This window comes from Brachyistius frenatus, unplaced genomic scaffold (assembly GCF_029030835.1).
Source record: "Brachyistius frenatus isolate BFR_SWC_R1_liver_20210118 unplaced genomic scaffold, ASM2903083v1 Contig_431, whole genome shotgun sequence".
Taxonomy (NCBI): Eukaryota; Metazoa; Chordata; class Actinopteri; family Embiotocidae; genus Brachyistius; species Brachyistius frenatus.
The window spans coordinates 110,687-173,940 of record NW_027211030.1 but is presented as its reverse complement, the minus strand read 5'-3'; the positions used below and the strand labels follow the sequence as shown (position 1 = coordinate 173,940).

General features: G+C 41.7%; 5 protein-coding genes across 7 annotated transcripts in view; 3 read left to right on the top strand and 2 right to left on the bottom strand.

Moving 5' to 3' along the window:
• Nucleotides 1-2,535: 2,535 nt before the first annotated feature.
• Nucleotides 2,536-8,476, top strand: rassf3 (Ras association domain family member 3; the record flags this gene model as incomplete). The annotated part of the gene is made up of 5 exons (XM_069725590.1): nt 2,536-2,706; nt 4,838-5,011; nt 5,598-5,685; nt 7,271-7,386; nt 7,925-8,476. Coding segments are annotated over 5 exons (699 nt in total), but the record flags the coding sequence as incomplete, so codon positions are not given.
• A 6,292-nt stretch (nt 8,477-14,768) lies between these two features.
• On the top strand, nt 14,769-22,928 carry LOC138637106 (adipocyte plasma membrane-associated protein). Its single transcript, XM_069725586.1, has 9 exons — nt 14,769-15,028; nt 16,896-16,985; nt 17,181-17,302; nt 17,432-17,533; nt 17,690-17,842; nt 17,945-18,060; nt 19,010-19,170; nt 19,835-20,030; nt 21,476-22,928. Coding segments are annotated over exons 1-9 (1,143 nt in total). The 5' UTR covers nt 14,769-15,026; the 3' UTR covers nt 21,677-22,928.
• A 306-nt stretch (nt 22,929-23,234) lies between these two features.
• gnsa (glucosamine (N-acetyl)-6-sulfatase a) lies at nt 23,235-32,610 on the bottom strand. The gene is made up of 14 exons (XM_069725589.1): nt 32,131-32,610; nt 31,190-31,249; nt 30,895-31,101; nt 30,318-30,383; nt 28,668-28,766; nt 28,306-28,473; nt 28,115-28,197; nt 27,854-27,972; nt 27,581-27,684; nt 27,151-27,252; nt 26,305-26,415; nt 26,113-26,223; nt 25,845-26,005; nt 23,235-25,661 (listed from the first exon to the last, which is right to left on the bottom strand). Exons 1-14 carry the CDS (start codon nt 32,281-32,283, stop codon nt 25,586-25,588), a joined length of 1,620 nt encoding a protein of 539 aa, XP_069581690.1. The 5' UTR covers nt 32,284-32,610; the 3' UTR covers nt 23,235-25,585.
• A 1,078-nt stretch (nt 32,611-33,688) lies between these two features.
• tbc1d30 (TBC1 domain family, member 30) lies at nt 33,689-53,621 on the top strand. Its single transcript, XM_069725588.1, is given in 15 exon segments — nt 33,689-33,954; nt 33,957-34,361; nt 37,281-37,445; nt 42,418-42,479; nt 42,648-42,713; nt 43,328-43,453; nt 44,724-44,909; nt 45,073-45,142; nt 45,589-45,687; nt 45,869-46,037; nt 46,785-46,890; nt 46,987-47,093; nt 47,611-47,750; nt 48,771-49,004; nt 51,861-53,621. Coding segments are annotated over 15 exon segments (3,183 nt in total). The 5' UTR covers nt 33,689-33,845; the 3' UTR covers nt 53,000-53,621.
• Nucleotides 53,622-56,133: 2,512 nt separating this feature from the next.
• The window catches only part of prkcq (protein kinase C, theta), an 18,323-nt gene continuing 11,202 nt past the window's right edge, over nt 56,134-63,254 (bottom strand). For all 3 annotated transcript variants that reach the window (XM_069725593.1, XM_069725595.1, XM_069725594.1), the window contains exons 5-18: nt 61,105-61,285; nt 60,969-61,000; nt 60,797-60,882; nt 60,581-60,710; nt 60,029-60,138; nt 59,511-59,640; nt 59,244-59,410; nt 58,622-58,795; nt 58,438-58,529; nt 58,120-58,182; nt 57,875-58,013; nt 57,529-57,717; nt 56,442-56,570; nt 56,134-56,305 (exon numbers count right to left, since the gene is read on the bottom strand). In XM_069725593.1, the coding sequence (XP_069581694.1) occupies nt 56,147-56,305; nt 56,442-56,570; nt 57,529-57,717; nt 57,875-58,013; nt 58,120-58,182; nt 58,438-58,529; nt 58,622-58,795; nt 59,244-59,410; nt 59,511-59,640; nt 60,029-60,138; nt 60,581-60,710; nt 60,797-60,882; nt 60,969-61,000; nt 61,105-61,285 (1,781 nt within the window). In that variant the 3' untranslated portion in view covers nt 56,134-56,146. The remainder of the gene's footprint in view (nt 56,306-56,441; nt 56,571-57,528; nt 57,718-57,874; nt 58,014-58,119; nt 58,183-58,437; nt 58,530-58,621; nt 58,796-59,243; nt 59,411-59,510; nt 59,641-60,028; nt 60,139-60,580; nt 60,711-60,796; nt 60,883-60,968; nt 61,001-61,104; nt 61,286-63,254) is intronic.

The window sequence follows — 63,254 nt, the reverse complement described above, 5'->3', positions numbered from 1 at the left end:
TGAAAATGACTCGGGCAGTAAACTTCGATACTTTCATGGCGTCAACTGAATTGCTTTGATTTGATCTAATATATAATTTTTTTTTAAAAAGGCTCGTTATTTTGTCCCAAACTTTAATCGCTTCTTCCATGCGAACACGTTTTGGTTTTAAAACACTACGTTCATACAGCACAAACAGCCTCTGCTTCGGAGATCCGGACACGTTGATAACATTTTTCAACTTCAATAAATCTGACATGAATTTTATTTCACGCTTTTCAAACCACATTTCATGTTACGCTGTAGTGATGGCATGTGAGGCGTTCAGGGAACAACCCGGGTTACCCTCTCCCTCTCTAAACTGCATGGAAAATAAACAGAAATGAGATTTGTAGTGTTATGTGTTGATGTCATTTCCTATTTCTTAAAGCAGCAGTGACTTTTAAATCTGATTATCTGACATATTTTCTGTTTTCATGTGGCCTTAAATTATAGTTTACCGTGTGTTTTCCTGCAGTCGCCGATGTGTGCCCTCGTAACACGGTGATTAAATCATCCGAAGGGTTGGTCATCAACTCGCGTGTGTGTGTGTGTGTGTGTGTGTGTGTGTGTGTGTGTGTGTGTCAGTTATCTTTGATGTTAAAGCATATGTCCAGATGTGCGCCTCTTGCGCTGCACACATGTGTCTTTATCTCCAGCCTTCTTCTATCAGCTGACATCGGTTTTGCCCCCCTCCACCCCCCACCCCCACCCCCCGGCCTCCTACAGTTATTTATACACAACCGCTGCGTTCAAGTGCTGACTGTGGCCTTCTTCAGTCCTCGCACACAGTAAAAAGCCTCTGGAGTGGCTGACCCGACAAAACACATGCGACACACATCACAGGCTGTTTTGAATCGGTTAGGCGGCCTCTCCTAGTCCTCTCCGAGTCCTCTCCTCCTAGTCATCTCCTAGTCCTCCGACTCATCTCCTAGTCCTCCGAGTCATCGAGGACTAGGAGATGACTAGGAGGACTAGGAGTCCTCTCCGAGTCCTCTCCCAGTCCTCTCCGCGTCCTCTCCGAGTCACTCAAAAGAAAAAAACACTTCGAAACGCAGGTTTTTTTTTCTGCTGCTGAGTTTTGGTTTGTTGTATCGTCTTCCTGCGGGACGTTTTTGTGTGTGTGTGTGTGTGTGTGTGTGTGTGTGTGTGTGTGTGTGTGTGTGTGTGTGTCTAAAATTAGAAGTCACTCGCTCGGCATGAGACCCTCAAAAGTTTTTTTTTGTTGGTTTTTTTTGTCATGTGCTGATCCTCCAGCAGTGAGTCCTTTTATTTTTGTTTGAGCCGTTCAGGTTCTTTGGTTTCATCAGTAAATTTCCTAGAAGCAGACACCTGGCTTGCCGCAACACATATTTTCTTCCAGTGTGCCACCGTATACGTACGAGAACTGTATGTGGGACTCTCGGTGCAGTAACATAAAAACAAACAGATGTGACCTCAACTAGTTTTTCTCCTCCCTCGTTACCATGTGAGTGGGCCACGTTGGAAACCCCCATGATCCTCTTTTTGTATTATGAAGCGCGGTGTAATGACATACAGCATCGGTACATAAATATATGAAACCAGTGAAAAAGCTGCTGCTCCGCTTCCCGACTGTCTTCTTGTTATGTTTTTTTTATCCGAAAGGGAAAGAATTGGAGACTTCTTACCTCCTGGAGAAAGGTTTTGTTAGTGTTGGTTTGTTTTTGTTTTGTACTGTACACACTCTAGTTTAGATTCGACATGTTTTAGATTTAAATGCTAACTCGGGGAAAACCGTTTGAACTTTTAAAACTCATAACTTTTGCTCCGTTTTAAATACTATCGATAAGCATTTACCATAAACCAGCCTCTATTTGGACGGCCGGCCCACATCGATCAAAGCACTGGGTTTCAAATTCAGCTTGGATCTACTGATAGCACATGAGGCGTTTAGGGAACATCTGTAAATTATAGCATCCAGCAAATAGTTTGCATTTGAGGCATTTAGGGCACAACGTAGGTTTCACCCCCCCTCCCCCCTCTAAACTGCATGAAAACCAACTGCCGTGTAGTTTTTTGTTTTTGTTAAAATATAAAAATATGATTGAAAGAAAAAAAAAAAAAAGTGTCTTTCTGGAACCGCGACCAAGCATTTTTTTTTTTTTTTTACGATACCCGGTCCTTTATAAGATGCAGACCTACTTGTTCTCGTGACGGTAACTCACATGCTGCTCCTTCAGTAATTAAAGCTCGTAAAGCATTCGTAATTTTTATTGGATTATCCCTCGTTACCATTGGAGCTGGATTTATCATGAAGCTACTGTCTTTCATTAGTTTGTCGGGATTTCTCCCTCCACGAAAATCTTAATCAACACCGTGGATAACCGGCTCCAAGAAGTAACGGACTGATTGATGGTTGACAATAACATTCACAAAGGAAATGAAACCCTCCATTTTCAGACTGTTGATTTTGCATTTAGAAGGAACTCTTCCTTCTTGTGTCCCGTCGCTATTGTCCAAACAGAAACTGTATTGTTTCAATGATGTCGTCTGACTTGTCGTGTTTCTTCTTCTTCTTCTCCTCCTCCTCCTCCTCCTCTCCTCTTGTCTCCTGTGAAGGATGTGGAGAAGGAGCGAGAGCTGCGGACCGAGTTCAGCAGGGAGGAAATCAGGCAGAAGATCGAGAAGTACAACACGCTGACCAAAGACCACCTGAAAATGACGCTGGTGAGGGGAGCACACACACACACACACACACACACACACACACACACACACACACACACACACACACACACACACACACACACACACACACACACACACACACACACACACACACACACACACACACGTGCTTCACATAAACCCATTAAAAACATCAAAAGAAAAGGACATTTAAAAACAATTAAGAACTGTGATTAAAACATTAAAAACTGTCATTAAAACATTAAAAACTGTCATTAAAACATTAAAAACTGTCATTAAAACATTAAGAAAGCTAAAAATAGGATAAAAGTTACAGTGCAGTTTAAGACACCCTCAAATCTGGTTCAGTGAAAGGCAGCAAACAGAAACACACACACACACACACACACACACACACACACACACACACACACACACACACACACACACACACACACACACACACACACACACACACACACACACAGTTAAACACTGTGTGTTCTGCTTGGAGCTGGTTTCTCTTTTAAAAATAGACAAAATATCCGACGGTGCTGTCTTTATGTACACTTGATCCTGCAGATATTCTGTCATTTGTTTGAAAACCAGCAGATCCAGTTTAAACACTTCATGCCTGGAACACACACACACACACACACACACACACACACACACACACACACACACACACACACACACACACACACACACACACACACACAGAAAACAAGAGACAATGTGCTGAATGTCTAAATCTGGGCGATCTCTTGCTGAGTCGTGCGAGCTTTGGAAATCTCACCGTCCGAGGTGGCGTTGGCGTTTCGACATCGACTCCCTCCAGCTCCCAGCATTCCTCAGCGCTCACATCACCTCGGTGTGATCTTATTCCTGCTATTGTTACCCCCCCCTACCCTCCTCCCCTCCCCTCACCGTTTCCCTTCGCAGCCCGAACAGTGCCTGAAGTCTTGTTCACTGTGGAAATTAAGTGTTACAGGTGAAGCAGAGGTTTTTGTACAAGTTGGGGAAATGTAGGTTTCTTACGATTGATTATACAACATCAAAAGAAAGATATTGTTTACTTTTCAGAAACTTTTTAAATACAATAAGTACATGGAAACATCAGTGAACACCTGGGAAATTAATCAAATACATTGTTCCTCACTTAAATTAATTATTACAAGGATTATTTTTCATTTTTACACTAGTTATTTAGTATATAAACAGATTTCAGACCCTACGTTTGTCTTTAATGTGTTGATTTTGTTTTCCGAAAACCACATTGGTTACTTAAAGATCTTCACTGTCAGTTATTATCAATATAGGAGCATATTTAGATTGCATATTTTCTGTCAACTGATTAATTGACAAATTATCACAAACTGTAGAGCTGATAATTTCTCTATATACTTCTTTTTATACAGATTTTTTTTTTTTGTCTACTTATTTCACACGCATGAACTCTCACAGGCCCCATATGGAGTAATGAGATTAAGATGCTCTTCCTCCGTCTGGGGCCATCTGTCCTGCAGGAGTCACTGGGTTCAGTGGGTGAACTGGTCTCCAGATCGTTTAGCACTTTATCGAGTGAATTTTTACTGTTATTTTATCAGCCTTCATTTAGTCAAGAGCACAGATTGGTTATAAAAATGGACATAATGTTTGAAAAGTGTCTGAAAAGGGGCACCGATGCAGATGTGCCTTAAAGTGCAATACCACTGACGGCCACTAGGGGAGCTGGCTCCAAAAACACCCTCATAATCCAATAGACTCCCATTCAAAAAGCATCAACTTCTTTTATGAAATACAAAGTCGGTAAATGTTTTCCGCACGTCAGCGGTTATTAGTTTTAAGTGCCGCGTCAACGCTGCTTTATGTCACTATTTTTTTCAATTTTAACCTTAAGTTGTGATATGACGGGTTATATGAAAAATCAAAGCCATTCAATAGCCACTGCTGCAAAAGTATGTATTTATTTTCATTTGTCATCGTCATTTTAAATAAATACAGTAGAATAAATCAACAATAAAGAAAATGTCAAAAATGTACATACATTTAATAAATTCAGACTTTATGAATGAGTAGGATATTGATACTGTAAAAAAAATGGGCAGTATTTTGTATCCCAAATTGTAACATGGTCCTGAAACTGTGTCTCTTGTGTCCCTCTCAGGGTGCGACCGGCATGTACACGGGTTTCGTCAAAGTCCAGATGGATCTGCGGAGGCCCGTGACGGTGCAGGGGGGTCAGAGAAGGGCGGGGGAGGCCGTGGTGGGGGAGGCCTTCTATCTGCCCCGAGGAGTCAACAACACCCTCCACGTCAGCTCCAATAACACCGTCAGACAGGTGGCCGACGCACACGCACACACACACACACACACACACACACACACACACACACACACACACACACACACACACACACGCACACACACGTCAGCGCACCGGACTTCACAGCCTGCTGAATAAGTTAATTAGGATCTGATGACACGGAGGAGATGTTGAAGTTTCAGCACATCTCGGCCTCAGAAAATATTGTTTCACTGACGGCTTCATGTAAAACAAAAAAATATACTTTAAAACAATATTTAAAAAAAAAAAAACACGACAAGGGGAGAAATATTTTTTTTTTAAATAGCTTTGGATTTAATATAAATTAAAAAGATAAACAAGAAACCCTTTTTTTTTTTTTTTTTTTTTTAAAGTAAACTGACGTAGTTATTGTCAGACCGCAGCTCCGAACTATTACTCCGTGCGTATGAAACTGTGGGTAACCATAGCAACACGTCTGCTGCCAGAACAGCTACCGTAGACCGTGTATAGAAAATAATAGATGAAATGCTACTTTACGCCTTCTTACTTTCCCACATCAGGACCAATTGTCTCACACGTGACTTCTTGGTGTTTTTGTGTTGTTTTCGTGCGTCTGCAGGTGATCGTCGCCCTGCTGAACAAGTTCACGGTCGCCGACAACCCGGCTAAATACGCCCTGTACAAGCGCTACCGCCGGGAGGAGCAGGGTAAGACTCTCCCACCGCCGACTCCCCCAGTGAAAGTGACACGGCCGGAGACGCCGGTTAATTCCTCTCGTGCCGACGCTTTGGCACCGACACAGCGTTGATAGTGGGGGTGGGGGTGGAGGTGGGGGTGGGTGTGGAGGCCTCGCCCTCCTGTTGGATGCCACAGGGCTCTCCCCACTACAACAGCTCACAAAGGATACCCAGGAACACACACACACACACACACACACACACACACACACACACACACACACACACACACACACACACACACACTCTGAACCAACAGCTGCTGCCGAGCCGTCGGCTGTCACGTATTATCTTTCAGCATCTCCAAGTAAAGAGGAGAGATTTTTTATTTTTTTTATTTTACACTCTCACATGAATTTAAACTGTAAAAGAAAAAAAAACTGAGTTCGTCTGTTTTGAAGTCTGTGACTCATTTTAACCCCCAAACTTTTATAGAGCAGTTTTTATTATTATTTTTTTTATTTATTTTACGCTCGTTACTTGACAGTGAAACTAATAAAAGACGACGTCTAGACGAGTTCGCGGACGGAATGAAAATGTTTGAATAAACGCGTGCGGCTTCTTGCGTGTAAAATAAGAAGCGTCTGTCGACGTAACCGTGGTTTTGAAATATGCAGAAATGTCTTTGACCTTCAGTTTCAGGATGAGACTACGTGACTCCAGTTTGAGGTCGAGGAGGGCGACGTGATGACTCCCCCGCCTGAAATAGTTTATTCACACTCAAGACTTGGAGGGAGATCTCTGCTCTTTAAAAATCCCCCTCAGAGACGTATTCAAACATGAAAATACTTCAAATGATATCTTCTCCTTCTAACTTAGTAAAAAAAAAAATCTACGAAGAGACAAATAGATTTTTAAAAAATTAACAGTTTCATACTTCACGGTGCGTCGGAGGTCTCAAATTTGCACATAGAGTCAATTTTGTGATGTCATAAATCTGGCTCGTAGCCCCGCCCCTTAAAACCAGAACTTTCTCCCAGCAGGTGAAAACAACCTGAAAACGATTAAAAACGAGCTTTAATTTCCTGTTGTTACCCTTCAGTCATCTTAAACCGCAGCTTCATAATAACCACATTCAAATGACTCCAGCCGAGATATGATCGCGAAAAAGAGAGATGTTATATAATTAGTTCAACTCGTAGTGTCTTTAAATACTTGCGTTTCCGTCGGCTTCCAAAATTCTTGTGTAACTTCTCAAACAACGTCCGTCACTCGCTGTGTGGGTTGTTTTTTTTTGTTGTAAATTGCTGGTGGTTAATGGGCCGCACCCGTCCTTTCATCCTCCGCCATGTCTGTTTATATGCACACGCACACACACACACACACACACACACACACACACACACACACACACACACACACACACACACACACACACACACACACACACACGCAGAGGGCCGAGTTGGCCTCCTGCATGTCATATGTGGTTTTGATGGAACGCACACACTGTACAGACTAAATGATTCTCTCTCTGTGTGTGTGTGTGTGTGTGTGTGTGTGTGTGTGTGTGTGTGTGTGTGTGTGTGTGTGTGTGTGTGTGTGTGTGTTGCAGTGTATGTGTGTAAGCTGGCGGACGGCGAGCAGCCGCTGTTCCTCCGTCTGGTCGCGGGACCCGACGACGACACGCTCAGCTTCGTCCTCAGAGAACAGCAGACCGGAGAAGTCGTGGTAACCGACTTCATTTCTTCACCTTCATCCTCTTCTTCTCTTTTCACCGACTCGTCCTTTTCTTCTCCTCCGCCTCCTCTTCATCCTCCTCTTCCTCTTCTCGCTCTCTCTCTCTCTCTCTCGTATTTACTTCAGTGTTCACCTTTTCACTTTTTTTTTCTTCCTGCTGTTCTCCTTACTCAACTTAATCCTTCACCTACTCTTCCTCTTCCTCCCATCTCCTCCGTTGCCTCACACTTCTTCTTCTTCCTCCCCCTCCTTTTCCTTTTCTTCTTTTTTTCTGCCCTCGGCTCAGTTCTGCTTCAACTTTACATCTTTTCTATTTCTTTTGGTTTCATTTCTGCCAAATTATTTCACACCGTGTTCATCAGAAACAAAACACAACAACATCCGCAGCTCACTCAAAAGAAAAACAAAAGAAGAGAAGCTGCAAGAGTTGCAACATTCAGACCCATTTTATTGTCAACCAACATTATTCTCATTAAATTATTCTCATTAAAATCATTTTTTTGGTAACTAAAGTTTTCCTCCTCCGCAGTGGGACGCCTTCTCCATCCCCGAGCTGCGTAACTTCCTGCGGATCCTCGACAAGGAGGAAGAGGAACAGAAGGAGGCGGTGCTTCGCCGCTACGACTCCTACCGGCAGAGACTGGAGGAGGCGCTGCGGGAGGTCCGGGGGCCGTCTTAAGAGGATTCAACCCTCCACGAAACAGGACTACTGCCCCCTAGAGGCACGGAGGAGGATTTATCTTTTATTCCTTTATTTAATTTTTTTTTTTTTTAAATTTTTTAAATCTCCTCAAGAGGAGAAGAAGTGGGTGAACATGTTTGACGGAGGGAGGGATGCAAACGCAGAATGAGAAGAGAGGATCCAGCGCCTGGAAGAAGGGACGACACGGACGGATGGAGGGATGATCTTTTTTAAAGCCGAGAGACGGCAAGCGAAGGACAAATAAAAGGACGAATGGACAAAGTTTTGGATCGATGCTGCCGGAGTTTGATTCAGCTCGGACTTCAAACCGCTTCGTCTGCCTGCAAACACCAAAGATTCACTCACCTGTGCCATATTCATTCATTCATTCATTCATTCATTCATTCATTCATTCATCCTCTCCGCTGTTCTCCGTCCATCCCTCTCTTCTTCTTCTTCTTCTTCTCCTTCTCTCACTCTGTCCTGCTGTCACATAATTTATGCATTTTATTAGTTTCCTGTTTCTCCACCTTTTTTTTAATTTTTTTTATTTTTTATCCTTTAAACTCGTGAAAGAACTCAAGGCCATATGTTGAGTTAGTTTTATTTAATTTGTTTGTTTCAAAGGTCTGTACATATTTTTTTTTTCTTAATTTATATGGGTGAAGCTTTTTATTGTTTTTTTGTTTTTTGTTTTCCTTCTTTTTAAAAACAAAATTCTTATTTTTGTTTATTTTTTACAGAGGCGGAGCAACAATCCGGTTGTTGACACAGACACAGAGAATAGTTCATCCGGACTTATGCTAGATGTATGTAAATATACGCAGACAATAAGTAAATATGAAGTTTATCGGCTTCAAATTAGAGAGCAACCTGGAAGTATTGATTATTGACGCGTTTTGTTGGAATTAGCTGGAAAGTTGAGAAATATTTCTAAAGAGAGAAAACAGGAAGAAGCATGCATGGATGTGTATGGAGTCTCAAGTGTGCCAAACAAAAGATGCATTTTAATTCATTTTTTTATGATTAATAATAATCAAAATGTATATGCTTATCATATTTTTTGTATACATTTTTATATATTTTAACAACATAAAAAGGAACTTCAGAGGAATTTTACAAAAACAGGAAGAAATGGATTAATTACATTTGCACCATTTGCGCTGTTTAATCAAAGAGGATCTTTATATTTATCAGTCAATAATAATGTTAAACTTTTTTATGTTTTGTTCCATTCATTAATATATTTAGCTTTTTTTTTTATATATATTCAATCTCACAAGCTGTTTGTCCACTACTGTAATATTTACACTTTAAATGAAATGATCAGACACATCAGTGAATTTCATAACAAAAATCTAAATTCAACGCTTTTTAAAAAGAAATTGAGTAAAAAAAACAATGATTTAATTTTCTAGAAATAAAAGAAACTTTTAATTAATAATTTCTCCGTCCGTCAAAAAATGTGTCGAATCACTTTGGATCTGATTATCATCATTTTCTTGATGAGACCTCGTTTTATCCATAAAAACTAGAATAAAAAAATTTAAATGAGTTTTATAAACTTTATTTACTTTTTATTTTAACGTATGATTTTTTTTTAAGCTTTGGCTTCTTTTTGAAAATGTTGGCACATTTGAGACTCCAGAAAAATCGGCGTGATCTGAATCTCGTTGAATGCGAAGATACGGAGAATTAAAAAAAGAGTTGAAATTGAGGTTTAACGCAACTGGAAACGTAAACTTTTCCGACTGCCGGTACCGACACGTAATCAAAGACGAGTAGAACAGAATAGAAAGAATAGAGTCTCGCATGGACGCTTGTGAGGGCAGGAAGTAGCTTAGCTTTGGTTGGTGTCTGTAAAAAGCGTTGATCGATTGTCGTGCAGAGTGAAGATGAGAGTGACGATGATGATGATGAAGAAACTGGTGGGATTTAAAGCCTTTTGTTTTGCATTTTTCACGCCACCAGCAGAGTTTCGATGAAGCGATGAAGTGACTGATGTGATTCGAGTAGTGGAGACCTCCTCTCCCCCCCCCCCCCCCTGCTCTCCCCTGCTCTCCCCCTGACCTTTGACCTCGTGCTGGTCAGCGGAGGGAGCAGGGAGCTTTTTAATGGTTTCTGGAAGTTAACTGAACGATTTAGAGGAAGTAGAAAAGAAACATTTAGATGTAGGAAGGAAGGACAAAAACAAAACAAAAAAAACCAACCAGAGTGGGGAAGGTAATGTTGTGTTTTTGAAAAGACTGTGAGAAGCAGCGTGACCGTGGCCTTGAGGACAATGACGGGGTTTTCCTCCGACCGCAAGTCGCTGTGATTAACTGCGTGTTCGTTTTTTTTTGTTGTTTTTGTTTTTGCATTTATAAAAACTCCTGTCATCCACAACTGAGAGAAAACGGAGGTCTGTAAGTGCTGATAGCTGCAGAGAAAACGGGAGGACAAATGGCTGCATTGTCTTTTAGTGCGTCTGTCGTCAGGCGTTCATTTTAAATATGACCTCCTCAACAACTCGGATTTGTTCTTTTGGTTTGTGGATTAATGAGAGGGGGAGATATTACAGAAAGAGATGCAGGGAGAGAGTAAAGAATGGAAAGGACCCTCCCCCCTAAAAGAAAACTGAAGATACGCATCAGCAAGTGCAAAAAAGAAGGTAGAAGAGTTAACAGGATTTTGTGCAGTTGTGGTTCATGAAAGGCTCTTTTAATGATGTAGCTGCAACTGTGGAAACAACAGACAAACACAATCACTCGGACAAAGAAAACAACAAATCAGATTCATAGAAATTCATGTAATGTTTGTTGTTTGAGCTGCAGGACGCTGAACGAAGTCAAACTGACGTGTGGAAGACTGCTGTGTAACGTCGCCATCTAGTGGTCAAATACCGCAACTATTCTCTCATTTCTGTGTCAAACGTGCATCGATTACCTTATAGATTTATTTTAATTTTGTTGTTGTTGTTGTTATAACCAAAGATATTTTTTTTCGTGGTGTTGCCTGGAGCAAAAAAATATATATATTAGAGGCTTCTCTCCCACTGGAGGGAAAAAAAACATACAGTTTATTCTGTAGTTTAGAGATTTATTTAAAGGGGTTTTAACCCTGGTTTATATTCTACTATCGAACACTGGGTTAATTTATATGGAAGCAACAAAAGACCTGCAGAGTTTGAATCTCACAAAGCGCTGAATACCAAACTATGACATTTATGGGATGCTCTGATCTCCTGGTCGTTTCAGAAACTCTGGACATTGGAAGAAGAGAGCGTTTTAGTGGTGTTGCATCATGGGAAATGTAGTATTCTGTGGTTTTGGAGTATAATCCATATTAGAGACTTACAAATGATGTCATGGCCTTTTCTTCTTTTATTTTTTCATTGTTTTGGTTCAAATCTATCTCTCACAAGTTGTCAAACTTTCTGGAAATGCAATCGTAAAAGTACTAAAGGTTGAAATTGAAATGGATTTATAGCATAAAATATTTAAACCTCAGGTCCGTCTATCTGAATTCGTGTTTGAATTCCAGTTGGCAATTTACAGTTTTTTTATTTAAGAGTTTACAAATTCAGAAAACTGAATTTTCTGTTCAGTTGTTCAAATATTTTTTTGGGGATTAAAAAAAACAAAATAAGTTGCTCAAATTGTAATTAACATGAGATTAACTACTGAGTTTTTAAAATATATATATATACATATATATATATATATATCCACTTGCTTTTAAAGTCACTTATTCAAATAATATTGCCCCTTTGTTGCTTCCATACATTATATTATAATTGAACGTGATACGGAAGTCTGCATGGAAACAGTTAATGAATCATAAAGCCATGTTGTTGTTGTTGTTGTTGTTTTGTGTATCTTATAAACAACTGTAGCTGTTAAAACTCATCATACCAGACTAATATTATAAAATTTTATTTTGGGCACTTTAACTTTTAAATTCAGGGAAGACGGGTTTTAAATTGTTCTTTTTCTCCTCTTTGATCTGCGCCGCCATCAATCTCTGTACTTTAACATCTAATACTCTATAATCTTATTCGTTAAGGTCCGCTCATAATTATGTTGTTTTTCTGTTTTAACAAATGGAAATACAGTGTGACAGAAGTTAAGGTCATTTTATTTTTTTAATAATTTTTTTTTTTTTTTTTTTTTTTTTTTTGGTCTCAGCGGGCTTCCGTAGAATTTTGTGAAACGTTTGATTGTTTCGGATACATGCTCGGCTGTTCAACGTTAAAGCATGCGTTGTTGTATATGAAATCAACATTTAGAAAAATGGTTTTTGGTGACGAGATGAAAACAAACTATGTTTTTTTTTTTTTTTAAACGCTGTTGGATCTGCTCGTGATTGTAAATCAGGCTCGTTGTTCGATTTATCTATTAAGAGAAAGGTTTTGGGCAAGAAGTGATGATGTATGAAGAGCTGACGTGTAATCAGAGATTTGTTTTAATGCTGTTCAATCTTCACTAGCGTCCGATAACGGTCATTTTACACCATTTAAACTTATTTTTCGTGAAACTAGCTGAACTGTGTAACTTTAACACTTCCCATAATATGATTTATTATTCTGTTTTGCTGAATTTTGTTGTCTGATTTTAAGGAAATCAGCCAACTGACGGAGAAACTATCTGGAGTGATTTACCAAACTTTCTTAACCAAAATCTTAAATTTGTATTTTATGCATCTCAAATCTGAATATTTCCTTTTTTTTTTTTTTTTTTTAAGTCCTCCAAGACATATTCTGCAGCTTTCAGTCATTGGATGATGCAATTTTTCATTTTTTTTTTGGGGGGGGGGGTCAAATTTGCTGAACACAAATAAAATACAGTTTTGATGTACTTTTACATATTTAGTTTCATCTTAGTAACAAGATCGGCCTGATTTAATTTTTGAGCCCCCTGGTTGCTGAATTTAAATTATACATTTTAGCATTAAATGGTGTCAAAATGACAGTTTGAATTATACCATAAAAGCATTTATTTACTTTGTTGTGGTTTAAGAAAAACAAAAACTACTTTTCTGACCTTGTAAACTGCAGTTTGAGAAAAAAAAAACTGCCGAAAAAGTTTCTGGAGCTTTCAGTCGATTCACACGATCTTCATCGGCAGTTAAAACTATTGAAAGTGCTAAAAAAAAAAAATGCACTTTAAAAAAACAAACAAAAAAATTATTTTGAAAATCCATCTTAAATGCCAAAAGATCCGCGTGTCGCTCTTCCGCCACCGACTGATGTTATTTTCCAATGATGCTGTTTTGTTGTTGTTGTTGTTGTTGTTTATCTCACATGACGACGACGACGACTTCCTTTTTAAGCACGTGAGCTGAAAAACAAAAGGTCGACTGTCGTTTTACACTCGAGGCTGAAAGAACCCGACCCGAGCTGCAGCGTGAAATTTAAGGATAAATATCGCTAACACCACCCACACCCCCGGTCTCCTCCCCTCCACCCTCCCCCTCCACCCACCCCCACAGCTGTGCCTTTTCTAAAGTTTGACAGACAGAAAACAAACGTGGAAGAGAGACTAAAGACTGAACGGTTACCGGAGGCAGGTTTATTTTTGTAGGTATCTCTTGGATTTCTCGTTGAATCGTTACCAAACGTGGCCTTTCCTCACGCAGGGCGGCCTTCATCTATTAAAAGGTGACATTGAAACAAAAACCCAGCGTTGCGTGTTTCGTTTTTCATCGCAGACCATAATAAGCTCCGAAATGCCCAAAACTTCACCGGCTCATATTTTTGAATATTTGATGTTTTATTTTTGTTTTACGTCATCGTAAACTCAACGTATTTGAGTTTTAAACTTTTGTTAAACAAACTGGTGTTTCAAGACACAATCGGGAAGCTTTTTTTTTTCACAAATTGATCAAAACATGAAATAATCAAACAAAATAAACTATATTAAGATTTATTTGACTGAATTTCCATCTTAAACTGTCAGTTTTCGCTGTTAAAGCTTTAAAACACTTCGAAGCCTTGGAATTTTTTTTTGAAGTGGTTTAAGCTGTAGAGCCCCCTTATCTTTACTATTTTTTATTTTTATTTTTGTATACCTGTCAGGTCTTTGTTGTGTTTTTGCTGTTCAGCTTCATGTGTCAGTGTTTTGGCTGAACTGCAGGTTTGGAGCGGATGCAGCTCCTCCTCCTCCTCCTCCTCCTCCTCCTCCTCCTCGTGTCCTCTGTTTGACCCCAACTCGAATAACCTGACAGAGAAGTGGGAGTCCCCCTCCTTTTCCTGCTGTCTCACAAGCCAAACACTCAACTTTACCATCCGTAAAGCTGCAGGAGTGAGCCTAAAACAAATCCATGCCGGAAGCCAACAACGCTTTCAAAGTAAAAGGCTTAATCATAATCGTGACACTGTCCCATGTTTGTGGAAGAAGTTTTGACCAACAGGTTTTTGTGACCGTTAGATAATAATAAGATGCATTTACCTCAAGAGCTTTAACTCTTACCATGTAAGTAAAAGACACAAAGGAAAATCCAACAAATTAGCAGCTTTAAAAAATAAAAGTAGAAACAAATCTTAGTTACAGGGAATAAATGATTTAATAATAACATTAATAAACGAACAAAAAAAAGAATAAAATAAATATTTACAACTTCCTTTTAAATAAGAATTTATTGATTGGATGTACAGACTATAATAGATTTATAGTGATAAAATTCTTAATATTATTTGCCTTTTTTGTTGACATATTTATGTTAATTATGAATCATTATTAGGCTATAAGGAAGACATTAGGTCCAAAATGTTAAGTTATTGTCGTTATCTCAAAATCTTACTAAAGTGCAGACCTTGCCCTCAGCACAGCTTTTATTCTGAAGGTCCACACCGGATGTACTTTTCGACTCTGTTTCTCTTGACGGGCGCGCTTCTGCTCGCGCTGACACCCATTTGAACTCGAGCTATTTGATCCAGCAGGAGGAAGAGACGCGCTCTCGCAACTGAACCATGTAAGTTTGACGCTTTATTTCATTTCAGGTCACAGCAAAAAAAAAAAAAAAAACTTTCACTTCTTCCTTGGTGGTTTTTAAACGCGCGCAGCAGCCCAGAGTGTGGGAGCTCCCCATGCGTCGCCAAACTGCGTCAACAAATCTGCCGGTTTAAAACCACTTGGTTTATCGTGAAAGCAGGAGAGGTCGGGAAAACAATTCAAAACTCTTTTTCGGAGCCTCAATGAGTCAAACTAGTTTTCGGCTTTAATAATATTCATATTTAAGCAGTTATTTTTATTTTTATAGCGTTTAATGATCCAGCTGTTGCTCCTGTGAACACACAGCTGAAGGGTCGTTAAGAAACTGGTTAAAGGTGAAATGTTACCTCACATCCAAACCTTCATTATCTAAGACTCTGTAAAATATATATACGTTATAGATTAGAATAAATGCGGGCTCAAAGAGAGAATAAAGCGTGTGGATATTTGAATAGAGGTTGTTGGTTTTTTTTTGCAAGGTGCCAGGTGTGTATGGAGTCAGATTACTGTCGCTATCAATGAACGCACACAAAGAGATATTACCCCAAAAATACTTATTATTGTACAAAAATGTTGAAGAAAAACATCCATTTATATAATAAATTAAGTTTTGTTTTAAATATTAAAAGATACCAATCACCTATGGAGTGAAATCAGTGTCAACATCAATGAATGTAAACCAAAACATTCACAAATGTAAAGTGGTATTTAAGTATTAATTGAAGCCGTTTTAGGAGATTTATATATAACATTAGATATTTTTGGGTGCATTGAAAAATATTTTTGTGGAAAGAGTGTTTTATATATATATATATATAAGTCTGTAAATCAAATAAATTAAATATGAATTGATCAGCTGCTTTGTCAGCTTGCCTTGGTTTCACGGTGGTCGCCTTGTTCAGCTGATAAACTACTCATTATTATGTGCTTCCCCACTGGGGAATCATTAATATCAGTTCATATTTATTTTTACTGCTTATGTTCTCCAACTCTTATCACCAGCAGGCAGCACATGTCCTTCTTCAACTCCGAGACACCAGATGTGTCATTACTCCACTAAAACGGAGCTGATAAACGCTCTTTTGCAACTCTGAACAAGAAACACAAAGTAAACAAGTTACGTAATAGACATTTAATGTCTTTTCAATTTAACGATGCACGGCTGTAAAGTTAGTTTTGATTGGTGGAACCACTATTTAGCTTCATTAAAATCTCCGTAAAGCATAAACAACTCTAAATGAATGGATTTTGGTTGCGCAACTTCCTCCCTCAGCCTCCGGGATCTCTCCTTAATGCAAAGCGACTAAATGTCATGCCGGAACTTCTGGCTGATTTGGACGTCACATTTATTTTAAACTTCAGACAGGAAGAATCGGTGTCTAGAGTTTTTCCTTTTCTACATTTAAAGGAAATGGAAGCAGCTTTGTTCACAGTCTGTTCCTGCTCAAACACATTATGCAAAGTCAAAGTTTGACACGACACACTGCTGCCTTTTCAACTGCAGGTCTTTGTGTCTTTATTATGCAAATATTATCGCACCGCAATCAAAAATGAAGTTGGTGAGTAAAAAAAAAAAAAAAAAAATGAACTGAGAATAATATTATTTGGATTGCAAATAAATTCTGCCTTCACAGTTTTGTTGTGGAAAAAAAAAAAACCCTGCTGCATCCACCAATGCAAAGTTAAGGATTTCAGTTTATTTATTTAAAGGAGTCTTGAATTTATATTACATGTATTACTTTTTTTTTTTTTTTTAATATATAACCCGCTCTGAGGTCAACAGAGAGGTTCTTCACTGTGTCTTCGTGTGTGTGAAGTTTCCAGAGTTGTGTTTCCTCTCCGCTCAGGTTGGGGAGGAGATCGCTGCTTGTGGCGCTGCTGGCTGCGACCGTTGGAGTTTACCTGCTGCCGTCTCCCATCGACCCCAAACCGCATGTGTAAGTGGAGACAGGTTTTTATTTTATTTTTTTTCTACCACCAAACAACTGAAAAATGTCCAAATTTACACCGTTTATCAGTCACAGACTGTAAAAACATGATAAATAATTTAAAATTCATGTTCACCAAAAGGGAATAATAGATAAGATATATAGATAAATGTACCTCTGTGTAACTGTTCCCTGTGTCCTCAGGCTGAAGGGGCCTCCACCGGCCCTCGAGGGGCCGCTGGCCGTCAACACCCGTCTGCAGGGGGGCCGCCGGCTGTTCGCCGGGAAACTACGCGGACCAGAATCCTTCACTGCTGATGAGGACAGTGAGTGGACATTGTTATATTGATATGTGATATTGTTTTCTGCACATTAGTAATAAATCTGTAATTTATAATAATAATAATAATGAATAAAACTATATGTGTGTGTGTGTGTGTGTGTGTGTGTTTCAGGTAATGTGTACACGGGGACCGTGGACGGGAAGCTGTGGAGGATCGGTCCTGACGACAGCCTCACCTTCATCACACAGATGGGACAGAATCTCCCTGAATGTGGTTCGTATTTTTAATTCGTCTGTTTCTTCTTCTTCTGTTCGCAGATCAGCGTCTTTGAGCTAAAACAAAAAGCTTATAAAATGCTCTTGTGTGTGTGTGTGTGTGTGTGTGTGTGTGTGTGTGTGTGTGTGTGTGTGTGTGTGTGTGTGTGCGCAGGCAGCAGCACGGACTACGAGCCCGTGTGCGGTCGTCCTCACGGCGTTCGTCTGGACCGCGCCGGTCAGCTGATCGTCGCCGACTCGTACCTCGGGCTGCACAGCGTCGACCCCGAAACCGGAGAGAAGACTTTGCTGCTGGCGAACTCGGAGGGTAACAGTGTGCTTGTTGTGGTGGACAAAGCCGAAAAGTTTCATCTAATTTGCTAATATCTAACGACTCCTTTTTTTTTTTTTTTTCCTTTGGTCCCGTCAGGCGCCGACGGCGTTCCCTTCGCCTTCCTGAACGGCCTGGAGATCTCCTCACGAACCGGGATCATTTATTTCACCGACTCGTCCAGTCGGTGGGGACGAAGACACGTCAAACTGGAGGTGAAAGAAAAGACACGCGAGCGGATTGTTAATCAGCTGTGAAAAAAACTAACAAAAAAAAAACACCAGGAAGCGTCTGAAAGAGTGGAAACGAAGGTTGATGGGAAGTTAAATAGCAGCTGTTTGGTCTTTTCACACATAATCCTGCAGAGGAAAGCTGATACAAGCAGGTTTCATTGAGTTGTTTTTTTTTATTTTATTCAGTTGCTTGGCAACCACCGGCCTCCAAAACACACACGGGAGGACACTCAGCCTGGTTCTTCTCACCCGTCCACCGAAAAACAGAACCGGTCTGCCAAAAACAGAGAGAGTCCATTCAGTGCTGCCGAGTCTCAAAGATGCATCTCGAAAGTCTCATTAATCGCACGCAGATTTTTAGCAGAACTGATTTTTAAATATGAAATCTTAAATTCCTGGTTGACGCATGTAAACAAACGCCTGCTGACATGTGAAGCCGACGCTCCGGAAAAAATGAGCAGGAAGTCGGTAAAATATGAAACTTTGAGTGGTTTTCAGTGTTTGGAGGATTTATATGGAGTCACATCAGTGTAAAAAAAAAAATCAATGAAAGCACACAGACAGATTCAAAAATATATTTCTGCATTCATTTATAAATGACTCGCTTCACAAAAATAATTGTTTTCGATGAACCCGAAAATATTTATTGTCGTATCAAAATAAATTTGCCAAAAATCACTCAAATCCACAGTCATGTGATTGGCTGAAAAAGGACGCCGACGTCTCATTGGTTCCCAGTTGAAAAAAAAAAAATTACACTCACGAATCGAGCCACTTCAGGGGAGTCTAAAAAAAAACAAAGACACAAATGCGCGTTGAACGCTGACGCTGACTAAACTACGAGGAGCTCAACGACTGATCAAATCTGTGCGGCGCTTCGCTGAACAGGAAGTTGCGCAAACGAGGCTGATCGATCCGTTGGATGTTTCAGGTGATCGAGCTGAACAGCCTCGGCCGTCTCCTCTCCTACGACCCTCGGACAGGAAGCGTGTCGGTGCTGCTGGACTCGCTCTACATGCCCAACGGCATCGTCCTGTCGCCCGACGAGGACTTCCTGCTGCTGGCCGAGACCAGCATCGGACGCATACTGAGGTACACACACACACACACGCACACACACACACACACACACTCTCTCTCTGTCTTTCTGAGGACTATCGTTGACATAATGCGTTCTCCAGCCTCACAACGTAATTGTCCTCATAAATATATATATATTTTTTTTTTTTTGGTCCTCATAAGTGCAGAAAAACATGGATACACTTTTATTTAATCACTTCTGAGGACATTTTTTTTAATTTATTTTTTTTATTTTTTATTTCACTTTATTAATCCCTGAGGGGAAATGTCTTCACTACAGCAGGGGGGCTCTCAGGGGGGAGCTGCTGCAGCAGGCTGCCACTAGCGCGGCGCCAGGTAACCTGACCTGAGGTGCATGTTTTTTGGATGTTTTTTGGATTACACTCTTAAACTTAAATCGAGTCTTCACACTTGGATTTTGATCATTTACTTTGATTTTTGGCCTCAAAACACACACACGGTTTTATTTAATCACTTCTGAGGACATTTAAGTTAATTTAAACTTAAATCAGGTCTTCACCTTTTTAAGTTTGATAATTACGTTGATTTTGTCCCCAAAAGAAGTCGAGTCCCCACGTTGACTGTAAACACGTTAATGTCCCCACTTCATGGGTAATACAAGTACACACACACACACACAGAGAGCATAATTACTTGACTGTCTGTCTTCTCCCAGATTTTGGCTGAAGGGCCCGAAGGCCGGCACCAAGGAGGTCACCCTGGACAACATGATCGGTTACCCCGACAACATCCGCCTCGGCGATCGCGGGACGTTCTTGGTTGGCATAACAACGCCTCGCTTTCGGAAGCTCGTGCCTCCCTTCCTGGACGCGATCGCTCCGTACCCGGCGCTCAAACGCTTCCTGGCCAAGGTCGGTGTCTTTCCACCTCGCTCGTGTTCTTTTATTAAATATTTGATGGATCGGATCAGATGGACGATTACTGGCCTTTTTTTTTTTTAATGCTGCAGCTTAAACTAATACAAACTAACAAAAAGTACTTCGGATGGTTTCAGTTGAATAAATAAGCTTCATAAAAGGCTCTGATCTACAGAACAAGTAGCTGGAGCTGCTGTTTCTTAGCAAACAGGTGAAAACACTGTAAATATCGAGGTGGAAATTTGAAATTAGTTCATTATTTTCTGAACTATGAATGACTTTTTTGAACAAATGGCAACAAAAGAAAACGAGAACCAAAACATTTAGATATCCCGCAGAGGAGCAGTCCAGCTTTGTCCTTTTTTTTTTTTTTTTTTTCCCATGATGCATTTGCTCGCTGTTATTTATATGGAGTCGGTCAGTGGAGACGAAGCTTTGTTCCCGACGGCTCTGAGACCAGATGGTGTGAAATCTGACAGGACATGGGGCAGGACCCTCTTACGCAGGCACACACACACACACACACACACACACACACACACACACACACACACACACACACACACACACACACACACACACACACACACACACACACACACACACACACACACACACACACACACACACACACACACTCTCTCTTTCACTTGAATGGTCTGCTCTGTCACACAGAATTTCTTCAAGTGCAGGTCCAGAAATATTTTCATCTGTTTCTGATGTAAACAAACTCCAAACATGTGGAAGAAGTTTTCAGATCCTTCCCTGAAGTAAAAGTACAAATACCACACAGTAAAAATACTCCTCTGCAAGTAAAAGTCCTGCTTTCAAGTATTTTTATCCATTTTTATTTTTATTTTTTTTAACTTTTGCATCATAAAATACCTGAAATTTCTATTATACAGTAAATATTAGGGCTCCAACTAACAATTACTAATCCGGTGATGCTTTTGTTGATTTAATGATTAATGGTTTCATCTATAAAGAGTCATGAAGGACCCTAAAGATGTCTGATTGCTTATTTTGTCAGCTAACAGTCCAAAACCTGAAGATAACAGATTTACTTCAGATACTTTCAGACAAAGAAAAGCAGAAAACTCTCATATTTAGGAAGCAGCCTGAACCTTCCTGTGTGGCGTTGTTCTTTAGTTAATAAATCTCAATTTAGCTGTAATCTTAAAGGAGCTTAAAATTTATCATTTTAATAATAATAAAAGAAGTGATCGATCTAATATTCAGACTGGTTCCAAGTACTTTCTGTACTTGAATTTTGCTTTTGGGAAAAATGAGTGTTCATTGGATTTTTGTTCGAAAATAAATGATTAAAATTGAAATGTAAGGCGTTTTTTTTCTTCCCGTGAATAACTTAAAGATACGCTGACGAGCTGATATTTAGGTTATACGTGTACGTACGTCACCTGACGTCTTTGTGCTTGCAGGTGGTTCCTCTCAGCTGGTACGACGTCATGCTGCCGCGCTACGCTCTCGTCTTGGAGCTCGGGCCGGACGGCCAGATCGTGGGAACGCTTCACGACCCGGACGGCCGCCTGACGTGGGCCATCAGCGACGTCTTCCAGCACCGAGGGAGGACGTACCTGGGCAGCACCGACCTGCCGTTCCTGCCCGTCCTGGAGAGCTGATGGAGGAGGCTCACTCGTCTTTTTTTATTTTTTTTTATTTCTGGAGTGTTTTTTCAAACCCGAAGCGACACACGGCTGTTCAACGTTTTTGGGTTTCAGTTGGGTCGATGGCTCCTCCTGGAAACCGCCGAGTGTTAGTGGCCTCTGTTTGATAAACTTCCTGTGGGAACAGAGAAATCTTCTCCATCTGCCCCTTAGTAGTAATTAATGGTGATTTTTTTTTTTTTTTTTTTTTTTAAATTTATTTCTTTAACACAAAAGACATGAAGAGTCCTGAAAAAGTCAAGAAGAAACTAGATTTTATCCCTGAGATACGGTGTCGTTTAATCATAGAAATAAAGATGATTCAGACCTTTTTAAGACTTTTACACGAGACTCCAGAACAACGAAGTCTCTTTTTATCAGAAGGAAAGCGCCGAGCTCGGATTAAGAAACTTCGGGTGAAGGAGTCTGCTGACGAGCAGCAGGAGAACAAACTGAACCTGCTGTCTTTCCAACCGGCCCTGACGGTCTCATAAAAGGATAGTTTACATTTTGTTAAGCGAGGTTAGATTGAGGTACTGATCCGTAGTTGATGTATTTACCTGCAGTAGATGGAGGTTTGGATGGAGGAGGAGAAGCATGCAGCTGTAGCGGAAACGTAGCTATGAACTGCTCTGGACTGAGTCGGTAAAAAAAAGTTTAAAAAACAAACAAACTAAAAAACAAAAAAAATTCAACATCAGTGAAAGTGTACGCTACATTTTGAATATTTTCATGGATTTACTTTGCTGTAAAATGGCCCTTTTCTGACTAAGATTGTCATATTATTTGTGTTTTAGCCTGCTAAAACACCGCAGCGATAAAAACAAAGCAACTTATCGATCAGCAACTCCCGTGTGCAACGAGGTTAAATTCCTGATTTTGTCAATGGAGTCTGGCGGCTTTGAAGAAAACGTTATAATGTCGGAAAACTCTGTCTGATAGCAAAGTAAAGCAGTGAAAATATTCTAAATATGCTTAAAATGATGCAGATTTTTTATTTAATTTTTTTTAAGCCTACTGACAAAATCTCACATTAAGACTGGAGATTTAAATTTAGATTTTCTGACAACTGGGAATGTAAAGTTCAATGCAAAGTTAGACTTGTGAATAAAGATGTTTCATTATGCTTGCTGGATATTACTCTGACCTCTGGAAATTGTTAGTTTTTTAATCACTATTTTCTAACATTTAACGGACCAAAAATATTATTAAATAACCGAGAAAACGATTATTGGTTTCAGCTCTTGTTGCAAAAGCATTTCTAGTTTTTGTTTGTTTTTTTAAGAGCCGACGCCTCGTGGATTCCTTCTGGTGAGTAAATCTGACAACAGGTAAGTAAAAAAATAAATAAAAAGACTGTTTATTTAACCACAACAAGCTTTTTCCCGACAGGTACGATCTTAGATGAAGGATTTGTGATTTAAAGGACTTCTGATTTTTGTTGTTGTTGAATCTGCCAAAAAAAAAAAAATCCAACACAAATAAATCTTAAAATGTTATTTCTAAGTACAAAATCAGAGGTGAAGTCGGCGCCGTGATCTCGAGAATCTCTTTATTTGGACAAAAAACACACAAGCCAAAAATACATCATCAAAAAACTATTCTGAAAAATAAAAGCGTGCCAAAACAACAGTAGAGTTCTGACCGATCGGAAAGTGCATCAGTGAGTTGAAACAAAAGTGATTTTTGTTTTTTTTCTACGAGGAAAAGTAATCACACGGTGTGGTTTATTCAGTCCGGTGGTCTCAGTGGGATTTTCTCATCTCCGCGTTTTGTTTTAATTCAGTCCAGTTGTGACTCCGAACGGGTCGAACACGGAGGAAGAAAGAGCTGCGTGAACGAATCGTTACCCGAGAAGAAGAAGAAGAAGAAGAAGAAGAAGAACGGTAGCTGTAGTTGATTCACAGGAGACAGTTTGTCTGCTCACATCTAAATAAACACACAACGAAATGTCGAGCGGACGAAACTCGAAAGAGAAACTTCGCGTACTGCATTTAAAACTCAAAAATCTCCAAATAACCTGCAGGGATTTAAATCTGTTCACACAAATCTGAATATCGGTAAACAGTGTTTAAGTGATATTTATCTCCTCTTCTTGGCAAGAAAAGAAATCGTGTTAATTTCTCAAAAAACGTTGTAGCATTCCTTTAATGTAAAATATATCAATAATCAGCCTTTAAATGTCTAAAACTTCACCAGAATGAAGATTTATGTTTCAACTGTGACGGAAATATCAAACTACGGCCACAAAAGGAAATTATTGTTGTTCATTTTTTTTGTTTAAACGTAGTTTAATGGCATAAATGTGATCCAAAGTTAAAACTTCAGTTCCCTTAAAGTTTATCGAAAATAATTATCAGGTTTATTACGGTGCTTACTAATCAAATTAGATATTTGATTTTTGGCTTTTAAAATTGTCACATCGAACCCATAAACCAGAACCAGAATTGAGAAACGATGTCAAACTGAGCTGATCTGAACGCCGATGATGGAAAGAGGACTTCGTTTGGCGCCCGTCTTTGTAAAACGTCTTGCTTCCTGTTTCCCATCAGGCCGTTCTCCGTCTGCGTCGGAGTTCAGATTCGGCTCGGTGAAAACGCTACAGACGCGACGTTATCGTCGCCATCTCGGACCGAAGGTGTCATCACATTACCGGACTGCACAGTTTAGTACGTCATCAGCTTTAGAGCAGAGACATCTGGACATCGATCAGCTGTTCGGTCTTTAAAATGTGTGAACGTGGAGAAAGAAATGTCGACCAGTGTTTCCCAGAGTCAAAGAAAATATTCACATTTAAGACGCATGAATCTGAGAATTTTACTATTTCATAAAAAAAAAAAAAGGTTAATCGACTATGAAATGGTTGGTGTTTTAATTAATGATCAACTAATCGATTAATCGCTGTAGTGACATCACGACCTTTACTGTCAGACGAAAGATATTTTTCTGCTGTATTCGATTGGTCCTCACCAATCACCACGCAAGCTGTTAAAATTACAGACAAATGGACATTAGATGCTTATAATAATGTATTTTTTCACAATTAATTTGGTTCATTGTTTGCTAATCATCCATTTAGGTGTCCACATTTACCTGATTAGTTAATGAATTGCATATTTTTGATAAATAATTGGGATTTGTTTGGTAAAACTGCCAATTAATTGCTCATAATTTCCTCCAAAACCGAATTTACTAGTTTATTTTCATTTTTTGGAGTGTTTAAAAAGTATTTGAACTTGTGATTATTTGATTGATTGAACAAATAGTTGACGGCTGGATGGTTGGCAGTTTGTTGTCGGTCACGCGTTGGGATGCCGTGACGCTTTGTTTTCGGTTTACAGCTCGTATTCAACCGCGTCCCGCTGCAAACGATAAAATGTCCAGCTTTCGCCGTATAATTGAGAACGCCAAAATGAAGCGGCCGCCAGATATTCAGACGAGCAGATGAACGTGTTCGACCGGACGTTCAGTTCAAAATGATGCTCAGAAGAAACAAAAAAACAAAACGAAAAAACAAAAACAGGGTTTGAATTAATGGCTTTCTCGTGTAAATCGCTCTCGAATAATCCGGCTTCCTTTCACACCAGTTTTAAACGCGAGCCTTGCACCCGGAGAGGCCTCCCGTCTCCATGGCAACCCACCTGTTCTTTCGCATTAAATTTTTTACTCTCACCCCCCCCCCCCCCCCCAAAAAAAAATATGACACCACCCCGGATCCCTTCTCCATCCGTCCACAAAAAGAGAGCCCGACTCCGGAGGCTCGACAACAAGGCAACAACAGCAGCAGAGGCTGAATACAAAAACACAAACGCAGTCCTTCTTCCTCCCTTACATCCCTCCCTCCGTCCGTCCGTCCGTCCTCGAGTCGTCCTCCGTCTGCTCCTCCTACTTCAGCGTCTGTCTGAGTCTGCTGAGCCGCCAGCTGTGGCTGCTGAACATCTGTCGAGGGTCAAATCGATACCTGGTGGGACAAACACAGTAAATAAAAGCCTGCGTGTTAAGAGACCGAGCGGGAAGGTCAGGTGAAACTTTCACTTCAGTGAAGGAATGTACCTTTTTCATTTCAACTTTGTCAGGTAACTCGTGTCTTGTTGCTGAAGAATTTATTGTTAGTACTATTTATAATTTCCAGTGGCGAACAGACCTGGGATCGTACGTGCCGGGCGTCCGACACGACTGTCCGGAGCAGGACTGCAGCATCATGAGCCGATGGTTCATCTTCTCCAGGACTTCCTGGTCGATGGTTTTTGCGATGTTGCTCAGCTGGTACGGGTCCGCTGTCACGTTGTACACTTCCACAAACACCTGCGGGACAAACATAAACTAAAAGTCAAAAAGCGTTTACCGCAATGTCGTTCCTCATTCTACCGCCAGATGGCGCCAAAGAAAGCGGCACAGAGAGGCGACTTCACCTCGTTGTCGTCGAACTCGCAGTACTGCAGGTTGGCAGAGGGGGCGACGGTGCGCACGCAGGCGTACGTGTTGTTGTACGAGTCCTCGCACACACAGTCCGGGAAACACTCCTGAAGAAGAAACGTTTTTTCAGCTGCACAGACGTTGTTTCATCAGAGATAAATTTTTTTAATGAATCCCTCCAGGCGTACCGACACTCCCGGTCCCAGCAGGGGGCAGGCCGGGTCGGACACGTTGCTCCCCTCGCCTTCGTACTCCACCAGGATGTCGGTCCTCCAGCTGCTGCTGTTCATCTTCCCCTCCTGGTAACACGCGTACGCACACACACACACACACACACACACACACATTATTTTTACAACGACCACCCACAGACAACAATAATTTCCATATTGAACTTTATGTTCCTCTGATTTAATCTCTGATTTAATTCTTTATAATAATCTTACCTAACATTTTGTAAAACATCTTAACTTTTGATGGACTACCAACAACTTTAATATCTTTGTAAACTCAGGTGAACACATATTTAATAACGTGGAAAGGCATCTTTATTATTTTAACGAGAACTAAAATACACAAATTTGTAATAAAACAAAAGAATGATTTAAAAAAAAAAATCTGGAAGATTAATTACAGGGTTCCCACTGGTCATGGAGATTCTGGAATATCATGGAATTATAAAATCTGTGAATTTGACTTTGAGTAGGAACCCTGTAATTAAAACAATCTCCAAAAGGTCATTTTTCTTTGATAATCTGTAGAAATAAAACAAACAAGATCCCTTAACAATGAGTAGTATAAATATCACAACATGACCTATTATGTCTCAAAACAACAAATCTGTTGGAACAACTATTTAAATTAAATTACACGTGCAAAGTTTTTTTTTAATGTTTTTTGGGATTAAAAGGTGAAGTAAGAGTGAAAAATATAGTGAAGAAATAAATGCATTAATGTTAAAGAATTAGAGTAAAAAAAAAAAAGAAGCACATCTCTTTGTGTCCGGAGGAAACGCGTGGTCTTGGTGATCTCACCATGACGGGCAGGAAGGACATGCCGTCCATTTGGGTCTTGTTGACGTTGTAGCCGGCGATGTCGAGGATGGTCGGGCCGAGGTCGACGTTCGCCACCAGCATCTGGAGGCCGAACGCGTTCAGTTTAACACACGCTGACACGCAGCTGAGCCACCACGACAACACAGTTTAAAAAAACAAAACAAGACAAAACAAACCTAAAAAAACAAACTTAAAAAAAAACTTGTAGTGTTAATCAGATTTCAATTCTGATGGTCGGTTATGAAAAAAATAAGATAAGAAATGGTCAGTTTCAGAAGGACATTATCTCAGCTGTAATTAAAGATACAGTTTAAGCTCACAGAGTAGGGTCGTGTGTGTGTGTGTGTGTGTGTGTGTGTGTGTGTGTGTGTGTGTGTGTGTGTGTGTGTGTGTGTGTGTGTGTGTGTACCTGGCTGGTCTGGTTGGGTTTGATGTTTGGTCCTCGGACCATGAGAGGAACTTTGATGTCAAACTCGTAGAGCTGCCGTTTGTCCAGCGGGAGCGAGAACTGACCTGAAGGAGAAGGAGACGCGTATTTTCATCGAGGCTTCACAATCCTTTACATCTCTTATTTTAAGTCTAAAAAAAAACAACATTTTTTTTATTCAACATAAAAAAATCCTAAAAAAAAAAAATCCTAAAAAAAACATATTTTTTTTAGGATGTTGAATATATTACTCACCTGTGTGATAGCCGTTATCCGACGTGAAGAAGATGTAGGTGTTGTCCAGTTCACCTGAGACCTCCAACCTCTTGACTATTTTCTCCACCAGGTCGTCCACCGACAGTAAAGTCTGCCACCTGCAGGCCGGGAGGAACAACGGCGGCATTTTTTTTACAGAGGAGAAGGTGAATTAATATGCGAGAAATGTGTTCACTAACGGATGATGACGACAAGTTGTTTCAGTGAAGGGGAGGAAGATGAGGAGGAAACGTGACCGACCGTTTCCTGAAGGCATCGTCCAGGAACTGAACGGAGGAGTTGGTCATGGGAGTTTTAGCCTGTCGGATCAACCAGTGTTTGTCCTGAAGAGAGAAATCAGTCATTTGACTTTCTGTGTCTTTGACATGTTTTCATAACAGTGATTTTTTTGTTCAAAAAAATTTCAGAGAGGATGTTTTAAAAAGCTCCACCTTGCCGTGGACGTTGAAGTTGGGGTCCCTGGGAGCCTTGGTGCCGTTGAAGCGCTGCTGGTACTGAGGAGCTACGGTCCAGGGGGAGTGGGGGGCCGGCGTGGACACCATCATGAAGAACGGCTGGTAGTTGGATTTATACTGCAGGAAGTCCAGAGACATGTTGGCCTGAAAAAAAAGAAAGAAAAAGAGTCAGAATGAATGATGGTTATATGAAGAACTGTTGTCATAATTAATTATTACTTAATGTAATGTGATTTATCAAGAAAGGAAGGATGTCAACAACACATATTGAAGACCGTATAGAAAGAAAACCGAAGCTGATGTGCAGTAATATTAAATGTTCTGATCCGATGTCTCACCAGGACGTCCGTCAGGTAGTCTTTGCTGTACTCTGCTCCGTGTTTCTTAGCCTTCCCGTTCACAGACAGAGTGTAGTTGTAATATTTAGAGTTCTTCTCCTGGAAAACACAAACAGCACATTTTTATTAATGCAAAAAAATCTCCTTCAGGGAGGTTTGAAGATGTGTGAAAGTACACTGCTGTGAATAATAGTTTGAGTCTGATGTGGTTTTTCCTTAAAGTAAAAGACAAAAAAAACAAACTCTTGCTCAGTGAAAAATCCAAAATCTACGAAGATGCAAATATTTGTCATTTTAAAAGTTTTAGTTCTGGATACGAGATATTTTCTTTGTTACTGAAAAATCAGTTTGAGCACTGCAGGCCTCTAGTTTCCACTTCAGGATCAGGATCAAGATCAGGATTTTGTCTGGTGTCAAACAGACTCAGACAAGAAGTAAGTGGAGGGTGTGTGAAACTTTTCTGGGTATTTTTCTTACAAAAGCTTTTATTTCTGTCTCCTGCTGTATTAATAGTAGTTTTTTTAATTTCTAGTCTTTGACTAAATTAGATGAAAAAAAAATTCTGTCATTGGTCCAAGTCCTGCCTGAAAAAGCAAGTAACAAATTACAAAAAGTCCACAGACTGGTGGAATTAGTGTAAAAAAAATAAATAATAGAAAGTAAAAATAAAAACACATTCAGAGCGTTTATAAACTCACAGTTGTGACAGGAACACGCCTGCACCTCAGTGTGTGTGTGTGTGTGTGTGCGTGCGTGAAACATCTGGATCAAACATCTGAACGCCAGTTAGACGATTGCAAATGTCGCCAATTTCAAAGTCATCGCGGTCACATGAACTCGTACACGATCCGAGACATTCCTTCAAATCATGGCAGCTGGATTTATGTCCTTCACAGCAGAAACTTTTGTCACGATAAACTTTCTGGTCACGAGGACGCAGCTCAGATGTGAGTTTGTCCAGTGGACACGGTTTCATTGTGTGTAATGACTTCTGTAAACCAGTTAAGAGACACAGTGTAACTTCAAGAAAATCTGATAGTAGCTTATTTATCAGTCCGGCTCCTTCAGCAAGGGAGTCTCCGGTCACCATGGAAACTGACCAGGGACTTTTAAGGTAGCCGGATCTCAGAAGCACTATTACAAAAAAATTAACTTAAGAAGTTAGTGAGATATATATTTCATAAATCTGTGCATGAAACAGACAGTGAGGTCTAAAAGTCTGAAACCGCATGAAAAATCGGACATATTTTCAGATAAAGACCAAAACTGTCCAACAGGCTGACGATAACAAGAAGAAAAGTTAACAGTATCCAGCCACTGTAACCAATAAAAGACAAATATTGTCAACATAATGTTGGTGATACATGTTTGTATTGTAAATGGATTTGTTTTTGTTTTTTTTTAAAGCCACGCTGGATTTCAGTGATAAAACGACCCCATTGCTCGGCCAAATGCAGCGACCGCCTGCATCTATTTCAAAATAAAAGTCCCCGTTTCAAATTAAAAGTCCTCTTGCGTTTCATTCACAGTCCAGTCATCTACTGGGTTTGGACATCGTCTCGTTGACTACAGGCTCGGTTCAAAAACCGCCCCCCCCCCCGATGTCGGACAGGAGGAGTAAACGTGCGGCTGAAAGGTTAAAGGTCTTACCAGTCCGACCCAGTAGCTCCAGCCGGGAGGAACGTGCTCCACGCCGCCGGCCTCCGAGTGCCCGTACTGGAAGACACACAATTACAAATATTATGGAACGTATTTAATTCAGAAGTAAACATGATCAGGGGAAATAGTTTTGATTCCCAGGAGAGAAATTGAGCCCAGCTTAAAAAACAAAGATGAGCTTTCGGTCCAGGTTTGCAGATAAATAGATGCAAATTAGGATTAACAAAAAAATAAAATGTAAAGTAAAAATGCTATAAGGATGACTTTATGTTCATTCAAATTTATTTTGTAAACAGTATTTTTAGAGATAAGGATTGACTGCATGATAATGCATATATGGAGATTTGTGTCCAAAAATGGTAAAAAAAAAAAATGAAAGTGAGAAGCAGGAAAACGCTTTCTTTTGTTTTTTTTAACCAGTAATTTAGATGAAGTGACCCTTTAAACACGCAAACAGACAAAACAGGATGTCCTGGTTCCCCATTCGACCATCTGTTCATCACAAGGGGAGGTGAAACTTTGACATTTGGACAACATTAAATCTCATGGCAGGAAATCTTCCTTTCACCTGGTTGAGATATTTCCCGGCGAAGAAGGTTTGGTAGCCGGCGTAGGTCTTCAGCAGGGCGGGGAAGGTGCGCGCCTCCTCGCTCTTCTGCCAGGCGACGCTGCTGCAGTTTCCTTCCAAGGTGTTGTTGATGACGTGGTGGTTGTGCGGGTATTTGCCCGTCAGGATGCTGGCTCGACTCGGGCAGCACAGCGGGCTGGCGACAAACTGAAGGTGGGGTGGGGAGGGGGGTGGAGGAAGGAAGACGTCAGCAGAATGACGAAGCACCGCTCGAGATAATTAAGATGATACTCACGGCGTTCGTGAACGACATCCCCGCGTCACCGATCAGTTTTCTGGTCTTGTTCAGCGGATTCTGAAAGACAATTTAATCTTGTGTTTTATTACGCAGCTGACATTAAGAATGAACCCAATCACTGATCAGTTCAATGAAGTTTTAAAGACAGAATTCGTGTTTTGTGCCTCTACTATATAAATAACATGTATAGATTAGATTTGACTTCATTAATCCCACAGTGGGGAAAATTTACTCGTCACAGCAGCATAGAGAAGACAAAATAAAAAAGACTAGTAGCAATATTTTGGAAAATAGTGGAAGATATTTGGGGAATTTTTCCACTTTTTCCGATCTTTTATGGACCACATGATAAATCGATTATTCACAGAATGTGTAGTAGTAGCTGCCCTGTTACAGATGTATAAATGTCTTATGATGTGCTTTGCCACGTCAATTTGGTGAAGTAGGTTTAAACATAGAAAATTAAACAGTACAAATGTAATTACGACACTTCTTGTCCTACATTGTTGACGTAACAGCATTTAACCAGCCACAAATATCGATTCTTCAGGTTTTTCTGGTGGGTTTACTTCCGTATACATTAAGGCCTTTAAATGGGCAGATTTCTGAATGGACTTCTGAACGTGTGTTGTTGTTGTTGTTGTTGTTTTTTGGGAGGAAAACAAACAGTGATTTTTCCCGAAGGAGGGAGGGTGTCGACAGACAGGAGCAAGTGGAGAAGCTGCTGACTCTGTGAGATGCCGAAATGATGAGTCCAACCAGGAATGTGAACAGTCAGCTTAACCAGACTGCAATATAAACATCAATCGATCACAAAAAAATAATAATAATAATAATTAAAAAAAACAGCGTCACGACTCCCAGGTGAGACAATAGCAGACGTGCATTAAAGTCTGTAAATAATAATAATAATAATAATAATAATAAAACCTACTGACCAGACCCCCGATGGAGATGTCCAAGTCGTCGGTGAGGATCAAAACAATGTTTGGTCTCCGGTCGGATTTCGTGAATCCCCCGCTGCTCAGGTTGCTCCAAAAGGTGACGCAGATGAGGAGACAGCTCACTAATGTTGGCTGAAAGGAGCCCATTTTAAACAACAAAACAATAATAATAGTTCTACCACAAACTAGAAACCGTCCGTCTCTCCCTTTCAGCTTGTGACAGCGTTGAAATATTGTTCCCCGTTGCTCTCCGGAGGAGGATCGGCCCTATTCCTGCCCCAGACAACACTTCCCTGTGTGTGACGGTCACGTGCTGCTCGGCTCCGGAAGTCCGAGTCAGCTGATTTGGGAGAGGCGAAACATGACTAATGTGTTTTAATAGCTGTTATTTCAGGCTTTAACGTCCCTGAAGGTTCGTTTAAGACTGTTTTTCTTTATTTTCCTGTTTGCATTTTCTAAAACAGATTTATAATAAAATGATCAAATAAATGCCGTAAATAGTTAAAGTAACATACTTTTTTTTTTTTTTTCAAATATCAAAGAGCTGCCCACATTTTTTATTTTTGTCATTTAACTTAATAATAATAATAATAATAAAAAAGCTTCACAATGACAACATGTAGTTACAATAAATAATAAGTTTAGAAATAAAATGGAAAATTCATATTATTTCAGTTCAACATGGGCACTGTGGACATCAAGAGCTAACTTTGTGTAGACTATTTAAAAACAACAACAACAACTTGTATTCTGATTATCTAGAGCATTATACAATATGACAAGTTATCACTGTTGTGTACTAATATGATTATTTTATAATTATGTTATATTATAATTATATAATCTATAATAAAACAATCATGGCCTTACAGATATCAGTCTTTACATTGTTCTTTCATTTGTTGTCTAATCTTTCTTCCTTCCTTCTTTCTTTCTTTCTTTCTTTCTTTCTTTCTTTCTTTCTTTCTTTCTTTCTTTCTTTCTTTCTTTCTTTCTTTCTTTCTGTTGGGTGTTCAAATCCCTTTGTGGGTAATTATTAAGGCACTACAATGAAAAATATATCAACTTAAAAAGTGTGACGATGTTGTTGTTTTTTAAAGTTAAAACCCATTCTGAGCTTTGTATTAGTTTAATGTTTAATGCCATAAATAGCTAAAGTAACATACTTTTTTTTTTTTTTCAAATATCAAAGAGCTGCCCACATTTTTTATTTTTGTCATTTGACTTAATAATAATAATAATAAATTGTTTAATTGTTATTTTTAACAATTGTTAATTGTTTAATTGTTATTTATAATGTAGTCTACATTAGATGAAAGCTGATTGGACGAGATACTTTCGGCTCCTCTCTGATTGGTCAACGTAGCAGCCTGCTCGAGGCACCTGCAGCACCTGTCGCGCGACCGGAAAAAAAAAGTTTGGCAGCCGTTGAGAAGTTCATCGAAGTGGGCTGGTCCATTGTGTCGTCTTGAAGAAGGGGGGGGGGGGGGGTCGGGGAGTTTCAGTCCGCAACATTCAGGAAGAAAAGTAAACTCTGCCAGACGTATCTCCACCTCTCCGAGGTGAGAAATGGAATGCTCCAGGAACTCTATCCTCCTGGAAACGCTCAGAAAACTTTTCAACTTCAACTATGTTGTTGAGAAAAATGACGTCCGACACATAGAAAAACAATCCGAGTTAAATCGGCTAGTTTTCCGTTCATAAAAAAAATGGCGTCGGATCTGAAATTTAACGGGAGTGATCTTCTGGAAGTTGACATTTGCGACGGTGGCGTGTTCTCCGGAGACGAGAGCGGCGCCAACTCCGCCGCCGCCGCCGCCGCCTCCTGGAAGACTTCTCCGGCTTTCAGCAATGGACGATCCCCGCCGAGTCACCAAGTGACACATCATCACCTCCGGGACGGCAGGAGGTCTCCGTCGGGCACGGAGCTCCGCCTGGCACCGTCACCGCCACCCGAAGGACCAGCGCGGCCGGTGACAGTGACTGCGAGTCCCTGGGGGACGGAGTCAAAGCTCCGAGGACCTCCATCGTGGACTGTCTTCTGGTGGAGCTTTACGAGACGTACAGCGGGGGCAGCAGGAGGAACGTGGACAGCTGGGACAGCTCCACCGAGGCGTCCGGGTCGGATGCTTTCCTGGGCCGCAGCACCTCCGGGTCCAGCTTCCTCCAGGAGCTCCAGGAGAGGCACACCAGGAGGCACCAGATGAACTACCTGGCCCAGAAAGGTGAGGGGGCGTGAGGGATGGATATCTGCGTGTGTGTGCGGGGGTGCTGACAGCTGCTGATGGCCTCGACAGGTGGGGACAAAAACTCCACAAAAGTCCAGACTGTGACTTACCTGGAGGTGGAGGAAGTGTTCAGGTCCTTTACTTCAATAAAACTACCAGAAAAGCTGCAGGTGGAGCTAGTTTAAACTACTTTATGTATTTTTTTTATACCCAGGGAATCTCTCACTGAGATGTTTACAAAGTCTTGATCCAAAAATATGTGTTTCCAGTTTTTGGGGATTTTCTGTTTTTTTTTTTTTTTTTTTTTTTGGTGAGAGGTTTGATCCTTTTGAACATTAGAAATGTGACGCTGAATACACACTGCTTCCAGTAGGATAAAAAAAAAAAAAAGGTTTGGGAACCACTGGTTTCATCTTGAACGTGTTGGATTTCAAAAAGCTTCTAACATAATCCAGTAGTGTCAAATATTCATCTAAAACTGGCACATAAAAGTAGTGGAGAGTATGTTTTAAAGAGGCGTAAAAATTATACTGATGTAAATGTAATAAGTTGTCAGCTGTAAATGTTGGCACGAGCATTGAAACTACTTCCACGTGTAGATCTTCATTTCTTTGTCAGATGTTTCGTCATCTGATTTTAGGACTGGCATTCGGATATAAAATTGATGTGATGATATTGGTATCAGGGCGTCAGGCTGCAAAGAGTCGTATGATTTATTTAAGTGTTATCCGAAGGCCGTGGGACTTGCTTGAATTTTCTTAAAGTACTGTTTCATCTAAAAAGGAAAGGCTTCTTCAGTTCTGGTATGATCCCATAGAAAGAGACCAGACGCTTCAGGGATCTCAAAAATATGTTGGACTTTCACAAATGTGAAGAGTAATGAAAATATAAAGGATGAACTGCCCTCACATTTCCCTCCAAATACTGAATATGATCTTGAAACTGCGCAGTTTTCACTCTCTTTTCCCTAAATTAAACCATGGTAAACCTCGCTATGTGGTTTCCATTGATATAAATAAGACAATATTCAGCACCAGGAACTGCTGTAAGTGATGCAAGGAAACACCACGTTTTCATGTTGTGTATTTAATGTGCGCCGGCTGTGTCTGGCTGACACATGATCGCCTCCATAAGGTCAGTTTGGAGGCTGTTTTTTATGGATATCCTGGTGGCGGTCATAAATTATCCATCTTTTAATTCACCACTACGTATGAGCCAACCACACTTAGTCTTTTTTTTTAATTTATATTTAATCCATAGTGGAAGAGACAGAGGAGGGGGGGACATTTGATCATCTCAGACTCAGCAGACTTTGTTCTCTAAACTTTGTGAACGGCGTTTTATATGATCCATACTTCATTCAAAAAGAGTCCGCAAACAAAGAATGTTTATCTTGATGTGCAGCTGGATTTGTCCGTGAGGGTTCACCGAGATCAGCCATAACGGCTTCTTTCTCCAAGTCTGCAGACGTTTACGCCCACAAAACACGCACACAGAGAGACGAGAGGATGACGAGTCGTGTTGACAGCTGCTTTTTGCTGCCCCTCTGTGTTTCCTGCGCAGTTGCCTCGGAGTCTTGAACGGCATGCATTGTTTCCCCTCCTGTTAAAGTGCGACTCCTACGGTAAACACTGCGAGTTCACTGTTTGCCCTCTTGCCTCGGTGGAGTTAAACAATGCCGGAGGAAGAGGAAGCGCTCCGATAACGCCTCCGAGAACAGCCAAAACAGGGGAATGAACGTCTTCTCTGACGGGCTCGGTGAGGGGCTTCAGTGGTCTGTGGTGAAGATGTAAATCCCTTTTGGTAAACGTAAAAATGCATTGACACAGCGGGGTTTATTAAGTGATGTAATTAAGCGAGCATTCGAGGAATTTTGGGTGTAAATCGAGGTGAAAATTTGATTTATATGGTGTCTAAACAGCAGCCAATGACGGTTTTAAGTATTAGTTCATCTGCTTTTGCTTTTAAAGAAGGTAAATTAATGACAAACACAAAAGTAGGTTTGCAGATTGCTTATTTTTTGGTATTTGATAATATGATGATAAAATAAAATTTAAAAAAAACAGCAAACACACACTTTTGAGCAAACATTTAGTATTTTATTTTGACGGTCCTGATGATTAACTAATATACTAATTAATTTCTTTCTGATTGGTTCAGAAGACACGATAACAGCCTCATTTGCTGTGAAAAGTTGTTTCTTTTTTTGTTGCATTTTTGGGGGTTTTCACTGTGTTTCTGTCCTTTAGTTTGAAGGTTTGAATCATTCGTTTATCGGTTAAGGTGGCCTTTAATTCACAGGATCAAGCATTTATTTTATGTAGAAGAAAAACAACGAAACAAAGCTGACATCTGTTTCTTTGTGTCTCGTATCTGTGTCACTTTGACTTGAAAGGTTATGTTTCCACAAACGGCAGGCGGCCGTGTGCTTATGTGGTGTTCTGGTTTTCATTTCCTCTTTTGCCTGCAGCTTGGAAAACAGACTAATGATAATCTGATCTATCAGCGGAGTGCAGGCGTCGCATGACAGTTCGAAATGTGCGTCAAGTTTTAAGGAGCTAAAAACAGCCGAGTCATAATTCTGAGAAAGGTGTGGAAAACAGCAACATCTGGAGAAAAACGGTTTAATAAATGATATGAGCTTCACACAAAACATTCCACTTTCATCAAGGGATCCACTTTCATTGAAAAAAAAAAGACATATAATGTGGCACACGTTGTGTAATCATCTTGATAATCATATTAATAAAATCAAACCTGAGCCCACGACTGTGAGATGTGTTTAAGTGCCGATGGGAAAGTCTGACATGAGACTTTCGAGCTATGTGAAATTTCGAAATTCTCCTCCCAACCGGAGAGAAAAAGCTGACTGATGTTTGTTTGTTTGTTTGTTTGATTGTGTTTCTACTTCTTCAGCCCCGGAGGAGCTGTGTTCGATCATCCAGGAGGTGAAGTACCGGACCGGCCTGCAGTCGGCCAAGCTGATCCGCCAGCTGAGGAGACGCGACCGACTCTGCCACAAACTGCAGAAGAACTACGACATCATCACCGCGTGCCTTCAGGCCGTCTCGCAGAAACGACGTAAGTCGCGCACGGTTCCTCTCTTCGTTTCATACCGGACACTTTCACACGGACGCTACAACACGTCAAACATCACGAGGAGGATTTCTCCCGACAAAAATATTGCCCTGCTGAGATTTACTTTTAAAACCCTTCGTCAGTGCCTGAATGCAAAAAAAAACCCCAACATATTAAAAGTTTTACACTTTTCGTGTGTTTTTTTTCTGCCAATCTTTGATATGATCAGGCAAACATCACAAAATATTTTTTTTAAAGTAGCTTCAAAGCACAAAACAAAAAAAACAGGAAATGCCACCTTGCGGGGGATTATATATGCAAGGCACTTGCACCTTCTCCTTAATCGTCATATCACACGTAGTCTGAAAATTAGCGTCTCACATTTACATAATAAACTGTGACTTCAACCCGAAGCTCAAGACTGTTGGCGGGAAGGTTTGACTTCAAAACTGCCCCGAAAACACTTCAATCGAATGTTCTTTTATGTAAGAGACCTTCTGTAGTAACCTCTGGTTGTTTTTCCAGGGAAGAGATTAGGGCTTAAACCTCATTTTAAATAAATGAAATCAAATATCCCGACTATATTAAATCACAAAACTCAGATGGAAATTGGACAACAGTGGGTCCACAGCCACAAACACTAACTGCTGCGCTGTTGCGGGATCCGCTCGGCTTAATGACGGACAATATGGTCAACATTAAACTTACATCAATATTTTATTACTTTTTATTACGTCAAGTGGCGTTAATGTTTTTATATATAGATTATGACTTCACAAAAAAAAATAGCGACTCGTGATATAATTGTCTCTCATTGAGCGTTACTTGTTATTTAATGTGGCTCATGTTGTCTGACGTTGTCGTGATGATGATAATAATAATAATAATTTGTCTGAGTGTCGTGTTTATTCAAGTCACTTTTTTAATAAACCTATAAATGGGGCATTAATCAATCTCTTTTGTTGACCTCTGTCTGTTGAAATAATAGCAGCTCGGAGCCGGCCCCCTGGTGGCCCCTCGGTGGTATTGCACTTTAGGGCACTTTTTCATCTTCTTTCCTCATCAAACCCGGAAGCTACGTCCACTTTTATATACAATCTGTGGGTTTGGGAGGACAAAAACACACATAAAAACAAAAAAACCGTGGTTGGTATCAGGAAAAAAACCCAAAAAACACGCAACCACACAAAAACAAATCTTCTCCCGGACTCGAACCGCCGACCTCCTGCGTGGTCGTTTAGGACTCGCAGCTCAGAGCTCTTCACAGCCTTTCTACTTGCTCACGTGACCCCTCCTCAGGTGACCCGTCACAGTTGAAAGTGCGTGTCCTTCACACGCTGAAGCTACACCAGGCGTCCCAAAGGGCCGCGCGCCCTCTAGCGGGCCGGTGGGTGTATTACACGCATGTTAGAAATAAATAAAATCTTACCTGCAGGAGGCTCCAACTTGCTTCATCTGCTGGTTTTTTTCCCTGCATATTTCTTGCAGACATTGAATCTAAACGTGAAAGTCGGTTCAGTCAGTCTGATATTTAATAATTGTCATATTCACGGTTTGTACAAGTTGTGATTGCTGCATTAGCCAACAGCTTGTAGGAGACTAAAAGTCCACCTCCCTCTTCTCGCTCTCTCCTCCACCATTACCTCATCTTTTTATGCCCCTCTCCTCCCCCCATCCCCACGTGTATCCCCAATCCTACCGCATCCCTCCATCCCTGCACCTCCTCCCGGTGACGCCAAACCGGAGGAGGATGAGGAGCTGTGCAGCACCGACAGACACCGTTACTTCCTCATCTGCTATTTCTCTTTAACGCTCCCGATATTTATAATTTTTTTTTTTTTACGTGTCGCGTGATCCGTTTAGAGCTCGATTTCACGGACCTTTTTTTTTTCCCCCTCACCACCCTGAACGAATAAGCGGAAGACAGACTGTGTCGTTTCTTTCGGGTGGAAGTCGGAACCACAAAGCATCACCGGAAGAGATCTGGAGCATCACCGTAATCAATTAATAATACTGAGCGTTTTGGGAGGAACGGCTCGGACGTCTTCCTGCTCTCCAACAAAGCCGTTAAAAGGAGGATTTTGTATTTTGTATTTATTTTTGGTAAAAGACGATGAGGTGATTTGAGCCGGCTAAACGCTCTAAATTCCGGGATGAGGCAGGAGCGGCTCCCCGCCGCCGGCAGGAGGCCGAGGGCGGGCGCGAAGCAGCGGCAGCAGGGATCCGGAGGGGTCGGCAACATCATCAGCAACGTCCTGAAGAAGCGGAACGGGATCTCCAGGAGTGCACCCCGGCTGCTGTGCACCTTAGAGCCAGGTCAGCTCCCTACATGTCCGGATGGGACACCACAAACACGGAGGGGGTAAAAAAAAAAAAAAAAAAAAGGCTCTGCGTTTGATTTTCAAACAATATCCGGAGACAGAATAGCAGCAGTGATGTGCAGCATGCTAAATGATATGGAGACGTAATTTTTTATTGGTGCAAATTTTGCACATCATGTGGCTGCAGAACCTAAATGTTCCTTTTATTCACTGCCGTGTGCTTATTTACAATAATGTCTTATTTTTATGCTGCAGCTGTGTGCATCTACAGTTCACCAGTAATTGTCATATTTAAGCAAATTCCACTGTTTAAAATGAGCTTAATTTGAATGATCAAAATTTTGTTTTAATATCCACCTCGGTCTCAATACCATGTTAACTAGAGATGGTCCAATATAACCTGTACATACTCAGTATAAACCCACCAACTAGGCTTTTGCTATATTACAAACATTTTCATGAATGTTTCATATAAAGCGATAATTTGTTTTCCATAGAGACCGCTCAGGTGTCAGATCGGCTCATTTTCAACAGACTCAATCTGATTTTAGTGAGTTTACAACGAAATTATGACGTCATGCAGGATGTATGGAGGTGCAGGTTTGGTTTCTTATGATCGAATAACTGAGGAGAGATTAGTCTTCATTTCTGACTGCTCATTTTTTTCTAGGACATTTGTGGATGGACACTCTTGATACACCAGATATGTATTCAGAAAAAAATAACCATATGTCTCTCTGCAGTCTGAATGTTTACAAAGTCTAAAGAACTATTGATCGGTGGATATCCCAGATTTTTTTTGCCATCAGACACACATGAACTTATTTGTCTGTTTTCATTGCCGTGGTGTTTTGGGATGTTTTGATTTCGAGGTCATGTTGTCTGTTTGAGAGATATTTTACTGAGTGCATGAATATAAACGCATGCAGCGCTTTCGATAACTCATATTAGTGCATATAGGCTAAATGTCACATCATACTGCATATTTTTCTGACATTTTACTCCATTCTTGTTCTTGCGGCGATGTTTTAACAATTCAAAAAGTATCACAGATATCCATCAACTCCTCAAGTCCACAATGAGCTGTTTGAACACTGAAAATCTGCTTTTTAAGTGCTTCATAACATCCCAATAAAAGCTGGAATTTAATTGACTTATTACAGTTTAGGACCTCTAAGCTCAAAGACCTTTCGTTTAGCGTTTAATCGTCATTGGATGGGAGCAGACGGACAGGAAATGTTTTGGAAAGAGAGCTGAGGAATGACACGCAGTAAAGGCCCGGCCACCCGGGGAACCGAACCGGAGACTCACTGACGGCACTTGTGCGCATGTGCGCCCAAAAGACTCAGCTGGGTCACAATAAACTTCAGACTTTATGATAATTTATTACAGTGTGACGTATCATCCGTGTCCTTTTCACTTTTCCAGCATGTCATACTTCCTTCCTTCCTTCCTTCCCTCCCTCCCTCCCTCTCCCTACTTTCTCTAGCTGGGTCTATTTTGATTCATTTCCACTCTGGAGAAATTAAACTGATGAATTTTTAACCCCTGGATCCCCGCTGATGTAGCCGTCCTAAACTGAATCCACGTGTTGTGTCGGCTGTGCTGCACTAATCTGTAACCGGGAAGTAGGAGGGTTTTTTTTTCCGCGTTAATCCTCCTCAGAAGCTCCCGAGAGGAAACCAGAATGGCGCAGGACGAAGCGACAGAGACCGACCAAGCAGGTTAAAAACAAAAAAAATAACCCTCGTGTCTTCTTGTTAGCGATGTTATCAGACAGATAACATCTCCTGTAGTGTGATCAGCTGCCGTGTGACGGAGCTACAGATCCTCCAGAGACGCTGGAGGATGGAGGCGGGGAGAGAAATGGCCGCAGCCGGAGGGAGCTGGCGGCTCAGAGCCGAGACGCGTCGGGACTCTGGCTCTTAAACTTTCAGATCAACATTTTTCATTTCCGGGAGGGGTTTTAGTTTTAGCCCACTGCACTAAATGTTCTTTGGACACGTTTATGTGTGTGTGTGTGCTCGTGCAAAGAGGTTTTAACGCGGCGTTCATCCGTCCAGCGAGGCGCAGATTGAGATTCAGCACTACCAGGAAATGGACAGCGACTTCATCATGTGGCGTCAAATTGTCCCCCCCCCCCCCCCAAAAAAACCAAATCCCCCAAAAAACTGATCAAAACTACAACCTCAAATCCCCTGTTTCTTTCTTATATAAGCACGCAAAGACTCGCGTATTCTTTTTTTGAAGCTTTGCAAGTTATTTGGTTTGTCGGATTTAAAACGCTGCAGCTCCAGAAAATGATGCGTCATCATTTAGGGATCATAAACTTCCTTCTGTCTTCGGGTTTTTGTGTTAAAGATGCTTTTTAAAAAAATTTTTTATGTAGAAACACAATTATCTGTTTAACAAGCTTTAATGTGGTCCAAAAAACAAAAATATTATCAGTTTATTATCATGGATGACAAAAGGAAACAAAACATATTCAGATTTAAGGAGCTGGAGTCCGAGAACTGAACCGTCTTTCTTCTCAAGACAATAAATCGATTATCAAAATAGCCGTAGATTTATTTTCTTTTGATCAATTAAGCAACAATTTCAGTGTCCCTTTAAAACAAAAGTTAAAAAAACCACGTGTCTCTGTTTGTTCGTAGGAGTTGACACACGGCTGAAGTTCACCATCGAGCCATCGCTGGGGAAGAACGGCTTCCAGCAGGTGAGGCATGAACAATATACCACAGACCCATATGTTCAGTTTGACTACACATATTCCTTAAAACTGTTGTTTTTCTTCCTGCTTTTATTGTTGATCTGAAGTTGCATTTCGGACAAACATGGCCTCAGTGGGAGGTGAATTAAACTGTATTGTTTTACTTTCTAACAGTGGTATGATGCCCTGAAAGCTGTGGCAAGGCTTCCGACCGGGATACCAAAGGAGTGGAGGAGGAGGGTACGCAGCTTTAATTAAGTACTAATTGTCGGGACGCTTTATTTATTATTTATCCACCTTTGTTGGAAACGATGAAATATTAGCGCCAAGCTTTGAGGTGCGACTTCTGTTTCGGGTCAGAAACATCCCCTCTATGAAAAGACGCTTTATTAAACAAGACGTTCGGCATCTCTCCTCTCTAATAGTGTTTGTTTTGAACCCATTAAGTGAAAGAAGTGACGACCCAGCGGTCCCATTACCAGGAAAAAGCATGTTGTCTTTGTTGTCGTCAGCCTGTGAGGGAAACGGTGCGGCCCTGAAAGAACAGTACGCAGAGGCACTTTTGTCTGCAGCGCTCAATTCATCTCACATCACAGCGTCATCTCCTGGGATGAGAGAGAGCGAGCAAACGGAAGTGATTACTTTCATCTTTCCAGAGGAGATGAACGATGAAAAATCTCGTCTTTTTTGCTTGAACTTGCAAAACGAAATGAGTCAGAGAATATTTACAGTTTAAATGTTTGTTTAGGTTCCCTCAGTGGGGACGGGAAATGAAAATCTGGATTTTTGCCTTCCTGAAACCTCACCGCATCACCTGGTTCTTTGTGTGTCCGTTGCCGTGGTTCCCCGCGCAGGTTTGGCTGACGCTGGCGGACCAGTACCTCCACAGCATCTCCATCGACTGGGACAAGACGCTCCGCTTCGCCTTCAACGAGCGCAGCAACCCAGACGATGACTCCCTCGGCATCCAGATCGTCAAGGTAACCGGGTGGTGTGGTGTTTTTTTTGGGTTTTTTTTGTGAGTGTTTGTATTTGCGTGTCCTGAGTCAGCAGCATTGTGCCGAGTGTTGAACCATGAGCGTGTCTCTGATTGTAGATTAAAATAAACCGTGAGGCATCTTGCAGAGAGTGTTCAAGGTCTCTGAATCGTGTTATTACTGTATTTCAGCACAGTGTTCGTACTGCAGCTCAATTAGTTGGCATTGTTTGCAAATATACAGCTCATTTCCCATATTTTTACTCTTAAATCATTTTTGTTCAGTTTTGTGCACATTTTCCAAAAGAACAATATCTTTGGCAGCATTTAGGATTCAAAGGATCTAAAATCGATCCAAAGTGAAGCAGTACAACCCTTCAGCAGCCTCCACAGTGACGACAGAGTTAAATCAACGTCTCTGTAAAAAGATTTGAACATAAACTGAATGTTAAGAAGAGGATTTTTTTGCGGGTATGTTGTCAGACTGCATTAAATGGAGCTGCTGTAGGTGTACCTTTTATAAATTGGCACCTGAGCTTATAATTACCATCACACATGTTCAGCAGTACATACTGGATGACTTCACATCTCCATTTACTAAATTAAACATTAAGATTTGTACTAAAGTGCCAGAAAAAAAACACAAAATAAACCTTGAATAAGATTGTTCCACCAGATATTTTGTTGTTATGAGATGAGGGAGGACTCCAATTTTTATCGTCTTAAATGGTCCATAAATATTGATCTCGCTGGCCTCATCAGTTCGTCATCAGTACGAGAACAAGCAGGTTTGATTTCAGCTAAAGATACACAAGCTTTTTCACACAATAGTCTGAACCTGGTGATATCTTCAGGAAATAATGACACAAAAATACATCTTTCTTTTTTTCCCCCCACGAGTTTATATGAGAATACCCTGCAAAAAAAAAACAGTATGTCGCCTGGAAGCTGAAGTGACTGGAAGAGCAGTGTTTGCTTATGAGTGTGCGTCACTGATGAGGACGACTGCATCATGGAAACACTGCAGCTCCTTTCTTTCTCTCCGTGACTCAGAGATTCAACAGAGCAAAATCTAATCATCTGCTTCTCTCTCTCTCTCTCTCTCTCTCTCTCTCTCTCTCTCTCTCTCTCTCTCTCTCTCTCTCTCTCTCTGTGTGTGTGTGTGTGTGTGTGTGTGTGTGTGTGTGTGTCTCTCCCCATCCCGACTGCATGAAATGATAATTAATTTATCCTGTAAACGCGCTGACCTGCGATTAAATAATCTCGGCCACCAGGATCTCCACCGGACGGGCTGCAGTTCTTACTGCGGCCAGGAGGGGGAGCAGGACCGGGTGGTGCTGAAGAGGGTGCTGCTGGCGTACGCCCGCTGGAATAAAGCGGTGGGCTACTGCCAGGGGTTCAACGTACTGGCTGCTCTCATACTGGAGGTTACCGAGGGCAACGAGAGCGATGCGCTTAAGGTACACACACACACACACACACACACACACACACACACACACACACACACACACACACACACACACACACACACACACACACACACACACACACACACACACACACGAGGTGACAGTATAATTCTTTATTCCCTTTGATCAAAATCCACTTTTCTGTGTTCAGGTGATGATTTATCTGATTGACAAAGTGCTGCCTGACAGTTATTTTGCCAACAACCTGCGTGCGTTGTCAGGTAAACACACACACACACACACACACACACACACACACACACACACACACACACACACACACACACACACACACACACACACACACACACACTTTTCTTGCTCCCTAAAAGTATTTGTATTTGGTATCAGGACACTGAGGAGGTGCAGTTCCCTGGTTTAAAGATGGAAGGACTCCAATAAAGAAGCAATCAAAATATATTAACTTGGGCTCAGAGGGCATTTTTCAAGGCTAATAAGTAAAATCATTTTTTGGGATTAATGAACTAAAAAGAAGATGAACGGATGTCGCAGCGGCGGTCTGAAAAGGTGTCAGGATCTGACGTGTAAAAGCTCGTTTATCATTTACAGTGTTAATTAAAACGCCCCGACCGGACGTGATGGATCGATGCCGTCGGTCCTCCGTCACGTTCAATCTCTGACTCTCCACCGTCTCTGTTCTGTTCAGTGGACATGGCCGTGTTCAGAGATCTGCTGCGTCTGAAGCTGCCCCGACTCTCGCAGCACCTCCACCACCTGCAGAAAGCAGCCAACCGGGAGGCGGGAGGTACAGTTCAGCGTGTTTGCATCAGTGTTAGAAAATAAAAACGCTTCCTCGTGCAGATATGTGGTGCCAACTGCACGCAAACCTGCCCGACGCTGTTAATTCACATCAAAGCAACCTTTGTTTATGTCTCTGTGAATAATCTGGGAGTGTTTGCCGGATGTCGTGGTCGTCTTTCCTTCAGGTAGCTACGAGCCTCCGCTGACCAACGTCTTCACCATGCAGTGGTTTCTCACCATGTTCGCCACCTGCCTGCCAGCGCCCACCGTGCTCAAGATCTGGGACTCGGTTTTCTTCGAGGGGTCGGAGGTCCTGTTCCGCGTCGCTCTCGCCATCTGGGAGAGGCTGGGAGAGTGAGCGCAATTTCAGTTTTTACTTGTATAAAGTGACAAAATCGAGGCACAAGTCATCTCGGGGCGACTTGCAACTAGCGGTGTCACGGAGATGAGCGACGGCGGGGAGGGGGGGATCTCTTTTAACAGGAAGTAACCTCTTTAGACGGGGCCCACATTAAGAAGAAATAATTTCCTCAGTTTATTGTAGAAGCAGGCTTTTACAATTGTGAAAGAAAAGTAGATAAAGGCCCTGCTGAGGCGGCTAACTTTGTTGTAAAAGTAATATTTTAAAAAGCTTATTGTCAGAGTTTAGTATTTTTCTGTGATGTAGCTCAGTGTTAACAATGTCACTTGTTATATTCTTCATTAGCCCTCGAACCTTTCCTGATGCATCATAAAACGTGCGAGAACTAGTTGATTATTGGCTTGAACTAACAGCTATTAGTAAACTAGGAGAATATTAAGTTTTGTGTGTGTTGAAAGAAGAAATATTTTTCTCAGTTTGTTCTTTAAGCACTTAAAAAAACCGTTAAGATTGGTACTGAAAACGTTCGTTAACTCGTCATTCAACTTCTTAATCAGAGAATTTGACATCGGGTTTTAAAATCCCGCGATCGTGAACGCCTCTCCTGCTAATAATAACACGTAAACGTGGTGGATCATTCAGTGAAAATGAGTAAAAGCGGTGGTCCGTGTGTCTATCTGGGATCTCCATTTCATTTCCAGTCATATTGTGTGTATTTATTTCCGCATCTCTCCGCCCAGGAGGATCGAGTACTGCCAGACGGCCGACGACTTTTACAGCACGATGGGTTGCCTCGCGCAGGAGATGCTGGAGCGAAACCTCATCGACGCCGCCGACCTCATGCAGGTGGAGGACGCTCACCTTTTAAACCTTTTTACGTGGGCGGTTTTAAAATCGTCGTGGTAACCCGTCTCACTCTCTCTCTCTCCGTCCGTCCGTCAGGAGGTTTACTCCATGGCGGTGTTTCCCTTCCCCCAGCTGGCCGAGCTGAGAGAGAAGTACACCTACAACATCACGCCGTTCCCGACCTCCGTCAGATCCAACGGGAGGTTCGTTCTATTCTTAGAAATTCAATCGTGTTGCGTAAAAAAAAAAAAACACTCCACATTTCTCACACTTTCACTGCCCGTAAAGATACCCGGCGGTGTTTTCTGACCGTTAACTTATCCTTCGACGGAACATATCTGTTCAAAACAAACGGTTTTTCTGATGTTTTATTTGAGGTCCCAATATCCATCATAAGATTAAATTCATTCACATTATTTATTTAGCACTTAGAGCTGCTTTATAATCAAAAAACAAAAAAAGGAAATCTTGATTTTTACAACATGGGACCTTTAAACCAAGAAAACTGAACATGGTGTCTTCAACTACAGTCCAAAATATAATTTGAGCGTATCTGTTGTTTGTTTGAAATCGTGTACAAATACAATACCAACTTGTAATTCCTCTGACGGGCTCAAAACTGTGCAGATTACAAATTCATGTGTGATATGGTGATGACGAGAACATGGAATAGTGGTAGTGATGATGATGACGACGACGATGATGATAATCTTCCTCCAGCGGTGGTCTGGGCGGCTGGGAGAGCGATGACGATGCCGACATGGACGACGAAGACGCCGTGGTGACGGCGCTCGGCTGTCTGGGGCCCCTGGGAGGCCTGCTGGCCCCCGAGCTGCAGAGATACCAGAGACACCTCAAAGGTCGGTGCGCACGCACACACACACACACACACACACACACACACACACACACACACACACACACACACACACACACACACACACACACACACACACACACACACACACACAAAACCAGGATTAAAAACGTTAACCCGCCGAGGGTTTACAGTCAGGAGCCAAGTGGATCCAGACGAACCGCTTTTTTTTCGACTCAAAAAAAAAAAAAATCTCCAAACAACCCGGAGGGATTTAGGTAAAAAAACATTAAGATCTGAAGCAGCAGTTTTAAAAGCGACTTCCCAGTACGGAGGACTTCATTTAACCTCGTAAAGAAGATCTCAGCGCGTCTGACCTGACCTGCTTCAGAAAGAGGAAACGCGGCTCATTATTTTTAGAGGAAGAGAGCATCAATAAATCAGGAGCGCAGTCGCTCTGAGGCGGCGGCGAACAAACTCAGGCCCCTACGGGGAGAGTTTACATTGTGTGCTGCTGGGATGGATTCAGGCAAGAAAACAACTTCCAACATGCTTTTTTTTATTCAGTAAAGAGAAAAAGAAATGAACGCAAAACAAAATCGCAACAAAATGCACTTCAAAGGCTGCCGTCGTCTGAAACCGGAGCTTTGGACTGAGTGCATTACCATCGTGTACATTTACATTCAAGAGGCTTTTTATTTTTTTTATTTTTCTGGTACTTCGTTTAATGTCCTGAATCGTCAGCTGATCTCGATTAAAGCAGAACTCGGCGATCAAATCAGGAAGAAAAGGAGCTTAAAAAGAGGAGCCACATTGGATTTTGCCTGATTTGTGTATTTTGCTTTTTGAACCAGAGCCTTTGAGTTTAATCACTCGAATCCTTCGATTTCATCTGTGGGTTAAACTCTGTCTCACAGCACGCAGCCATGAAAGGAATCAAAACAAGTGGACGTAAAAAAAAAAAAAAAAAATAAAAAAAGCAAGGCTGGTGCTTGTTGCAAAAAAACAAAACACTCAAAATTTCACCTGGTGTGATTCCTGTGTGTTGTTTTCTTACCTGCAGACCATCGAGGGGAGCAGGGGAACATCGCGGAGCTGAGTCCGGGAGCGGTGGGAGCTGGAGGGAGTGGAGGAGGAGGAGGTGGAGGGGGAGGAGGTGCGAGGGCGGAGCACCAGGCGGCCATCAACAGCATGATGATGGAGAGGATGAGCACCGACATCTACGCCCTGAAGAAGCAGTACACTCGCATCAAGAGGCGGCAGCAGCAGCAGGCCATGCAGCTCTACATCCGCACAGGTGGGAGGGAAAATAATGACAAGAATCACAGAGGTTAAGGTCATCTTTTCCATTTTACAGTATATCAGCGGGTTTTTTTCTGTCTTTTTTTTTTTTACATGAATGTCGGCAGAGAATGACTTCAACGTCATCACAAAATGCCATTTAGAAAAGATTTACCAGCTTTTTTTTAAGGTGAAATATCCAATTCACATTTTAGAACAAAATATTTGATTTAAAATAGAGATATTGACATTCATAAACCTTTCTTGTTTAAACCCGTGATAGAGATGATTTCAAAGCACACTGGCTTGTGTGTCTTTAGGAGTTCAACTGATTATCCTGAACGCAGAAAAATGCTTAAACTTTCTCTTTCCTGTGTAGCATCTTCTTTTGTGAGTGAATCTCTGAACATTCTTTAAGAAACACACGTAAAAACTGATTAAAAAAAAAAAAAAAAAAGCCGCACATCAGAACAAAGAAAATGAAACGCACACTCAGCACAGAGCCGGATGTTTGACGATGCCGTGTGACTCGTAGGACCCGAACCTGAAGTGACCACGAGTCCAGGGGTTCCTCAGGAAGGTTCCAACAAACAGAGCGACGGTACCGACCACCACGCTGACGGTACTGGTGTCACGCCTGCCGGCCGGCCGTCTTGACGCCGGCTGCTCTGGGGCTCATTTCAGGGTCTTTAATGATTCCTTGGTGTTTTTAATTAAAGCATATCGTGGGTTCGCGAGGCAGATTTCCAACAGAATTTCTGCACTTTTAAGGCTAAAATAAGAAAATAACTTGGCAATAAAGAAAAATAAAATTTTCCTATTGTTTAACCTCACACAGCTAATATATATTCAGAGCTGACATTGTAGAGAGAGAAATGACACTTGCTCATGCTTATTTAAGGGCTTGATATTCTGTTGGAAACCCGCAAGGGGACAAAAACAAACATTGGAAATCTGCCGAGAGAACTGCTGCCTCAAAAACATTGAACGCTTTACAGATTTTTTTTAAACTACAAACAAAACTAAATATCAAGGTTTTTAGTCTTTTCAGCTTAAATACAGATCATGCTCTCAAAATGATAAAAAAAAAAAAAGCTAAAATAAATGATTGATTTTATGAAGCAAAAGTGGCTGCAGTGTTTAGCAAGCCAACATTTACAGTATAACGGTGCGTTCATGAGCAACTGGGAAGTGGGAAACTTTCCCATTTCCCAGCTGCCTGAACGCATCATTACACATAAAGATCCGCTGGTTCTCTGACAGATGCATCTTGAGAGCATTTTTTTTAAATAGGTGCTTTAATTTAATTCTTCTTTTTTTATTTTTTATTTTTTTTATTTTATCAGAAAGCAGTTTGTTTGGACGGGACAACTGGTGACGGGTTTCTTGTTGGCTGCAGGTGCTTTATAACAGAATTAGAGCCAATGAAGCAGCTGCAGTTTCTTCGAAATGTTACTAGGAGACACCTGTCACTACTCACACGGATAAATCCTATTTTACAACTTAAATACCAGAAAACAACACAACATCTACATTTTCATCATGTTTCAGAGATAATAATGACAAAAGACGCTCTACTTTGAATGTATAGAGCATCAGCATGTTCGGTAGTGACAGATGTTTCCTTTAAACTCTTATTTTTCATGATTCTTGTTTCTTTGGCTGCTCGTCGAAGTTTTTTTTTTTTTCTCTCCTACTAACCTTGATGAACGAACTGTGGTACGCTCTCATGCGAACACACGATTTTGTGCCGTCTTGTGTAACCGTATTACAGCCAGATTTGATGTTGTCTCCCCCCGCTTCCCCATGCAGCTACAAACATCTGTGCGCACAGTCGGCATCTAGTTCTAATCATCACTCGCATAAACAAACTCCCCAAAGCGAATTAATCAGCTTTTACAAAGTCCTCTTCATATTAACATGCTTCACTTGCATTGGGGAAAAGGCCAAACTACTGTACATATTATATAATATGAGAGCAGTTCTGATGCACTGTAGTCTGACATGCTGTGCGACTCCGTCTGTTTGAGGCTCGATGGGTTTGAGCTGCAGAGAAGCTGGTTTGGCGCCCCCTGGTGGCTGACGGCTCACACTGCAGCTCCGTCTTTATAAATGAGACTCGGCTTCTTGAGCCGCAGGATCAGACGGACAAAGATCACTTTTGTGATTAATGTGATGATGATACTATCAGTTCATCTAAAGAATATGAATCAATGGAAGTAAAGATGAATAATTTCAGTAAAATACACGTTATTTGATGGTTAAAGTGAATTAAGGAGATTTTTAGTAATTTGGCCAAACCTGCTGCTCACTACCGACTCTACTACAACCAAAGGTAAACTACAGAAACTACTCACTATTCTGACAACCTGGTTTTGTTATCAGATGTGACATCCGTTCCACGTCTACACAATCTGATTGGTTGATGCTGTCGTTTGCGGTGTGAAAGCTCAGAAATATTGACCTCCTTCCAAAAAAAATACAAAAACAAACTGTCACTTTTTGACCACCTAACATATTCACGTCTTGTGTAAAAGCATATGACAAAAACAACCATTCAGATGAATATATTGATAAATGAAAAAAAAAAAAAAACAGCCCCCAGTGTGTAAAGACCTTCAAGATGAATTGCAATGTTAAAGTTTGTTGGTTCGTTAGGCAAACAAACAAAAAAGTTTTTCCGGTCAAAGTATTAATTAAAAGTAAATAAATTGTGTTTTCAAATTCACCTGCGCTCACGAAACAACTGTTTCAAACATCTCTTTTATTCTAGACTCGGATGTTATCAGCTCTCAACCTGAATGTCGCCTCCATTATAGGTCTGTTTTAATATGTTTTTTTTGTGTCTGCACCTCCGCCCTCCAACCTCCAGACAAGTGTCCCGCCACCCGCGTCCTGGCCTCCCAACTCAACCCAACCAGCTCAGTCATCAACCACCTCCTCCTGGATCGGAAACCCCGCGGCTGCAGACCCGGATCCACAAGCACCTCCACGCTCCCGGGGGCTCGACCCACTTCTCTCTCCCAGAGTCAGGGCTCCCCGTCCAGGCAGCACTGCTCCTCCACCAACAGCACCGGATCTCCAGGGAGCTCCGCAGGAGGAGGCGCCGGGTCGCCGTGGCGCGCTCACGTCCGGCAGCATCGCAGGAACATCGCCAGGGCTCGAGCGCAGCTGGGCTTTGGAGACTCGGAGGAAAGACAAGAGGAGGAGGAGGAGGAGGAGGAGGAAGAGGGAGAATTACCAAGGCTGGAGGATGAGGAGGAAAATAAGAGGGATGATGAGCAGAAAGAGGGGAGTGACTCCTCCGTGCCTCCGTCTCCTAACTCCTCCGTTTCAGGGTTGGGATGTGGAGACGCTCGGCAGGGTTCAGAGGTGACAAAAGAAGCAGAAGTTGCGGAGGCGGTGGTGCAGCTGGACTCCTTGGACCTGGAGGACGGATCCAACCCGACTTCACCCGACAACTCGGCGCCAGAGTCGCAACCCGAAGTAGAACCAGAGTGTAAACCTGCACCTCAGGTCCCTCTGCTGCCTCCTCCGCCGCCCTGCGGCAGACACAAGGAGTCCGACTCCTCGGGTTCGGAGAGACACTTTCCTCACCGCTCCTCTCCCTCTCCGCTTCCTGTATCAGCCTCCTCATCCTCTCCTACACCGACCCCCACGTGCCGCCTCCCGTCCTCTTCATCATTCAACGGCCTGTCCGCTCTCTCATCCGCCACCTTTTACAAAACCTGCTCCCCCTCCACCCCGTCGCTCTCCTCCGTCTCCTCCTCGTCCAGATCTCACGTCTCCTCCTCCCCGTCGACCCCGGCGTTCCCGTCGGCCGCCTCCGCCGCCGCCTCCAAGCAGCAGGTCTTCTCCCCGTTCCCGTGCGTGAAGCAGCCCAGGAAGTCGGCGGCGGCCCGCAACCTCGGCCTCTACGGCCCGACGTCCCGGACGCCCACCGTCCACTTCCCTCAGCTCAGCCGCAACCTCAACCGCAGCAGCGCCGCCGGGACGACGGGGCGGCGATGAAGACCTGCCACGAAAACCCCCGATGACGGAGACACAACAGAAAAAAAATTAAAAAAAATCACAACTACACCGTGTTGCCTCCCGCATAACAAGAAAAACACCATCTTCAAACATCTGATCTGATGGGAAAGCGCTGAGATGTGAAGATTGTGGCTCACTTGACGACAAGCCATTAAGTGTAAAGGAAATTTCTTAATTTGTGTTTTCAACCGCGTCGTTACACCTGAGGAGTTCCTTTGCTGTGGCCTATGCAGGTCCTTTTTTGACGATAACGGACACGTAGTATGAATCTAATAAAGAAAGATAATGTGACGTGAAGGCGAACTGTTTTACGACCTCTCTCGGGTGAGTCCTCCGTCACTTTAAAGCGGATCCTCCGTGGACTGGAACATGAAGAGATTCCGGCCTCGACAAAACGCTTCCCTTCTGGACCGTATTAAAAAGCATCATGAAGTATCTTTTCCTGTGAGTTTGCACAACAGCCATTCAGCTGTTTCAATGCCACGTGTTTAAAAAAAGAAAAAAACAACAACAACAACAACAACAACGACTCCACACGAAACAAAAGATACCCGAGAATTTCTGTAAGTGAAAAATAAATTAAAAAGTTCTTCAATCTCAATGATATCCTGAAGAATTGTACTTTTTTTTTTTGTCTATTAGTAAAATCACTGTGTGTGTGTGTGTGTGTGTGTGTGTGTGTGTGTGTGTGTGTGTGTGTGTGTGTGTGTGTGTGTGTGTGTGTGTGTGTCAGTAATGAAGTAAGTCGGCTTGGTCATGTTTTGTTTTGATTGTTGGGTGAATTCTGTGTAAATGAAACGTGGCAAAGCTAAATATAAAAAAGAAAAAGGTTTTCATTCTGAAACTGGGATTTTTGGATTCTCATAATTAGCAGATCCAAATCAAATTAAATCAAATCAAATTGTACCAAAAGCTGTACTGACATCAAATAAACCTGAGCAGCACTTTAAAAGACTATTCAGTATTCATTGCAGGTTCAAATACAACAAAGTGTTTTCGCATAAAGTTGCTGCATGTCGTTGGGCTTCAAATGCAAAGTACAAGAAATAAATTTTAAAAAAAGTTCTACTTCGGTGTTTTTACATTTGAGACTTTTGCAATAATGATTTCATTCAATTCACAGAAAACAACGTGTAAGTATCTTTTTTCTTTCTTTTTTTTTTCTAAAAGGAATACAAGCCAAACTTTGACTGACAGTGAAAGGATTTTTGACAGCATTTATTGACGTTTTGACACTTATAAATATAAAGTGACACTTAATCGTTCAGCTTCATAATAAAACAACATTTTACACACAATTTCTAGGGTAATTTTTTTGTTTTTGTATTTTCATTAAAAAAAAAAAAAAAATGCAGCTTTTATGCCTCGCTAAAAGTGTATCATTCAACCATTTCAATCTTTAAATAACAATTGTCTATTTACATTTTTTAAGAGAGCCTGTTTTTAATCTTGTCCTGCTTTGCGCAAACGCGGAAGAGAAAGTAGTGCGCGTAAGAGGTCACGTGCCACTTCCTGTTAGCGCAGTTCTGGACAATAGTTTGGTTTAAACGGTCGCGCGCGAAGAAACGCGTACCAAAGAAAAACGACTAAAATCGCCTAGAAGAGCGTTTTTACGAGAGTGAACAAATGTCTTCAGTACGACGGTAAGTGTTGTCAGTTAACCGGTGTGTTTTTGTTGTTGTTGTTGTTGTTTTTAAATCGGGTTTGTTCACAAATTAGTTTTCCAAACAAATTAACGCTCGCGCGCTAACGGGTAAGCTAACGGTTAGCGCGCGAGCGTTTTATTCAAATGTCAAATGTACAAAAAAAAAAAACAACTAAGTAAATGTGGGATTTTTATTATTTATTTTTTAGGCGGGGTATTTTACCAATTTAGAGATTAAATACGCACATGTACTATGCAGATATATCTTCTTTTTTTTTTTTTTTAATCCAAATTTCTGAGCTCCAACATAAATAATTACAGTAAAAAAAAAAACAATTAAAAATAGTTTCTAGTTTTTGTTTAAGCTCCTTTTTATTTATTTTTTTGTGGTCAATATTCTGTAGAAACCTGCATAACTTCTGCTGCCTTATTTCACTCTTGGAGGACTCTTTAAGTTGTTGAGTAATTTTTTTTTCTTAGGTTATGAAACCACTTTTCTCTGAAAACATCTTTAACTTTGGAAAAAAATGATTTAAATGAAAAAAACAACAACAACAACAGATGTTTCCTTCTGTCAACACCTCCACCTCCGTAGTTTCAGTGTTAGTAATGAGCGACCACGTGTTCACTGCCTCTTTCAAATGAAACAAACAATGACCACTTTAAAAAACAAACAAAAAAAACAACACTTTTATTATACAGGATTCACATTTGAAGAGAATAAAAAAACTACTATCCAAATACCATCATCAATAAAACTCCTGAGACACAATAAGAAAACATGTAAACAATAACCCCGTCATCAAACTCTGATGCTCTACAACCAAACAGCATGACATCACAGTTATTTACATAAATAAAATTTTAAAAAAAGGGGCTTTTTAACATCTGTACTTAAAATAGAGGCAAAAGACTCGATATGCTATAAAACAGGAAAAAAAAAAAAAAAAAATAGGACTGTAGATTTAATTTGCAGGAACATTTCTTAGTTTGTCTTCTCAAAGTCTTACGAGGCACCATAAGTTCATTAACAAGCACGTTTCCTGTTGATAAAAACACCCCGATGAGCACAAAGACGAGTGAAAGAAGCCGAATACTTTCTCTTCTGTTTTAATATTTTGACCTGTGCAGAGTGCGAAATAAAATCTTTACCAATTACACGCCACAGAAAAATTCAAGCTCCTGCTTGACTTGATTTTTGACGCTTGACAATTGACTACAGCTAAACAAATAATAATAATAATTCTTCTTTAACGGCGTTTCTGTGGTGTTTAAAAAAAAAAAAAAAAAAAAGTTTGTGTGTGAAAAGCTGAAGATCAGAGTAGCGGTTGTGGCGCCCAGGACTCCCCCGTTAGTGGTTATTATCGTGTGTGAGTGCGTTTGTGACATTCACAGTCTAAAAGTCTCAGTTTGTTTTTCGGTTTACAGTACGTCCCCTCCCCACCACCCCCCCCCCCCCCCCCCCCCCCCCCCCCCCACGGTCAGCGCGCCGCGATGCGATTCATCCCCGGGTTCACGAAGGAGAAGTTCCTGAACATCGTCTGGTCGACGCTGTTGATGAGCGTGCGGTCGGCGCACGATAGTCTGGGCTTCTCGTTGATGAACTCTTTGTCGAAGTTGCTGCAGTCGCTGGGGGACGTCTTCGAGAGAGGGGAGAACAAATATTTTAGTGCACGCTACCGGTTTCATCGCTCTTGGGTCTCTCGTGGATATTCAGGACACGAGCGGACGTTGTCTCGGATTTTGTCTCGGGTCGAGTCGCCCGGCTGTACTTACTAAAGTCGGCCTGAAGGGCGGCGCCACCTGCCGCTGCTCCAGCGCGCTCCACTCGGTGCCGCTGAAGAAACTGTGCTGTCTGATGTTTCCCTTCATTCCCAGCCGCTCCTCGGGTTCCCTCACAAACAGCTTAAAAGCGCAGAAAAACACAATTTAAAGAATTTAACTTTAATCATTTGTTTTGTTCTCAAAATATTTTGTTTCCTTTCAATGTTTTTTTTTTTTTTCCGAGATCAGTTGTTAACTAACATGAAGTTTCTGCATTTGTGGCTCTTGTCTTTGTAGTGCCGTGGTAGCTACGGAGGATTTCTGTTTTTTTTTTTAAATGAGCATACACAAAATCACAACATACCAATCAGCAGTTTTTAGTCATGGGTTTCATTTTCCAATTTCTATTGTTTCATTTTATTCCTCATAGTGTTAAAAGAAGAAGATGTTTGTAAAGGTCAAATATAAATCTTGAATAGATGCTATAAGCTCATAAATCTTCTGTTGACTGAGTGTGGCTTGTTGCCTGGATAGTTTACAGTAGAGAATAAAGTAAAGGATGGTTATTTCTCTTGTTAATACCTGATGGTAATGTGCTACTGCTGCCAGAAGGTGGCAGTAATGTACCTAAAATCTGTTTGCCAAACCCCCATAAACAACATGAAAAAGGAAAATTATGAAACATTACTACCAGGCTCTGATAAAAAAAACAAAAAAACATGTGTGGGGGCTGTGAGATTAGATGCTTCAGCACAAACAGCACAAAGTACAGTCGTCAAAATATAATAATAGATAATAATAATAATCAAATAGTTCCCAGAAAATGTTGATTAGTAATTTTACTGGAAATGGTCTTTCTTAGTGAGAGCCATTACTGGACAAAATAATCATAGAAAAATTAATATAAATAATTGAATTATATATATAAAAAAAAAAAAAAAAATCTAGAGATAATTGGTTTAATCTCATTCTTTATTTTTAGTTCAGTGCTCCTAATCTCCACACACACACACACACACACACACACACACACACACACACACACACACACACACACACACACACACACACACACACACACACACACAGGGTGCCTGACCTTGACGAGGATGTCCTTGGCATCCTTGTTGAGCCACGGCGGGTAAACGGGGTTGTCCGTCCGTATGGACTGAAACAGCTCCTCTTCGTCGCGGCCGTGGAACGGAGACTGACCGATCAGCATCTCGTACAGCAGCACGCCGAACGACCACCAGTCCACCGAGCTGTTGTACTTCTGACCCAGCAGGATCTGCCGCACACAAAACATAAATCAAGACCTTTGTTGTTTTTTCTGTCCTTAACGTATATCCGGATGTTAGATTTCATCCGCGTCCGCGATCGACTTTGAAAACGGTTCAAATGTAGCTTGAACGATGGCGTGTTACGGCTCCAGAGCGTATAATCACCTCGGGGGCGATGTAGTCGGGCGTCCCGCAGAAGGTGGAGGTCCGCAACTCTTCCTGCATGTTCTCCTTACACATGCCGAAGTCGGCTATCTTTATGTGGCCCTCCGAGTCCAGCAGCACGTTGTCCAGCTTCAGGTCTCTACAGAGGGACACAACGCAGGAAATAAAAAAAACAAAAACAAAACACAGTTTGACCCGTGAATCACGGATTGCAGCTCTGTTTCTGTCTTTTGCCGAACGCCTACCGGTAAATAACTCCCTTCGAGTGCAGGAACTGGAGCCCGCAGAGGATCTCGGCGGCGTAGAAGCTGCAGGAAGACACAAAATAGGAGGCAAAAATAAATCGGGTGTGTTACTTATGTCCGTCCTCCGGCTGGTTTTATTTGCGGTGAAGTTAAAACATTATGAGATTCAGAAACGATCTTGTTTTCTGTTTTTTTTTTTTTTTTTTTTTTTGGTATCTGAATTTGAGCCAGAACAACAAATCACAAACAAGAAGTGGGAGGAGCTACTTTCCCGTAAACGTGCACGCCACGAACCACAAACGGTGGCTGAATACGTACGTGGCTCTGTGCAAGTCAAACTTGTGGCAGGTCTGGATGTGAAACATGAGGTCGCCTCCGTTCAGATACTCCATTACGAAGAACAGGTTTTCCTGCACGCAAGAACACGGACGGAGAGATTTCAAAGTGAAACGAGGAGCGGGTCGTGTTTGAATGTCTGCAGAGACGTGGACGCGGCGATCACCTTGGTCTGGAAGGTGCAGTAGAGGTGCGTGAGGAACGGGTTTTCCCAGGCCAAGGACAGGACCCTCCTCTCCACCATGGTGCACTCCACGTCGTCGTCCATCAGCACCACGTCTTTCTTCAGCGCCTTCACCGCGAAAAACTTCCCGCTCTTTTTCAGCTCGGCCAAAAACACCTGGAAGAGACACACGCACGGCGAAGAGGGTTTAGAAAACGCCGCCGCCGGACAGTTCGTACTTCCTCAGCTCGTCGCCCCTCCGGTGCTATTTCCGGTGCTTTGTTAACCCCTCGGCAGCGAGATAAAAGAAGCTGGTGTTTTTTTTTTTTTTTTTTTTAAATTGTTTTTTTCTGTGGGAACTGGCTGTACGAACCAGCGTGACCACAAGCTTCACAGTGGGCTGACAAGAATGACTCAAATGTGCTTCAGTGACAAACGAATGGAAAAAAAACAAAAACAACCTCTCCCTGAATGCTTGTGGCTGTTGGAAGTTCCACTAAGAAACTCAACGATAATCATCCACTCGCTATTATTTCTAATATAATCTTCATTGTGCTGTTTGCTCAGCTCTGACCCTGCTTTTCTTTTTCTTTTTCTTTTCTTTGAATCAGATCGTCCCCAGCACCTTGCCGAAGCTTCCCTTCCCGAGCATCTTGTGCAGGGTGAAGTCGTCGATGGTGAACCTGGGCTGGTTTTCCTTCCTGGGAACGGCGTACAGAGGCTCTTCCTTCGGCGCCTCGGTGGTCGGCCTGCCGCCCTCCGTCGGCCCCTCCCACGAAATGCCCTGCGGATCTGCAACGAGAGGACGGGTCAGGACGACGCAAACCGAGACGCGGCATCAAAGATGCGATGCTAAAAAAAATAGAAGTGAGGTTTGATGTCGTTTCTGTACCTTTGTTTGCAGGCGTCGCCGTGGCCGGTAAACCCATTATTAACCCCGACGGAGTTCGGACCAACCCCGGCTGGCCAACACCCACTGGGCCTTCTCGACCAATGATGTCCGTCTCTTTGGTGCCTCGTGCCTTGACGTGAAAGGTAGGACCAGCATCAAACTGATGGTTCTCATCTATTTGTTCCCTTTTTAATGCACACCAAATGATATATCTGGAGTTTGTAGTTTTTAACCGGGTAGAAAAGTCAGTTAAACAAGCACATAAACGATATTTAAACAAGAAAGTTCTCCATTAAAATCCATCCCGAAGAAACTGAACGACTGAAAAGGCAAAAATTGCAAAGAATAAGGAACTTTAAAGTAAAACTAATTCAATCTGAGTGCACGGATTCAAAGATGATTACGATATTTTAAACTTTGTCTTAGAGAGGCGAGTTCCCACCTAATTCACTGACATATTATTGGATGGAGAAAAACCTCTTTTCTCAAAGTCTGCAGCGATGATTTGTGTGTCTGACCTGCTGCTTGCTCTCGATGATGGCCAGAGCTTCGGCCATCAGTTTCTGGTTGACCCCGCAGAGGTTGGCCACTTTCTTCTGGCATTTGTGATGGACGTTCATGCTACATTCTGCACAGACAACAAAACGGTGACATATTTATATTTAAAACTGAGAAAGACAACAATGTAATACCACCATGTGACATGCATGTGCACTAGAATATAATGTAGTGTGACAGCCGTGTTAAAAATAACCAGCGACGTGCTCACAGCTTGTGTTTCACTTTGCGTGCAGGAGTGGGCGCCTAATGGATCTTTCTGATTTCACATACTCATATTTTTAGACATTTAATGCCTCGAAAAGAGGAAGTCTATCCTTACGCGGGCGAGAAAACGATGACTGTCTACGGCCGCAGGTCTTTACGAGGGGAATGACTTCGTCGGTGTTACGTGTTTTGAGTAAACCGTGGAAAACTTTGAATTTGTGTCCTTAAACTGGACTATTTGAGCCAGTTGTTGTTTGTTTTTTTATGCATAAATGCACAGAGATCATAAAAGTCCCGCCTCTCACCCTCACATTTGAGCCCCTGCTTGGCGAGCCCCCACAGCAGAGTCCCGCAGTGTTCGCAGAAGGTGGGACTCTTGTAGTTGTAGACTTTGAACCGGTGCGGCATGTCGATCTTGAAGCGCTCCTTGTGGATCTGCAAAACACACGTTGGCAACAAGAGGCCTCAAAGTGCAGCCGTGACGAATAACCGCGGCGGCGACCGGTGTGACGGACACTCACCATGGTTTCTTTGCTGTTCACGGCGGAGCCGGTGCATTTGGCGATGACTTTGTCAATGCATTTTTTGTGGATCGCCGCGTTGCACTCTGAAAGACACGAAGATAACCGCGTCAGTCAGACGTGGACGCGTCGTTCAAAGCTTTAATATCCAGTATGTTCGGCGGAAACTCACGTCTGCACTGGTAACCCTGCTTGTTGAGACCCCTGCAGAGGAGGACATAAAACCCCCCCAAAAAAAGGCAGAATGAGTGATATGACGATGAGGAAAATGACTAATTTGGTGAGTTTTAATGACGTCTCGGCCGTACCAGACGAACTCTTTGCACACGGAGCAGAAGGTCGGTTGTGGGAAGAACGTGGCGCTGAACTCGTGACACTTGATGACGTGAACTTTGGCCTGTTTGATGGCTCCTCGTCGCTGGCGGAGGGTGAACAGACCCTCTCGCCCCGGCTCGGACTCGGGGTCTCTGTCGGTCTGACCGGCGGCGTCTTTAAAAAAAAAAAAACCACAAAAAAAACCCACTTTGCTATAAATGTTATTTAAACAAAAAAAAAACACGAGAGCTCAGTGCCACTGGTGGTTAGATTTCACACCTAAGCTCGTTTTTCTCACCTTTTGGTATTGCTTTGCACACATCAGAGTTTCATTTTGAGATCATAGTCAAGTTACTCTGTTGTAGTCACACTTTCATGATCTGAAGTTTTTGATCATATATAACTCAAATGAGTAAAATTAGCATTAAATTCAGGAATTTATGGCAGGAAATGAAACACCAGGTGTCGTAAAAGGGCTCATAACTGATTTTTTTTTTTTTTTGACAGCTGAATGTACATAATAGTTATTAATGTTTGCTTCTCTACGTTGTGTTATAATTCACCCTGAATGGTGTCTCTTTTCTGGTCTCTTGTGTTTGGAGAGATTTGGATTGGAGGATAACTTAGAGGCTGAATTTAAGGTACCAGATTTGTTGTATGTAAACATACTTAGTGAAGCCAGTAAAGCTAAATCTATTTTTCTTTTTCTGTGGTTTTCCAAATCAATCTGTTGTTTCATTTTCCCGACACATTTTGCTTCTAATACAAATCAGTTAACCCCAACTCCCCCACCCTCCACCCCGACGTTGTCACACACAGCTCTAATCAATCACTGCGAAGTGAACGCACGTTGATGAAAATCATCTGCTGAGTCAAACTGATCCAGATGCATTTCATTTTGTTATCAGAGTATTTCACCTCACCGTTTGTAGCTTCGGGTTTGTTATGTTAGCGCTGCTGCTTTGTTTGTTCCTGAAGCTTCTCAGGCCTCATATTTTATGAAATATTTAATAGTAGGGAAGAAAAAAAAAGTCCTTCTGACACTATGGGAGGCAATTTTTTTTTTTATAGTTGAGGTGCCGTCACTATTTCTGGATTTTGAGTTTTGCCGATTTTTGGGGGTTGTTTTGTTTAGTTTTCTCAGCGTGAGATGAGAAAATCAATATTATTGTCACGTCTGTGCTTGTTAGGCCGGTGGGGAAAACCAACCAGGTTCTGTCCAGAGTTTAAAAAAAAAAAAAAAAAAAAAGCCAACCAGGCAGGCGGGAGCTATTTATTTATACACATTATATGGTTTGTTGAACCAGTATAACAACAGAAAGTCTGCTGTCAGTTTGTGATTTCTTTTTTGTTTTGTTTTGTACCGTGCACAGACACGGCGGGCAGCTAGAAATAGTTGCAGCACATGACTCCCCCTAAATTAGTGGTGTCAAACTGCAGACTGTTCCTTTTTTTGTGTGTATAAAATCTGTTCAGAAAGCTGTCTGTGTAGTAATACACGACTTCATCTTGTAGTTATTAAGATTATAGTCGTCAAACTACGCATGCACGGCGTGTGTGTGTGTGTGTGTGTGTGTGTGTGTGTGTGTGTGTGTGTGTGTGTGTGTGTGTGTGTGTGTGTGTGTGTGTGTGTTTGCTTGCATGGAGGAGGAAGTTCCCCGGATCGAATTGTCACAGCGTTACCAGTCACTCCGCCACCTGTTGTTCCCGGCAGCGATTTCCTATTCGCTCGGCCTATATATAGACACACGAGATGACTTCTTCCTTTTAGTTCTCTGTGACTCCTCGGGCCTTTTGGCATCGTGTTAATGTCAGGAAGGCATCAGGGAAAACACGAGGCGCTCGCCGTTATCGGTGCTGAGAAACCAGCAGGGGGCGGACAGTCGATACTCCTATTTTTAGCTCCAGAGAATGTAATTAGGAGGCGACAATTAAGGCTGATTAGGACCCGCAGGGGTGCAGCTTTTTACAGGCCCGTGAAGGACAATTTGGAGGATTTCTCACTTTTGTAAATCACATTGGTTATATTTATAAAATATGTAATACATTTTCAACCTTTAATAAAAATCCCAGAACTGTCACATGAAGCGATTTAAAAGAGTAAAATGTGGAAACATGGGGGTTGAAAGCGGCAGCAGCTGCT

Excerpts from the sequence above, each read along its gene's own strand:
- LOC138637106 (XM_069725586.1), top strand. Across the intron at positions 16,986-17,180 it reads ATCGACCCCAAACCGCATGT|GCTGAAGGGGCCTCCACCGG; the intron begins GTAAGTGGAGAC and ends CTGTGTCCTCAG. Across the intron at positions 17,843-17,944 it reads GCTGCTGGCGAACTCGGAGG|GCGCCGACGGCGTTCCCTTC; the intron begins GTAACAGTGTGC and ends TGGTCCCGTCAG.
- gnsa (XM_069725589.1), bottom strand. The coding sequence starts at position 32,283 with ATGGGCTCCTTTCAGCCAACATTAGTGAGCTGTCTCCTCATCTGCGTC. Across the intron at positions 28,767-30,317 it reads GGAGCTACTGGGTCGGACTG|GAGAAGAACTCTAAATATTA; the intron begins GTAAGACCTTTA and ends TGTGTTTTCCAG. Across the intron at positions 27,253-27,580 it reads AACCCAACCAGACCAGCCAG|ATGCTGGTGGCGAACGTCGA; the intron begins GTACACACACAC and ends TTCGGCCTCCAG.